Genomic DNA, 54,946 nt, shown 5'->3' with positions numbered 1-54,946 from the left:
TATTATGGTTACATAGAGGAGATATGGGAACTTGACTATGGACGTGATTTGAAGGTCCCTTTGTTTCCGTGCAAATGGGTCAATATGACAGGATATGGGGTAACGGAAGGCCCGCAGTATGGAATGACAACAGTGGATCTCAACAATCTTGCGTATGCAGACGAACCATTCGTCCTAGCTAATGATGTGGCACAGGTTTTCTATGTGAAGGATATGTCTACCAAGCCGAGAAAAAAGAAAAGATAAGGAAGCGAATGCATCATACGATGAGCCAAAGCGCCACATAGTTCTTTCTGGGAAGAGAAACATCGTGGGAGTGGATGACAAGACAGACATGTCAGAAGATTATGAAAAGTTTGATGAAATTGCTCCATTCACAGTGAATATTGACCCGAGCATCTAGTTAAATGATGAAGATTTTCCATGGCTACGGCGCAAAGGGACATACGCGAAGAAAAAGTTTCACACCCAAAGATCTGGGATGTGATCGGCTTCACTATCATCACTTTCTTCTGTGTTTCACACCCAGGAGGGAATCTCTGTAATAGTTAGGGTAGTTATGTGTTTTGGCATTTGAAACGCGAAGAAATTTTATGTGCAAATAAATTCTTTCATGCATTTACTGATTTTTTTCAGCTAAATGACCCTGAAATTGAAAAGCATTTCAAATGAACTCGGAAAAGGTTGAAAGTTGGCATGGTATCATAATTTCACCCACATAGCATGTGCAAAAAAGTAGAGAGGGTTACCGCAAAAACTGGATGCACTTCGTGTATAAAATGGACAATCTCTTTCGATGTATCAGGGTTTCGGACGAAAACTCATCTGTTACAAAGGGATTTCATTTTTTAAATAACCTAAGCATTACCAAATTGAATATAATGATAAAACACACTAATATTAAACATAAAAAAAGAATCACTGAAAATCTATTTTCAAAGTTAAGTTATTCACAAACTAGTGATTCACACAAATTTCAAATAATTCAAAATGAAAACTATTCAAATTTGTAAACTACCGGCACTAACAGAAAGTTTGTAATTTTTTGTACCTAAAGCAAAAATATTCCCAAAGAAACTCTAAATACAGCAAAAAAAACAACTCAAAAATAAATAAACCAAAAATAAATAAAGCAAAAAAATAAGAAAATAAAAAAGCCCACCTACTGGGCCAGAGCGGCCTACATACGACTAGAAACCCAACCTGTAGTTGGGCCAGGATGCAGGCCCGCAAGCCCAGTAGGCCCACAGGCAGAGTAGGAGAGGTAGGCCCAGAAGGCCTGCTATTGAGAGGAGCTCAATGCAGTGCCCGCGTCGGGGCTTATAAACTGGTCCTAGCGCTCCTCAACTAGCGAGGTGGGACTAAACTTCTGCGCCCCTCGCCTGGCAGCGCACACCCTTTAGTACCGGGTGGTGGCACCAACCGGTACTAAAGGGTGGGCCTTTAGTACCAGTTGGTGCCACCACCCAATACTAAAGGTGGGCGCCTCCCGCCGCTTGGCCTGGCCAAAATCGACCATTAGTACCGGTTGGTGGCTCCAACCGGTACTAAAGGACCATCCTATATAAGAAACACTTACGAAAATTTCGTCAGTTTCCTCCCACTTCTCTCTGCTTCATCGCCGCCGCCCCGTCCCGCGCCGCCGCCGTCGCGCCGTCCCCGTCGACTCCGCCCCGCCCCCATCCTCGTCGCGCCGTCCGCGTCGCCGGCCCGTCCCCATCCCCGCACCGGCCCGCGTCCCCGTCCCTGCACCGGCCCGCGTCGCCGTCGCCGTTGCCTCGACCTCGCCCGCGCTGTGAGCCTCTGTCCCCCCTCTCCTCTTCCTCCAATCGAAGCCGCCGCACGCGCCGCCGGCGCCGTCGCCTGCACACACAACACATACACACACATACACACACACATACACAATTTTTGTTCTGTTTTTAGTTTTTAGTTTTTCTGTTATTAGTTTTTAGTTTTTAGTTTTTTCAGTTTTTTCTGTATTAATGTTATAGAAATGTTAGTTATATATAGAAATGTTAGTTTTTTCTGTATTAATGTTATAGAAATGTTTGTTATATAGAAATGTTAAAGAAAAATTAGTTATACAATTTTAGTTATAGAAATGTTAGTTTTAGATATGGTCGATGTTTTTTTAGTTTATTATATTTTTAGTTATAAAATTTAGAATTTGCATATAAGAAATCACAATCCAATCATTTAAAAAATGTTACTTTACTTTTGCGGCATATAGTATTTGTTGTCGACGATGCCCGGCCCGCATCCTCGCCGTCGACCCGTTCACGATGACGTCCTGCTTCAGAGGACCCATGTCCGGGATTGGGCTCCGCCGGGCTGGCACTGGGAGGTGCTACCTGGAGGGACGCGACGCTTGGTGAGGAACCCGGCCTCGGGTCCCGTCGTCGACCCTGATCTCCTTTGGTGGCGTTCGCATGGGCCACATTCGGTGCAGAGGGAGCCGGCCCCACCGGAGGTGGTGCGTCGTCGTGTCAGGGAGGAGGACGAGCACGGCCATCGCTACATGGCTGCTATGGACGTCAGGTTCTCTAATACCTGGCAGGTTCTTTGGGCAGATGACCGGAGATATGATCCTGTGATGGTTCCTTGTCTTTGGGTGTCCACCGCCCGCGCCCCAGGAACCGCGAGTGGCCTAGATTCTTCTATAGTATTCGATCTTTATTAGCTACCTAGCCAGTGATGTATTCGAGATTATATATTATTTGAGACGATGTATTCGAGATTATATATTATTCGAGATAATGTATTCGAGATTATATATTATTCGAGACGATGTATTCGAGATTATATATTATTCGAGACGATGCATATTATGTACTATATGATTCAGTTTTTCCTTATTGATTGCATCCATGCATTATAATTTGAATACTAAATTGTTTTATATTTCTTCTGTATTAGTTAAATAAAAGCTATGGCGGACAATACCGGCAGAGAGGGAGAAGAGGCCCTGTTCGAGATCATACGCAGCCCTAGCAAGCCAGATGATCTGAATGAAGCAAATGACGGCTCCCAATATCTGAACAATACCGGGGAGGGTGATGATAAGATATTCGATCTCGACGACCGAGCTGATGAAGTCATGAACTATGATTATGATTATGATGACGCAGACAATGATTATGATGACGAATACAATGTTGATCTTGAAATAACAAAGACTACCGGTGAGGTATATTTATATAAGCAAGCATCTAGTGATCATCACATGTTTTTTTATTTGAAGATATATTAACGAATCGATCTTTCTTCTTTCAGCCCTCCGGATCGAGCAAATCTGCTTCTACAGACAGCAGGACAAAGCGCGGCCCGAGCAAAAAGTTGAAGGAGGGTGTAAAGTACAACATCGATTCCGTCAAAGCTAGTGGCGAACCCCTCATGCCTAAGAACATTGCGAGCAAGTTCGTTCGTCAGTGCGGAGTTCTTGTGAAGGACCAACTCCCGATCTCCATTCAAGAATGGAAAGATCCAAAAACTAAACGCCCGGATGTTACTTGGGTCGACGACAGAGCAAAACAAAAGCTTTGGGAATCTCTGATGGAACATTTCACCCTACCAGATTATTTCACTGATGCAGATGTGCAGAAAGTCAAGGACGCTGCTCTTAAGAAGATGGCAATTGCATTCAAAACCCACAAGAAAACTGTATGGGCCAACTACCTCGCTGCAGAAAGGAAGACTCCAGAATTCAAGGGAACACTGGAGAAGCAAAGAGAACACTGGCCCGCTTTCGTGAAATTCAAGGAATCAGAATTATCTAAGGAATGGTCGAGAAAAAACAAGGCCAATGCCGCAAAAAAGACGCAGTTCCATAGGCTGGGTCCAGGTGGCTACGCGGTGGCAATGCCTAAGTGGGATAAGTCTGAGCAAGAGATGGAGGATGCAGGGGTCACTCCGGTTACTAGGAGCTGGCCCCCAGGTGCAGAACTTGGTTCTATGCGCATGGGGGGCGTTGGACCTGAAGACAAGCCTGGTTTCGAAGAAGGCAAGTCTAAACGGAGCAGAACAAAAGTTACTTAACGCAATAGAAGATGCTCGAAAGGGGGTGTTCATGCCCAACAGAGACAACAACGAGCTTACGCGCGCCCTGGGAAATCCTGAACACCCGGGAAGAACACGAGGCAAGGGCGTTATTCCCTGGTATGAGGGCTTTTTGGAATGGAACGACGACTACAGGACCCGTGCAAGAAAGAAGATGGAGGAGGAGAAGAAGAGGAAGCTGGAGGAGGAGCAGAGGAAGCAGGACGCTTCAAGGCCTAGAAGCAAGGCACGCGGACTTGGCACTCAAATTCCAGCAGCAGCAGCAGATCGACTCACTTAGCGAGGAAAGGGGGTCTCAGCAGCGGCAGCAGCAAGCGGATGATCATCCAGCATTGGATAGCACCGTACCAGGCATGCCGAGAAGCAGCGTTGGTTCCGCCCCGGGCGACGCACTGCTGGATACATACCCTGTGGATGACATCATAGAGAACACTAACTGTGAGCTACACTTCAAAATGAAGAACATATCCATGAAGGTGGCGAACGCCGTTGCTTTTACAATTACCCCCGAAGCAACCTTCCATTGCGCCCCGATTCCAGCGGGCTATGCTCGTGTCTTGGTTGATGAGGTGGTGGGCCCATATTCGGGGCTAGAGCTTGACATTCTTGGAGGTGACAACGAGCAAACACTGGGAGAGGCCATACATCGTTTCATCCTATGAAAAAAGGAATGCATCATCTTTCGAAGTCCACCGACACCGCGTCTGCCGACTCCTCGAAGTCCGACACCGTGTCAGCAGACTCCCGCTCCTCCAAGTCCACGAACGCGTGAGCAGACTCCTGCTTCAAGTCTGGGACAGCGTCAGGCCACTCCTCCTGTTTCAAGTCTGGCACCGTGTCAGGCCACACCTCCTGCTTCAAGTCCGGCACAGCGTCAGGCCACACCTCCTGCTTCAAGTCCGACACCGTGTCAGGCCACACCTCCTGCTCCAACTAAGCCACGTCAGCCGTCTCCGCCGCCTAAGCAATCGCAGAAGAGACACGCCGCAGCTATGGTGCGTAGCGGTACGAGTCGAGGTAGTACAGAAAGTACAGGCGGAGACAAGCGATATAAATATGGTCCAAGCAGCCTCGCTCCTCTTCCTCAGAGGCCTTACGACATGACCGAGGAGCAAAACGATGCAATAGTGCGGGCCAAAGTGGACGCTCATTTTCGACCGAAACCGGCAACGCCGCCGAGGGAGAAAGTGCCTGAGGAAAAGATTGACCACTTCATTCGTATGGCTAGACCACCAGCTCCCAAGCCTGTTGACTCAGACTATGAGCGCCAAATCAGGAAGGCACATCGAGCACGATTACAGAAAGAAACGAGCTCGAGCTCGAGCCAACAAGCAGCTGTCAAAAAATGCGGGAAAACCGTTCCCCGGCTGGGAGAACAGGCGGCGCAATCGACCCCCCCCCCCCCCCCGCTTGTTGTGCCAACAACACATGAGAGTACGCGCGCCCAATATTATTGTGGGCAAACCGTTTACGTTCCCGAGCTCGGCGATGTGGTAATAACCGAGGAGCATATAATGCAGGCTGAAATGCTCAAGATCACTGTTGGACAACTCCTCGAGATCGAGCTCATGTCTCCGCTTAGAGAGGAGGAAATAAAACGGAAATATGTCTGGGGCCAACCTTTGGTCGAGCCCGAGGAGGTCAAGAACCTCCCAACGAGAATGTATGAATTGCATGATTGGTACATGAAAATTACCAAGATTTCCAATCGAGAGTCCCTCATGGTGCAGGTCGAGGAAGATCATTACTTCCATAAGAAAGCTCTGGCCGTTGAGTATTCAGAACTATTTCAGTTATTCAATCAAGATGCACTCGACAAATCTATCGTCAGTTGCTATTGTCTATAAGTGATTTCTTTCTGTAATTTAAGTCTCAAGCTAGCTCTAGTGCTCATTGATTGATCATTAATTACCTGTAATTATATATCCTCACTATATATTCTTTTCTGTGGTATTATGCAGAATGAAGATGTATGAAATGAAAAAAGCTGGACGCTATGGCATTGGGTTCATTGACCCAAATACCGTTAATGAATACACATGAAAATTGGAATGGTGTAGACAAGATGTAGAGAAATGCATGCTAGAGTTCTTGAAGCGCCTCAATAGCAATGAAGATATACTACTTCCTTACAACTTCGAGTGAGTCACACTGTCTTTGTACTACAAATTCTGTTTTTGCTTACTAGCTAGATGTTAATAAGTGTATAGGGTTTAGGGTTATAGTTGATTAGTGTTATGCACATGCCCGCTTAATTTATACATGCAAACGTATGCGCATGCAGCTTCCACTGGATCTTGTTAGACATTAAAGTTGACGAAGGAAAAGTTGAAGTACTGGACTCACTACTTACAAAAATAATGACTACAGCATTGTGAAGGGGATAGTCGACAGATTATTTCAATCATTATTAACTATATCTCGGCCTATTTAGTTCGTCATTTCCTGATATGAACTATTTTTAATAACTCCTTCATTAATTTTCTTTGCCGGCGGGTAGGGCTTGGGCAAAGTACATCAAGGTGACTCCAGAAAAATGGCGGCAAAAGCTATGTTGGTATCGACCCAAGGTAAGTAATTAAGTAGTACTAGCTAGCTAGCTACCATCTCTTTAATTCTTGTTTTAATACCATTAATTAATTAACATGCTTGATTAATTATTATCTGATTAAATTCTATTGTCGTAAAGGCCCTGAAGCAGGCGTCGGGGACTGAAGTGTGTGCATACTACGTTTGCGAGAACATTCGCATGATGGCGTCCGAAAGGAGCAGATCTGATAGACAGGACTGGGTACGTTTGCCAGAACACTATTCACAAATCTTACATGATTATCGATATCTAGTCACACAACTAATACACATGCATATTGATCTCCTTCTTAACAGTTCAAAGAGGTGCGGGACAAGCTCCTATCAGAGGAGCGCATACGAGCACTTCAAGAGGAAATAGCGGGATTTTTGCTCGACCAGGTCATAGATCCCAAAGGAGAATACTATTACCCGCTACCTCCCCATGAACCACTTGTCATCGTGCTCCGAAGGCACCAAGGCAACATGTAGGAGAAATTGTATATATATACATGTGTATGTGTGAATAATTAATGGTGGTTGTGAGACATTCGATTATATATATATAATCAGTTCTACGAGAAAATCTATTTATATATATGCATAACGTGTACAATACGTAGTATCGTAAAATACCAGCAAACAAAAAAGAATTAAATAGAAAACACAAAATTAATGGAAAAATAAAAATTAAAACCAAACCCCCCCCCCCCCCCCCAAACATTTAGTACCGGTTGGTGCTACCAACTGGTACTAATGGTGTACCAGCATCCGGGCCTGGCTCGTGCCACGTGGTGGCACTTTAGCGCCGGTTCGTGCTGAACCGGTACTAAAGGGGGTGGGCCTTTAGTCTCCACTCCATAGTGCCGGTTGCAGAACCGGCACTAAAGGCCCTTACGAAACCGGTGATAAAGGCCTGTTCTGCACTAGTAATAAGAGTATTGTGAGAATTATGAACCTGTATGAAAGGACATCATCTTTAGTACTTCAAGTCAATTTTTTTGTGAAGTAGATATAGCACCAGCTATTCTCGCAGCACACTCTCTTGCAGAATAACAATTGTAAATTCAGTGTTAAACAACAATCTCTAGAATCTCAAGGTACGTAAAAATTAGATTCTTTTTCAAGAGGTTTCTTGTTTACATAACAGATTAAAATACTGAAGTATATGTATAACTGCATTTTATTGGTGCATGCACAATGGTCCACATGTTCTTGCCATCTCTAACACTTGATTATCACAACTTCTGACAGCACACATTCCTCTCCTAAAGAAAATTCTCGATGTGTATGCTTCATCATGAATCTATATGTGTTCCATATATCTGCAAAACATCAAGGAATCCGAGGCTTGTGCAGAAATTCTATTCTAATTCCACCTTGAAACCATGGTACAAAAGAACAAAATGTTTGCTTAGATGATCCTTCCATGAAGCACCTTGCAAAAAATTCAGAGTAAACCATGAGAGGATAGCTACTAACGAACAAATTAGAGTAAACCATGAGTGGAAAAGCTCCTCAAACTTAACTGATGCTAGAAGAGAAGTGCACTGAAGATAACCAATCAACGATAAAAAAACTGACATGACCAGTTAAAACACTATAAACACCCAATAATCCAGCAGTAGTTGGTCGTCATAGAATGTAGATTGGCTGGAGGCAACCGGTCATGTGGGTACAACTCAAGTGATGGTGGTCACCCGACAAAAAAGTAAAGGCATTACTTCTTTGTACCCGAGAGAGGCTGAGACTGAGATGCATCGTGCTTGCTGGTAGAAAGCGGCGAGCACTTTGCTTATTGCTTATTGCTGCAGCAGATTCTGAGGACCACCTGTAGATCAGAATTCCAAATTTGTAAGCCTATAATTTTTATAAGTGGAAAAAGAGATGAATGAAGCAAATTAATGGCAGGATGAGATCAATTTAGTATATATAATCGGGGATTAACCTGCTCATGGGCAAGATCAATTCATAGTATATGTAATCGAGGATTAACCTGCTCATGGGCGATGTATTCAGTGCTAGTAGGGGAACTTGTCCTTCACGCAGAGATAGAGTTCTTTACGGTGGAGACATTGGAGATGATGCCAATGACACCCAATGAATCATGAAGATAAATCCAATACCAATAGGAGGAGGAAGAATACAGATAATTGACTGATCCATATGTATTTGATTGATCCATCCAGATCATCTCAATGTCCACACCTTACCTGCCGATGATGATCCATCCTGACAATCTAGCCAGAAAAGAGCAGCCTTAGCAACGGCGATCACCTACTGAAGGTATCAGAGTAACAATTAAAATCGACAGCCTCGACCTTTCAGATAAGTCCCACGTACCCATCCTCCAAACCGATGGTCTTGCAATCCTGCCTTTGCCCCGCCATCGCCGCCGTAGCCGCCAGTTCTCATCCCGATGGTGGGCGCAAACCCTAGAGGAGGCTGGGCTCAGCTGCGTCCATCGCCCCATGGGATTTGTGTCGTTTGGAGAAAAAGAGATGGGGGTGGAAGTCGGGGCGACCAGATCATGAGAAGGGATTCCGTAGCTGACGTTTCGGTGGGAGAAAAGCTTCGCATCCACTTCTGCGGGGGCGTGGGCGAACGGGAGGGGCGACCAGCGAACGGGGGTTGGGGGCAACTCTTCGCAGATCTTGGCCACATCTGGTCAATCAAACGGCCAAAAAAATTAAGATGACGTGGACACACGAGAGGCAGAGAAATCAGATAGTGGGGATCAACTATTTAGGTATTATAGATAACATTCAGTTTATTCCCAGTAATATACATGCAGTAGGAGCCTTTCTTACTGTGACAATAGTAAAAAAACATGGCAGATAGTCCGGATAACGACATTTCTCCCTCATATATACTCTAGATTTGGGAGAGGCCAGACTGTCCAAATGATTGAATTTTGTGGAGCCTACTGGGCGTCCATTTGATGTCCGAACACACCCGAACATATGAGGAAGAAATGATTTTTGACCTTCAAGATGAGCTTAATCATTATTTATTTTATTTATTTATATATACTAGCACAAATGCCCGTGCGTTGTAACGGGAGAAAAAACCTGAAATCTATGAACCTTGGTTTTTTTACAGCAATCTATGAATCATAGTTGGCCGAGTTGAGAAACTGTGACAACGACGATGAGAAAAAAGATGGATGATTTGAGTGTATCACGACTTGAGCTCATGACATGGGGTATGATTCTGAAATTTAGAAGTAGAACATGAAAAAATAGAAATATCAATAAACCTGAAGTAATAGAAGCAGCAAGCAAACCAAGCTAGACTAACAATTGCAGGAGCAGCAAGCAAAACAACCTAAATTGATATTGCATGCAAAAATTCTCAACCAACACGTTGCAGTGGGAGAAAAAATATATCGGACGCACCTAGCTCAATACCCAATTCCCTCTATTTGAACTATCATGCTGAATCTCAATAGGCACTCTTCCTGGAATAGGCAAGGCAAAATGAAAATATGACTCCTGGAGAGAACTTCAATATCCTGTAGTAAACACAAGATACCTACAAAATTAGTTGAGAAATGGCGTTGCTACATGTTGTTATCTGAATCATAGACTGTAGAAGTCACAAAACAGCACTCATGTCTTCCGGTGCCATCTCCTTTAGATGAGTACTGCTCTCGAGTGGAAGGGCTGTGGTTGGATAGGAAAGAGAACACAAAAAAGTTTGATCAAGTGCAACCTCTACAATGCTTCTGTCACAAAATAACACAAACATATGAATTCAGACACATTTTCATTTTAAATCCTGACAAATCTCTACTGCGGCATGTTGGAACGCGTCATTCCTATTATTTATAACAGCCATTAAACATCCATATATTGGAGAAAGAAATGAATACACTCTGAACTGGTGATGTGCTCATTGGTTCAACTATCAATACTTTCTTGTCTTTACACTTACGCAATTAGGAGAAATAATAATGTATATTTTCTTAATCCTACAAGATATGTGGTTATGGTTATGGTTTCTTATTTTTCATCAAAATCTCGAATGGAAGGCGATTATCACCACAACTATCGCAACATCTGCTAAATTACCAACAACCTGCATTACAAATAATTATAAAGCTCTTTTACGGTGATTGGGGAGTTACAATTGTAATTTAGCGTAACTCCTCCACCGATTTTTTTCCACCGTTGATTTTAACCTGTTAATTAAAAATTGTGAGTTTAGTCAATAAGGGTATTATGGTCATGTTTGTTTTTTTAAGTACTCCGCTGGTCAAACCCCCACATCTGCTAACCCAGCTCGCGAGAGGGGGAGCCGGCGCGAGGACTTGGGAGACGGCGGCGCAGGAGTGAGGACCTAGGCCATGACGTCGGCGCGAGGACCTGCAGGCGAAGACGCCGACGCGAGGTCCAGGAGGCGAAGCCCAGGCTGGTCTTGGTCGTAGTGGCCGCTCGACCACGTACGTCCCCGCCGCCGCCGCCGTGAGGTTCTGGAGGGGACGACGCCGGCGCGAGGTCTTGGAGGTCCCGGCTGCGCTTGGTCGTAATGATGGACGAACAGAGGTATATCTTCCCCTGCCCTCATCTCTTCCTCCCGTCCTTCCCTGCTCACACCTTGGTCTGGCGGTGGAGGCGTGGAGCAACTGCACATTGCAGCGCCTTGAACTAAAATTCAGTTAGCAGCTCGGGTTCAGATTGCTAGTGGATATGTCAGCAGTGCGTTCGCTACATTGCGCAACTTCCTCAATCACTAATCGCATGATTAGTGGCTGCCCGCGTCCGGCACTTGAGTTGTCCTCGATGCCTGCAATGACGCTGCTGCTGCTGACTGTAGCACGCTGCTGCTGCTGCTACGTATTTGACATGTAGGCATCATCAACACAAAACTCTCAAGGGAAGAGGGATATGATATGAATTTTTTTTAGCAGAGAACATCATTTGGTTTGTCACACAAACCCACAAGTAGAAATTGCAGCCTTAAAGTTTCCAGAATCAACTGTTAACTGTGTATGCTTATGGTCATACTCCTGTATCATACACATACACAAGTTCAGGCCATATATGTATAAAGTTCTGTTAACTGTCTAGCCTTTATTCAGTAAAGAAATCTTGAATTTTGGATTACTTGTAACAGCATGTTCAAACAACTGAAATCTTGCTGCAGCATACACATACAAGTTCAGGTCATACATGTAAACTATGGCTTGGAACAACTTAACTAGTGCTAATAACAGTTTCATACTTCAGTTGCATGTGTTTGTTTTGAAGTTCAGAACAGACACAGATTCAGAGTTCACAAATGTCTTACAACTTGTAGCATTCCCCAGTGGCAGTTGCTGCTTATAAACTACAGAGAACACTGATAATAAATCCCACTAAGCATATCAAAATTCAGATATATGATAAACTACAGAGATTCTGCAATTTCTGAAGAGTTGTTAAATATTACTTGCTATGATAATGTTCTCAGACTATTCATAATCCTCGATTGTTATTAGAGTTCGTGTATTCCCTACGACAGCAAAAACGGCATCAATTAAGGCAGCCACGATTCGAACAGTGAGCATCAGGTACTCTATCAGCAGTCCATTTTATCAGATGTAGTTTAAACTCGTTGTGTTTAGTCTAGCAGATCCTTTTTCCGTGGAGTCTACCAGATTTAGTATTGACCTTTTGTTCTATCTTTGTATACATGGCAGTAGTCATCAAGGAAATTTTAGACAATTGTACAACCCGACAGAGGAAAGGATTTCATAATACTGATTTTATCATTTCCTTTGCACCCGCTCTTATTCAACCATGCTTTCCTGCACATCACATAAAATTAAGTGTACTTAGGATTGATTTAGTGCAGTTGAAATAGTTCTGCACCTGGTATATCATGCAGTAGCCAGCTCTATTTTTCTTTCTATTCAATGCAATTGATGATTTAGTTTAGTTCGTCATTAGGGCACTATAATCAATGTTCAGTAGCAATAAAATTTAATTGTTGTCCCATGTAAACTTGATTTTGTGGCTGCAGGTTTATTGTCTGTCTTGGGTGGTCATTGTAGCAGTAGTGTTTGTACCGGACAACCTTCAGCCACCGTTGTTTACTTCCAACTCGCCGGCCAGCCACCAAGGTCTACCTCCTGTCTCGTTGGATTGCCGGACAGCCGCTGTCGTCTACCTCGCGCCTCGCCGGACAGCACGGTCATCAACCTCTTTCTCACCGGGCAGCCACCGCCGTCTACGTCTGCCTCATAGTTAATTGTGTGCTAGCAATTCCTCCGGAGAACTTGTTAGGTTATTCTAACTCTACCATGTATCCATGATCTTGTTTTCTGAATATGTAATCTTTTTAGTGATTTTCATTTTCATTTTATTTTTCATGGCGCTTCCATGATTTATTTCATTTTCTGGTATATATTTTTGAAGATTTTTATTTGCTTTTCCCTAATGGCCATGGTGTGAGAGCAGACTACTAGCAGGTTGGGCGTTGCACTGAAGAAGTTTATGCCAAAAAGAACTAAAACTAGACACAAATTAAAATTCAGGAGCATTTTCGGTCAAAAATTGTTAAAAAAATAAGCTCCCATAAAAGTTCTAAAAAATTCACACTACCCTCTATTCAATCTAGGAAAGTTTTTAGAAGTTTTGGCGAATAAAAGTTTTGGCGAATAAAAGTTTTTAGAAACATCTTATAAACAGATGGAGCAGACAGAAATATAAGTTCGAAACATCTTATAAACGGATGGAGCAGACACAAATAAGTTCAAAACATCTGATAAACGGATGGAGCAGACACAAATATAAGTTAGAAACATCTTATAATTGTGAACCGATGGAGCAGAGGGAGTAGCACACAAGACTTGACACGATCTGAAATGAAATAAAGATACATTCAAACAATTAAATCTGAAAATCTCCAGTATGCCCCCTGCAAACCCATGACCTCCATCTTGAGGAGGGGCTGGTGCCATCAACCATACCATTCCAGAAAGTGAAGCTGTGACAACGTGTGGTGCTGTGATCCTCTAGCTAGTTTTACTATAACAGAGTTCTGCTTACTAACTAGATCAGCAATGTACAAACATATGCTAAACTTGCTCATTGACAAAATAGGTTGTGCATGCTTCTTCTGTTCCATACTAAAGGTGATTGCCATATTTGTCAAGGATGATTATGGCTGAGGCATGGTAATGCACTTGTAGCAACGCGTGCAAAGTGGGCAAGAAATTCATATAAAGCAGGCATTGTTCCAAATTGAGCCAATTCTGGTTTTCGAAGATATACTATATATAATTACTGTCCATTTTATACGGTGCCATACACTGCCTAAATAATCAGAACTATGTTTGAGGCGCGGGTCATGTACGTCTTGAACTCCCGATTCACCTTCTCCTCGTCTCACATGAACCCCTGGATGTTCTGCACCCACTTGAAGTAGCTCACCATCACTCCGCCGGAGTGAGGGGTTCTGCACCCACTTGAAGTAGCTCACCATCACTCCGCCGGAGTTGGCTAGGATGTCCGGTAGGATCAGCACGCCCTTCTTTGCCAGAATCTGCAGCGCGAACATGTACACTTCTCTACTGTCAGTCAATGTGTGAAATGTGTCAACAAATGCAGCTTAGTTTTGTGCCAAAATGTTGGTGTTCTTGCCTCTTCGGCCTCGGGGTTTGTTGGGTGGTTAGCAGCCTTGATGATGTACTTTGCCTCGATGATGTACTTTGCTTTGCTGGGACGAGGAAGAAGAAGATTACTTGTTTATGACTCCTACCAGAGCTGCCGGGATGAGCACATCGCACTCTTCCGTGAGCAGCGAGGTCCGGTCGACGGCGTCGCCTTTTGTCGGAGCCCTTGATCTTGCGGTTCTCTGCCGAGTGCTTCATCAGCTTGGCTATGTCAATGCCATTTGGAGTTCTTGACAGCCCCTGTGACATCTCTGATGGAGACCACCTCGCCACCAGCTTCAGTGATCAATTGGGCAGCCCAAGAGCCAACATTGCCAAATACCTGAAAAAGGCAAGAAGACAATAATTGCTCATCTGTGCAAATGTAGGTGAAGAAACATAGTTCTGGCCTTGCTCCACAATGTATGGCGCCATTCTACACAAGGATGATTACTAACATTGTGTAGGCATGCTTGTATATATTTGGCAGAGTATATTACTTGTGGGTGCTCATTGTTTGCTCCTTTCCCCTTTAATTTCAGCGCGTGAGGTGGGAGATTAGAAAGATACTGACAACTTTGGAATTGCCATTGATGGTGTCTCCATTGTAAGCCTAAGCTTTGACAAGATGCTTGTCTCTAAATTATAAATGGGGAACACCTTAGCTTTGTGTGAAAATTAAAGAGATTGGCAAAATTTTCTCTGGCATTTTAAATGCGCAAAAGACCAAAGAAAAAGCAAATAATATTAGTGAGTTCAGATAAACAGAGAATTACCTTAAGAAGTGTTCAATTGCAATATCTTGAGATTACACTAAAATTTAAAGCTGGATGGTCAGTCTAGTCGCAGAACAACAACCATCTTTTGGCAATTCAAACATCTGCTTACAGATTTTAAGTTTTAGGAAGCAGCCATGGATTTCACCTGGAAAAGAACATCAAAGAGAAAAAACAACGTCCTACAACTGCTCCATCGGACACTAATGTGCAGAATAAAGGGATATGTTGTATGTTCTTCCCTCCATCTAAACAATTTCTGAAAACTGTCACTTTCGTAAACCAGAAGGGTTGCAGTAGCAAATTTCTACTTAGTGAGCAAGTGTAGATGATTTTGGTCCTTCTGTCTTGTTTCAATCAGGTGCTTGACAAAAAACAGTGCATAAACTGATATTACACTTGGGATACCAGACTAGTCTTACTTCACTTTCCCCTCAATCAAATCATGATATTTGTGGACATAGCTTACTATTTGTGAAACATAAGAAAACAGGGACATTTAGGAATAAAAAGGTGGTCTTGGCATCAACAAATATAAGTAGCTTTTACTTAACATCGACTCAAAGATCAACTCCAACAGTGAGGTTCAGATCTACTTCAGTACATAAAAAAGTTTTAGATGTAGTTCATTATCTAAAAATATTCATATGTTATTGAACAACAACATTCAGATCAAGATTGATAATGACCAAATCAGAATCTTGCATACCAGGTTGAGGTCGGTTTCATCTTCAAAATCTTCAAGCATGTGAGAGATGTCGTTCACGGCATCCTTAAGTTGCTTCAGCCACAGAAGCATGGACTTATGCTTGATAGACTCCCTCTCTGCGTCGCGGAGCACAGCGTTCACCAACTCCAGCGTCATCTTCATGTTCTCTAGATCGGATCGTTCCTCATATTCCTGTGCAGCTTGATCTCGCCTGAAATGGTAGAATTCAAGTGTCCTATTGCCACCTTGATGACTGCCGAGGCGAGCATGCCCCTGAGTACCTGTTGACATGGCTAGTGCCTGTCGAGTTGGGCTGTGTGCTGGATAGTAGATTCGTCATTGAAGCTCCGGCCCTTATCAAACTAACAAAGCATTGGAAGCAAAAAAATCGAATCAACAACTGCAGAATCAGTCATGACCTGTTTTACATAATACATATATCACAGACTTGCAAAATCTTAGACAAAAGAGAGTTGCCCACCTGCTCCATTAAGCATAACGAAGCAACATTCAGAATTTAGTTACATGGCCACTGTGGAAAGCTCATGTGCTTCGTCAGATACTTTTACAGTTTCCAACTACTAACCAGAACTGAAGAGCAATGGAAGCCGTGAACTTACAAGGAATAAGGTAGAGTAAGACTGTAAGAGATATGGACCTGTGTCCTGTAGACGGTGCTGCGCCGGGCTCTCCACAGATCCGGCCTGGATTACGCCAGCAGCAGCGTGATCCGGCAAGGTCAAATGCCTCTTGGACGCCCATCGGTCCACCATCGCGCGCTGCACGACGAGGCGGCGACCTCCTATCCGTGACGCCACGGCCGAACCGGCGCAGGGTGCTCTTCCTCTTCCTCTGGACGGCTACACCGCCGTGCGCTCGATCTAGATCTTGACGGCGAGGAACCACGGCTACATCAGACGTTGGTCCTCGAGCCCCTGGGACCCCTCCGCCGCCGCCGCCGCCGGGGTCATCGGCTCCGCCTCCTCGCCCCATCGGCCATCATCGCCAACCCCCTCTGCCGCCGCCGCCGCCGGGGTCATCGGCTCCGCCTCCTCGCCCCAGCGGCCATTCTCGCCGCCCCCCTCTGCCGCTGCCACCGCCACCGCCGGGGTCACCGGCGGCTCCGCCCTATCCTACCCTGCTGCTTCGAACATATAGGGCTCGAACAAGTTTTCTACGCGAAGAGTGGAGGAGCGACCCAGATTTTTTTTAGAATCAGGAGCGACCCAGATGTGTCGGGCCACACAGCGAGGGTGCGAACAGGATTTGGCCTTGACTAAAATTAGACGGAACTACCCTTTTAAAAAATGACTAGCCCCACCCTAGTTTTGTAATGGTCCCACCACTATTTGTAATTTTAGTCTTTTACTCCTTGTAACTCTAATTTCTTCACCGTTTGATCGCAGTGGATGGATGGCCCGTAAAATCGCCAATCACTGTAACAGTTGTAATAATTATATAGTACCACCCTAGCAAATCCAGTTATTACTACTTCACAAATCCAATTACCTTTAAATGGGTCTGACATTCTTGCTCGTTATTGGAACCAGTCACTTTGTGTGCACTATCAACTACAGAAGCTCATTCACAGATTTCTCGAGAGAGCAGAACCAATCTATTAGGAGGTAAAAAAAAAACCACACTCGGCAAGGAAAGTATGTCAATTGTTGCACGGAATTTGCTTGGCTTGAGTTTATACAGAGGTAGCCCTTGAGCGGTTAATTCCGGTTCGCAGCCAAGTGTGCAGCTCGTCGATTATGAGGTTGCAGGTTGTTAGATAATAACGAGAAATAAACGAGACACGAGAGACATGGATTTTTACGTGGAAACCCTTGCGGGAGAAAACCACAGACGCACGAAGGCGCAATCACTATAAGGAGGAGTATTACAAGCACGAGACGACAGACCGTCTGAAGTGCGACTACATGGGGTATATAAGAGGGCAATACATGAGAGTCCTTGAAGGACAAGTAAACGAGTTGTACTCGTACGCATCGGTACCAACGTAAAGGCCCACACCGTTTGTACTACGTCTAGTCCAATACGGTATAATTTGGATCACAATTTAACAATCTCCACCTTGATCCAAATTCCCTCCAGTAGTCGAAGAAAATAAATAACTCCATCCAAATCAGCATAAACACCTTGTGCGTCAAAGTCCATAGGACTAGTGAGAAATACCAACTAAGCCTGAGCAAAGCTCAAACTTATTGGTCGGAACTGGCTTTGTCATCATGTCAGCAGGATTATCATGAGTACTTATCTTGCATACCTTCAAATTGCCTTCAGCAACAACATCTCGAATATAATGGAATCTGACATCAATGTGCTTTGTCCTCTCATGATACATTGGATTCTTTGTAAGATATATGGCACTTTGACTGTCAGAAAATATGGTAGGGCAAGATGAATCTCCACAAAGCTCGGTATACAAACCTCTCAACCAGATAGCTTCTTTGCATGCCTCAGAAATAGCCATATACTTGGCATCAGTAGTGGAACAAGCCACAATAGACTGCAAAGTTGCTCTCCAACTCACAGCACAACCACCAATGGTGAAAACATAACCTGTGAGTGATCTTCTCTTATCCAAATCAACAGCAAAATCAGAATCAACAAAACCAACAAGTCCATCTCTAGTTTTCCCAAACTGTAAATAAGCATTAGAAGTACCTCGCAGGTATCTGAAAATCCACTGAACTGCTCTCCAATGCTCTTTTCCAGGATTAGCCATGTATCTACTGACAACACTCAACGCATATGATAAATCCGGACGAGAACAAACCATGGCATACATAAGTGAACCAACTGCACTTGAATAGGGAACTCTAGACATGTACTCAATATCTGCATCTGACTTAGGACATAAAGCTGATGATAACTTAAAGTGTGCAGCTAACGGAGTACTTACTGGCTTGGCATTATGCATATTAAAACGACGAAGAACTTTATCAATATATCCCTTCTGACTAAGATACACTTTTCCAGATGGTCTATCTCTGGATATTTCCATGCCAAGAATTTTCTTTGCTGCACCCAAATCCTTCATCTCAAATTCATTACCCAATTGCTTCTTTAGTTCATTAATCTCTGACATACTCTTTGCAGCAATAAGCATATCATCAACATAAAGGAGCAAATAAATAGTTGAACCTTTGACAGTTTTTAAATAAACACAACTATCATAATTAGACCTTTTGAAACCTTGAGAGAGTATAAAGATGTCAAATCTCTTGTACCACTGTCTAGGGGATTGCTTCAATCCATAAAGAGATTTCTTTAACTTACAGACAAGCTTTTCTTTTCCAGGAATAACAAAACCTTCAGGTTGTTCCATATAAATATCCTCTTCTAATTCTCCATGTAAAAATGCAGTTTTAACATCCAATTGTTCAAGCTCAAAATCATGCATGGCAACAATACTGAGTAAAGTGCGAATAGAGCTATGCTTCACAACAGGAAAAAAGACTTCGTTATAGTCAATACCTGGAATATGACTGTAACCTTTAGCAACTAACCTTGCTTTATATCTTGTCTCATCATTAGTAGAAACACCTTCTTTCCTCTTGAAAACCCACTTGCAACGAATAGGTTTCTTCTCTCTAGGTAATCTTACTAAATCTCAAGTGCCATTCTTTTCAAGTGATTCCATCTCATCATGCATAGCGGTCATCCACTTATTACTATCACCAGAAATAATAGCCTCGGAATATGAAGAAGGCTCAGCATTACCTTCAATTTCTTCCGCAACAGATAAAGCAAAAGAAACAATATTGCACTCTTCAATTAACCTGTCAGGTTTATTAGTACCCCGCCTAACTCTGTCACGTGCAAGATTCCAACTGGGCAGAACAATAGGATGATTTGGAGTGGGAGTGACATTATCATCATTAACGACGGGTTCATCATGTGCATCAACAATTTCATTACCAGATGTATCACCTGAATCAATAACATACTCCACCTGAACAGTAGACTGTTGAATAGTAGGCTGCTGTTCACTCTCAACAGGAACATTAGTAGATGGAACATCATGTAACATAGCAGATTCATTAAAGATAACATTTCTGCTAATAACAACCTTCTGGGTTTCAGGATTCCACAATTTAAAACCTTTAACACCAGACTTATAACCAAGAAAGATGCACTTAACAGCCCTAGGCTCCAACTTTCCATTATCAACATGAGCATAAGCAGTGCAACCAAAAACTCTCAACTGTGAATAATCAGCAGGTGAACCAGACCATACCTCAATTGGAGTTTTCTTATTAAGAGCAATAGATGGTGAACGGTTAATGAGATAACAAGCAGTGGAAGCGGTCTCAGCCCAAAAACGCCTATGCAAACCTGCATTGGACAACATGCAACGGGCTCTGGAAATAATGGTCCTGTTCATACGCTCAGCAACACCGTTTTGTTGAGGAGTATAAGGAACGGTGTAGTGTCTGACAATGCCTTCAGACTTGCAATAATTCTTAAATTGCTTAGAACAGAATTCCATACCATTATCAGTGCGAAGTATCTTTACCTTCTTTTCAGTTTGTCTCTCAATCATAATCTTCCACTCCTTAAAAGCTGAGAATGCTTCATATTTATGCTTCAAGAAATAAGGCCAAACTTTTCTCGAATAATCATCAATTATAGTCAGCATGTAACTAGCACCACCTAGTGACTTTCTGCGAGATGGTCCCCATAAATCAGAATGAACATAATCAAGAATACCTTCAGTTGTATGAGTCGAAGTGTTGAACTTCACCCTCTTGTGTTTGCCGAAGATACAATGCTCACAAAATTTCAATTTTCCAGGTTCATATCCATCAAGAAGACCTCTCTTATTTAACTCTGCCAAACCAAGTTCACTCATATGTCCAAGACGCATATGCCAAAGGTTAGCAGCATCACAATCAGAATTCTTTGAAATAACTGGAGTAGCGTTACCTGAAACGGTAGAACCTCGAAGGTAATAAAGACCATTGGTCGAACTCAAATCACCTTTCATCACAATAAGGGAACCTTTGATGACTTTCAAAACACTATCTCCACCTGAATACTTGTATCCCTTTGCATCAAGGGCACTAACAGAGATAAGATTTCTCTTCATCTTCGGAATATATCGAACATCTGTCAAAGTTTTAATTATGCCATCAAACATCTTGATTCGAATAGAACCTATGCCTTCAATCTTGCATGGTGAATTATCAAAACCCAAAACGGAACCAGCAGCAGAAGTGGAATCAAAAGTATTAAACCAATCTCTATGTGGACACATATGAAAAGTGCATGCGGTGTCAAGTACCCACTCATCATTGGTCTCAGCACATCCAGCAATAACGACAAGAGCATCATCAGAACTATCATCACGAGCAACGTTAGCAGAATTTTCACCTTGTTTGTTACCTTTCCTCTTTTCTTTGTTCTGCAACTTGAAACACTCTGAGATGTCATGCCCGTCTCTCTTGCAATATCTGCAATATTTCTTGTCTCTGGATTGCGACCGACCCCTGTAGCCGTTCTTACTTTTGCCTCTGTTTCCATTATTGGAGTTCTTCTCCTTTGTCCTGCCACGAACAGATAATCCCTCGGCTTGGGATGAACTCGAACCATCATGAGGCACCATTAATTTCATCTTCTCCTTAGAGTTCAAAGCTTCATAAACTTCATTAAGCGTGAGAGTATCACGACTGTATAATATGGTGTCTCTAAAATTGATATAAGAACTTGGCAGTGAACAAAGTAACATTAAAGCAGTATCTTCCTCTTCATACTTAACCTCCATTGCAGCTAGATCAGATATGATCTCTTTAAATTCAGAAATATGATTCAAAACATTACCTCCCTCGGGTAACCTGTGCAGGAATAATTTTTGCTTCAAATGCATCTTGCTGGTGAGATCTTTAGTCATGCAAATCCCTTCCAGCTTTAACCATAGAGCGGCGGCAGTTTTCTCGCTCAAAACTTCTTGCAAAATATTATTATGCAAATGGAGTTGAATCTGTGACAAAGCCTTACAATCAATTCTTTTCTCCTCATCAGTCCAGTCCTGAATTCTGTTCTTCTCAAAACTATCCAGTGCTTCGTCATAGTCGGACTGTGCCAACAACGCCCGCATCTTGACTTGCCATAGGGTAAACCTTGTGTCACGGTCTAGCAGCGGAAGATCATACTTCATGGATGTCATGAGTCGATTAAATCTGTGTACACAAAGTAGTGCAAGTCGAAAGAAATAATCCTTGATAGAATTAATTTGCGGAGCAAACAAAAAGTAGGGTAAATAGCACCTGGATAGACGCTGGGTGTGGACGTAGCAACCGGACAGAGAACAAAAATCTGATAGTAGATGGCTTCACGTGGGACAAGTACTAATTGAAGTAGTACTTAATCAATCAGATCTCCAGAGACGGGCTGCAACCTGCAACTGGTGCTGGTACTAGTAGTACGTCACGCCTAGCAGATCGCCTCTTGAACTCGACGTGTGGAGCAGCAGCAGCTTCGATTGAATCCTTGGGACTTGAAGCCAATACGAGCTGCGTACAGTACGCGAGGGGAGCAGCCAGCGGATCGATCGCCTCCAAACTTCTGTCGGTCTCGATTACTTGCAACGCCGCAGATAAAACACCCGTGTGGCAGTCCTTGTCTCGGACTCGGCGAAACGCGCGATGCGGCGGCAAACGCGAGTGAAACCCTAACTTCTCTCGTCTCAAATCTCGTATCTGTAACCTCAGCTCTGTATACCACTTGTTAGATAATAACGAGAAATAAACAAGACATGAGAGACACGGATTTTTACGTGGAAACTCTTGCGGGAAAAAACCACGGACGCACGAAGGCGCAATCACTATAAGGAGGAGTATTACAAGCACGAGACGACAGGCCGTCTGAAGTGCGACTACATGGGGTATATAAGAGGGCAATACATGAGAGTCCTTGAAGGACAAGTAAACGAGTTGTACTCGTACGCGTCGGTACCAACGCAAAGGCCCACACCGTTTGTACTACGTCTAGTCCAATACGGTATAATTTGGATCACAATTTAACACAGGTTCCGATGCAGTCGCTTGCCATGCCATTGAAAACCCTACTGTTTCTCTCCTTTCAAATCTGCCACCCAATGAGCATGCAAAAGGCCGAGAAATCTTTACGGTAATGCACAGCGATGTTATCAAGAATATGTAGCCCTCACTCTAGCAGGCAATGAGTGCCATAGCTTGGTCGTAGGTAATTGAATTTCATCAGAAAAAATCCCCAAACAGCAGCAGAAAAACAGAAGGTTGCAAACCGTAGACTCAAACCGCATAATCCCGTTTGCTGATGGATTTGCTAATTTTTTGGCGCACAATGGATCAACCACCACTGCTAAATATGCCTCTTCTTGGCCAACATCTCGTTCATCTCGGCCAGCATCAGCCTTCGGCGTGCCATCCCCGACCACCACAACCTCCTCCTCCTCCTTTACCTCATCAACAAGATGCACCTTTTCTAAGGCCTTCTTCATGCTCGCATCACTTCACAAAAATTTCCTAGGTCAGCTAATTTGCATAAAGCATGAAATCTATAGAAAGTCCAATGTGTTATGCTGAAAAAATAACACATCAGAAATCTAGAAAGAATGACAGGTTTGATGTTTTAACTAACCGATTGCATTCAAAAGAAAAATGAATAACATAAAAGACTATTTACCTTCTTCGAGTAGTACAGAAGAACATAATATTCAGTATAGAGAGGGCGACGCATCACTCGCCGCCTTTTTTCCCGAGGACTACAGCGCGCTTACGCCGGCCTGGACCACTTTACAAAGCTCAGAACTATACAAAGGCAAACTATGCGGTGGGATTAATAGAAAAGTAAAGGAAGGGAAAATTACAATCTCACAAATAGTTGATACAACATAGTGCTTCAATCCATAAGAGCCCTTCATTAATTTCATTTGAATACATGTTGGACCAAAATATATAAGATCATCAACAATCTTGCTAGCAGTAATGTGCAATTCCTCATAAACATCCCAGAAGAGCTTGGAGTTCCTTCGCTTCCATATATTCCACATGACCGCAATAAGCACAATAGAGTGAATATTGTTGAAATAATTTCTTCCCAGAGATCTCAGACTGAATCAACATTGAGTGGATGAAAACTTTAAAGTTCAGACTACAACAAGGCTGGGGAGGAGGAGCTGATTAACATATGAGCAATATTCTCTAATTCATCACAGAAAGGACAATTGGCTGATTGGCATATGCGCACTATGCAATCTCACCGTCTATTACCACTTTACCTATCAAATTGAGTAGCAATATTACTATTAGCAGCAATAGGCAGTGTATATCAGGACCAATCAGCAGCATACATGTATCAGTAGCAGGATTATGAAGCAGTCAGCCACACCATGTTCTCATGACAACATGGCCAATAAAAAGAATCTACCCAACACTGAATCAATAATATGACATACAGATTAGAGAAGAGCCAATAATATGGTAGGTGCACTTGATTTATGATTCTTCTACCTATTAGTGCTAAGCAAACAGCGCACTATGAAGGACTGTGGCATAGTGATGGCGACCAAAACGGCATCACGGTGCTAGACGGGAGGCTGTGACATGTGAGGTTCCGGATGTGATGTAGCAGATAGATTTTGAAGAACGACCGCAACTGGATCATGACTTGGGGCGAGGGATCCGTGGTGGTCGTTCTCGTCCACCACGACGGCTCTCCCCATCGCTCGTCCATGGCATCGGCAGCCTCCGAGTGCTTATCTATTTTGTTGGTCGCCTCCACCAACACGGCGTCCCTCCCCGTGCTCCTACCACGCCGCCACACACGTCCAACGCCGAATCTCTATCGCCTCTGTCAATCTCGATCTGGTGGGAAGTAATTGTGAGAGAAAACTGACCTGAGGGAGGGAGTACCGGAGCCGCCGCAGGACCAACAGTAGGTAGTCGCGCAGTCCCTATTTTCCCTTCTCTTCTCTCCATCCCACCTCGTCTACCTCCCTCTTCTCTTCCTCCGAGAAGACTGAGTCACCATGGCCATGGACCGCCACCGCCTCGGGCCTCCACTACACACCGCTGTGCTGGATCGCCTCGCCGATCTCCGCCGCTCCCCACCTCCCGCAGCCCTTCCACCGACGGGAGCGCCGCCGCTCGATCTGAAAAATGTCGAACCTTATTTTTTTTTCCGAATTCATCAAGGATTGCGGGTTGAATAGGCAAAACGGTAGGGTCTTTTATGCGAAAAGTGCACGACGTACGCCCAGAAGCAATCGCTGGTTTATTAGTAGGTAAAGATAAAGATGTATTATAGCCCGTAGCAACGTCCAGATGTTCTCCTATTTTGATTTATGAGCGTTATTTGTAAGGCAACCTTCACCTCTGCTTCAAATTTGAAGCGGCATACCGGTAGGTGAGAGGGTCATCCCCAGCCGTCCATCCGGAGCTGGAGTTTGCATCCCAGCCGTCGATTCGCGATAGAGGCGACGCCGCACCAGCGAGCGCGTCCTCTGGCTGGCTGGCTGGCCACCACGCACCCCACCACCCCCTCCCCCGGGTCTAAAAAAATCCAGAGCCTTCCCCCATCCCACCCACCATCCCACCCACCGTCCCAATCCGACCAAACCCTAGGAAATCTGCCGGCCATGGCGATGTCGGATCTCGCGGCCGCGGTGATCTCCAAGGCCAACGGCGGCGTGGACGGCGAGGAGCCGGTGGAGATCCGGGAGGTGTGGGCGGACAACCTGGAGGCGGAGTTCGCGCTGATCCGCGACGTCGTCGACGAGTTCCCCTTCGTCGCCATGGACACCGAGTTCCCGGGCATCGTCTGCCGCCCCGTCGGCGCCTTCCGCTCCCCGGCCGACTACAACTACGCCACCCTCAAGGCCAACGTCGACATGCTGCACCTCATCCAGCTGGGCCTCACCTTCTCGGGCCCCACGGGCGAGCTCCCTGCCCTCGGCGCCGGACGCCGCCGATGCGTCTGGCAGTTCAACTTCCGGGAGTTCGACGACGAGCGCGACATCTTCGCCACGGACTCCATCGAGCTGCTCCGCCACAGCGGCATCGACTTCCGCCGCAACGCCGAGCGCGGCGTCGACGCCCGCCGATTTGCCGAGCTGCTCATGTCCTCGGGCGTTGTGCTCAACGACGCCGTCTACTGGGTGACCTTCCACGCGGGATACGACTTCGGCTACCTGCTCAAAATCCTCACCTGTAACAGCCTCCCGGACACACAGGCTGGGTTCTTCAAGCTGATGAAGATATATTTCCCCACTGTCTATGACATCAAGCATCTCATGAAGTTCTGCAACAGCCTGCACGGCGGGCTGAACAAGCTCGCCGAGTTGCTCGATGTGGAGCGTGTTGGAGAGTCACATCAGGCCGGGTCCGATAGCCTGGTCACGTCTTGTGCGTTCTGGAAACTCAAGGATTCCTTCTTTGCTGGATCAACCGAGAAATATGCAGGCGTGCTGTATGGGCTCAATGCAGAGAATGGTGTCAGTGCACATTGATGGATGATGCTCCCTTTGAATAGCTCTGTGAATGGGTTGATTTAGGACAGAAAGAGGTGGCGAGTGAGTTAGCAGGCAAAATGATGACCAACTATGTAGGTTGAGCTTGTCTCACTCAATTAGTCAATTCCATTTTGTTGGATGTAATTTGAACGTAGTGTTTTTCAGTTATTCCCATTGAACTAGTGTTTTCTACTTATGCTGTTAGCTTTCTCTTACATATTACATAAATAGAAAAGTATCACCTTTATATCTCCTGTTTGACCAATAACTTCAGTCCAGTTCAATATGGCAAAAAGACTCTTTTGTCATTGATATGTTTAGAACCTATATGTAGGTAATAATACATCTAAGGTTTCAGAAACATACACTTTATAACACTAGAGAAAATGCTACCATCCATGTCCTGATGTTCACATGTATATTCCTCAAGGCTAATATTTTAATTACCCAGTCAATATGCAAGTGGTAACCACTGTCCTTCTGGAGAATGCCACCACATAATTTGCAATGAGAATAAGTGTGAATCTCCATTTAGATCTCAGTAATTATTATGCAAAGTATTTTCTGATGCTGTCAGCAAGATAGCATGACTTTGGTACCCATAATAGCAATTTGTAGATATGTTCACTTGATTGAAAAATGTGTTGTTGATGGAATTTTCTTGGCTAAAGTGTTCTGTTATCTACTCACGAGTTCTCTAATATCTACTTCCTGCCTTGTGCTGGCCGATCAATTTCATGCGTGAGTTCCTGCAATTTTTTTTTACTACGCTGTTATTGCAAAAATATTCCAAATTTGTTCATCCTGTTAATTTTTGTTCACTTGTACCAAGTACAGATTATGCACAGGAGTTAAAGTCCCAGTAATTTAATTTCATCCTGGACATGTTTTTTCATGATGCGATGCTGATCAAAACGAATATCTGTCTTAAGCTATTGCTGCTGATGCTAATTACCTTGTTCTCCTGCGAGACTTGGATTTGATATCTACTCCAAACTATATTCAAGAGATATGCATTAGATTCATTTACTTCGTTTTCCAACAGCCCAATAAGTAGGAGAGTTCTCATCGCAAGTTACACATCCTTTGACACATTCTCCTGCTTTGAAACCTGTACTATTGGACTGTTGATTGCTTTGGTGCTAACACACTCTTCTCCTTACTGAGTTATCTTCGGATGTTTAAGTGTGTCTTTTGGAGGTAAACGGCAGGACTGGTGGCTTTGCATAATTAAGGGGTATAGTTTGCCAGTGTTGCTGTTTGCATCCGGTCAAAGAAAAAATGGAGACAGTATCTACATTTAGCAATTAAATCTCCATTTACCCTTTTTCACCTGATATACTTACATGCTTACTTTTGTAGCTCTTCCTTATTGTTGCAGGTTCTAGCAGATGATCTCCTGGAAACTAGGCTTAGCTCGAATCAGTTGCATCCAAGCTTTATATATTGTGAAGGTTAGAAGATCTATCCTAATTCGCTTAAACTTGTTATATTCATTGTGAGCATACTTGCTTTAATTTTTTCTCCGAAGCATCTTCACTTCATCGGTTCATTAAAAGAGCTAGTCTAACCGAACTCTGTAAGGGACTAAGGGGACCTTGCAAATTACAGACTGCTGAAACTTGACAAGTTTGGTTAGCGAGAAATTTTGCAAAATTAATCTTCCGTGTTCTTCATGATGGTGCCTGTGCACATTGATGATGATGCTCTATTTGAATTATAGCTCTGTGAACGGATTAATTTAGTACAAAAAGAGGTAAATGAGCTAGCGGGCAAAATGATGACCAATTATGTAGGCTAAGCTTGTCTCACTCAATTCCATTTCGTTCGATGTAATTTGAATGTAGTGTTGTTCAGTTATTCCTGTTGAACTAGAGTTTTCTACTTATGGTGTTTAGCTTTCTCTACACATGAATTAAACAGAAAAATATCACCTTCATATCTTAGTCAGGGACTCCTCTGTTTGAATGACAACATCAACACCTTTAGTCCAATTTAATGTGGCAAAAGTTGACGATTTTTTGCTCTTTCGTCATCGATATGTTAAGAACCTATATGTAGGGAAGCTTGCTGTATCAGTAGACTGGGGTGACTGCACATCTGTGCATGGTTTTTGAGTCGCTGATTAGTCGCTGTATAGTCGCCGACTAATCGCCAAGTCGTTTTCTAGAAATCAGGGCGACTCGCGACTATACAGCAACTTATGGCGACTATACAGCGACTTGGGTCGACTAATCGCCGCGCCGCAGGGCTGGCGGCGACTTGACTAGTCGCGACTCAAAAACCATGCATCTGTGTAAGGTTTCAGAAACATACACTTTATAACATTACAAGAGAATTACCCTAAATGTTCTAATTTTGAGGGAATGTTCTGATGTTAACGAGGATATTCCTCACGGCCACTCTTTTAATTACCCAGCCAATATGAAAGTTAATGTAACACTGTCCTGGAGAACGCCACTACATAATTTGGAGTGAGAATGAGTGTATCTTATGATTCCATAATGCCATTTTTAGCTATTTATTATATGGTAATTTCCATTCAGATGTCAGTAATTATTATGCGAAAGGATTTCTAATGCTGTTGAAAAGATGATAGAATTATTTGGTATCTGTAACAACAGTTCATAAATATAACCACTTGATGTAATAATGTATTGTTATGGACTTTTTTTTTGGCTAAACTGTTCTGTTCCTCAGTAGTTCTAACATGTACTACCTCCGTTTCAAAATATATGACGTTTTGGTAGGCTAGCTAGTCTACCAAAACGTCATATATTTTGAAAGGAGGTAGTATTTTCTGCCAGGTGCTGACCGATCAATTTCATGTGGGTGTTTCTGTAAAAAAATCCTGCACTGATTCAAGTTAGAGATAATTCATTTTGATATTGCACACGGTATTTCAAATGCATTCATACTGTTATAGTGTTATATGTTCACATGTATCAAGTACAGATCATGCACAGAACTTGAAGTCCCAGCAATTTAATTTCATCCCGGACAGATTCGGATCAGTATTAGTAGATCTGTCTTCAGTATTAGTAGACATGTTCACACGTCTGCTCTTTCTAGCCCTCTCTTGTCAGTCATGATTGCATCGACCAAATATTGTCCAATTCCCATTCCATCCCAACCTCTGATCCCCATTTCGTCCCTTTGCTGATTCCTCATGATGTTACGAGAGAGCGTGGCCTATGGGTCAGTCGCACCAGACGACGATGACGGTCGGCATAGCTAGTCGACTGGTTGCATGTTGTGATCCTGGTGGTCCATCGGTAGTTCCTGGTGTCTTCTATGCATAAAATTCATATCCCTACTGCGCAGACACAACAAAATAATGCATAAAATGGGATTACTTAATTCCAAGGTAGACAAGTAAAATGAGAAATATGCTACCCATCCTTTGCTTACGCCTTGCTCCTTATAAAGACTTGGGTAGTACCGTAGTAGGCAGTGACATGAAGCCTTGCTCCTTATAAAGACTTGGGTAGTACCGTAGTAGGCAGTGACATGAAGTGTTTCATCACCCGGTAGGTCAATAGATAAGAATCCATCAGTTATGAGCTTGGTCAAATTCAGCAATTCACAGTTGTGGATGACTGGATGGATGGAATGTTCAAGGCCATTTATTATTAGCGGAATTCCAAGCCATTGTGATTATCTCTATCCTAAAAGCCCAGGCTAAAAGCAACAAGTATGTCTCCCTGGTCAGCCTTTGGTCAGGTCAGGTGCATCCTTGGGACCTTGCCTTCCTTGGCATCAGTGATGTGAATCAGTCTTCTCTGATTCACGCGCCATCCCAGCAAGAAAGAAATAGTAATACCCCATGGATGCTTCCTAGATGCCATGAGAGCGTGGCATATGAGACTCTGAGAGCACCCTGCCCAAGAAAGAAAATATTGCATCGATGCTCTGAGAGTATCCCAGCCAAGAAGGAAAAGATCATTGATGCTTTCTAAAGATTGGATGAGTATGAGACTGTCACAGCAGTAGATATTGAGAGAGAGTAGCCAATGTGGTGGAGTAAGAGGGAGAGGCAGGACGGTTAGCTGAACCCGAGAGTGCATGTGGTGGTTCCAGAAATGCATCGATAATTCCTAATGCCTTCCATGCCAATTCCCAATCATATAGCTAGTGTATAGAGACACAAAAGCACCATATAGTCATTAGAAGACTTAGGGATGCCTGGCTACATATTTTGAAGATGGAGAAGTAAAAAGAGATGTAAGCTATTCCTCTTTTGCTTAGGGATGCCCGGCTTCTTATAGAAGACTTGGTGCTAGACAGTGGCATGCAGTCATTACTCCTTTGGTAGGTCAATAGCTAACAATTTCTTGATCATGTGCTTGGTCCTGGGGTAGGCCTTAGGATATGGAACCTTAATCAATTCTTTAACCAAACAATGATTTCTTTTGCTTTTTTATCATTGAAAAGAAAGATTTGTATTGCTCTTTTGACTTAGTAGCAAGATCAAGATGGTCCACCTAATCAATGCATTTTACAGTTACAAAAGTTCATGAAAATAAATAACAATGGTTGACATTCCGTCCCCAAAGAGAAACGAAAAACAAGCTAAGTAGAGCCAACATTCTCTAGTTTCATCGAGTTCCAGAGATATTGAAGATTAATAACTACAGCACCTGGAGACAAGAAGTCTTAAAAGAGAGAAAATATATCTCATACATCACCGACGTTATAAGATCCACCTCATGTGGCTCTTCCAAAAGTATGAAGCCTTGCAGAATTCTCTCATATTCGTCTCTTTACTAGCCACAATGGTGATCTGCCACAATAACATAACCGTCATCTCTCTGTTATGGATTAATCGCTTGTCATAACAAGGGCAAAAATTCACTGTGCTCAAACCCTTTCTGCTAAGCAATGAAGGGCAATGCACTATTATCGGTCTAATTTGCAGTTATATATATATATATATATATATATATATATATATATATATATTTGCCTTATGAGCTGAATTGTTGTTTAATACCAGTTTCAAAGCTCTGAGAAGGACCATTTTGTTTGAAAGCTAACATTAGCACTTAGAGCCCAGTTCAATGTTGTATCGTCACGGCAAACAAGTACTTTTTTTTGCTCTTTTGACATCGAGATGTTTTAGAAGATATATGTGACCGCACCTAAACTCTGAGAATTGTACACTATAACAATAAAAGAGAAAGCACCTTGTTTTAGAAGCTATATGTATTTACTTAGGATGTCAATATAAAGGAAATAATTTCTAATGCTGCCGACAAGATAACATGATCTGGTATCCGTAATAGCAGCCCATACATATCACCACTTGATTGAAAAATGGAATTTTTACGTTTTTTTTTGGCTAAACTGTCCTGTTCCTAATTAGTTCTAATATCTATTTTCTGCCTGGTGCTGGCCGATCAATTTCATGTGGGAGTTTCTGTAATTTTTTTCCTACACTGATTTCAGTTGGAGATAACTCTTTTGATATTGCACACAATATTTCAAATTCATTCATACTTTTTAGAGTGTTATATATGTTCACATGTATCAAGTACAGATCATGCTCAGAACTTCAGTCCCGGCAATTTAATTTCATCCTGGACATGTTTTTCACGATACGGATCAGTATAAGTAGATCTGTCTTCAGCCATTGCTGCTGGTGCTAATTAACTTATTCTCCTGCAACACTTGGATTTGTTATATACTTTTCTAAACTTTATTCAAGAGATATGCATTGGGTTCATTTAATTTCTTGTTAACAAGCAAATAAGCAGGAGTCTTGCAAGTTATATCCTTTGACACATTATTCTGCTTTGAAACCTATAAGACTGTTGTTGATTGCTTTGGTGTTTACAGCCTCTTCTCTGGTTATATTCTGTTGCTTAAATGCGTCTTTTGGAGATAAATGTAGGATTGTTGGCGCTACATAATTAAGGGGTGTAATTTGCCAGGGTTGCTGTTTGCATTCAGTAAAAAAAACATGGAGACAGTATTTTCTGAATTCTACATTTAGCAATTAAATCTCCATTTAAACAGAAGAAAGCTAGGCTTGGCTCGAATCACGTTGCATCCAAGCTTTAAAAATTGTCAAGGGTTAGTCCATCTTTCCTTCGCTTCGGCTTGTTTTATTCATTGTGAGCACAGTTGGTTTAATTTTTTTTCTGGAGGGTCTTTACTTCGTTGGTTGATTAAGAGAGCTAGTCTTAACAGAATTCTGTCAAGTGACTTATCAAGTACTAATAACTAAAGCTTGACAAGTTTGGGTAGCAAGAGATTCACAATATAATCTTCCATGTTTTGCAGGTATGCCCGACACGGTACTTATCTAGCATGTCATTCTTGAAGCAGGTGCATTTCTGACGTTATTTTGCCAATCTGTGCATATTTTTTTACTGAAGGTGGCTACACTGTGTCAGTGGATCAACATGAACCCCTCCATGTCATTGTTATCACCGAGGTGCCAGCAGCAACGATCTCCAACAACTAGGTGATTGGTTTTTCAACTGTGAGCTTGTGAAATAGCAACATGTGTAGTGTGGTTTTCTAAGGACGACTGGAAGACATTTCTATTACTGATCTCTACACAGATATCTCTTATCAGCAAGTGGCACATGTCTGCTTTAACTTTCTAGCCTCTTTCGCCAGTTATGATTGCATCGACCAAATATTGTCCAATTCCCATTCCATCCCAACCTTTGATCCCCTGTTCATCCCTTTGCTGATTCCTCATGATGGCACGAGAGAGCGTGGCCTATGGGTCAGTCGCACCAGATGCTGATGACGGTGCCATAGCTAGTCGACCGGTTGCATCTTGTGATCCCGGTGGTCTATTGGTAGTTCCTGGTGTCTGCTATGCCTATGCCTATGCGTATCAAATTCATATCCCTACTGGGCAGAGACACAACAAATAATGCATAAAATGGAACTGCATAATTCCAAGGTAGACTAGTAAAATGAGAAATATGCTACTCATCCTTTGCCTACTTCTTGCTTCTTATAAAGACTTGGGTAGTAGGCAGTGACATGAAGTCTTTTGTCATCTGGTAGGTCAATATATAAGAATCCATCAGTTATGGGCTTGGTCCTCTGGTAGGTTAGCGGCTACAACAGCTTTATCATTCCCTCGAACAAGATGATTTTGCTCATGTCGTTGTTTGCGTCTAATCAAAGAAAACTGAAGGGGACAACATCTTCTCAATTGTACATTTAGCCCTTTTCACATGACTCGTTTACATGCTCTGGGCTTTTGGCACATTATCTCTCCTGCAAAAGAATTAAGCTTAGCTTAATCTATTTGCTTTCAAGCTTTAGATATCAATTTTAGACCAATTTATTTTTCCTAATATGCTTCAACTTGTTGTATTCATTCTGAGCATAGTTGGTTTATTTTTTTATAGGTTTGTCCTTTGTCAGTTTATAAGCGAGCTAGTCTAATAGAAGGCTGTAAAGAGAGCTTACAAAGTTCATAAGTATATATGTCCTGAGCTATTGCTGCTGATTCTAATAAACTTAATTTGTATCTACTTCTCCAAACTATATTCAAGCCATTGGATTCACTTATTTATTTGCCAATAACTGAATAAGCAGTAGAGTTTTCTAACTGCAATTTACATTCTTTGCTGCAAAATCTAAACAGGTTTAGGGCAATGTTATTGCTTCTGCATTCTACTAGTCATTTTGATTGCAACCTAGAATATTAGACTGTTGATTGCTTTGGTACTTAGTCTCGTATTATGACCGGGTTATGCCCAGTTGCTTGAATGTGTCTTTTGGAGATAAAATGCCAGATCATTCAGCACTGATGGCTTGCATAATTAAGAAGGTTATGGAGCTGTAATTTACCTTGTTGTTTGCATTGATTCAAAGAAAAATTTGAGGCAGTATCTTCTCAATTTAAGCCCCTTCTCACCTGATTCATTTACATGTTCTAGCAGACATGACAATCTCATGCGAGAGAACTAGGCTTAGCTCGGATCAGTTTGCATCCAAGCTTTAGATTATATATATAAAGGTTAGACCATCTTTCGGTTCCATTCAACTTGATATGAGTATAGTTGGTTTAATTTTTGAATCGTCTATCCTTCGTTAGTTTATTAAGAGAGCTAGACTGATAGAAGTATGTAAAGAGTTTACCAAGGTCCAGTGGGCCATTCTCGAAGTGGGTGCAACCAATGGTGCTCTACTCATCCCGCCAAGCTGTGTGCATGATTTCACTTGGTAATGCAGTTTCAATGGATCAATAGGACCATCATTGTACTGACTCTGACCGTGGCAATGCTGATCACCAGCAGTAAGGCCTACTATCTGCAACGACGAGCTAGGTTTTCTCTCGTCTAGTGTGGATGCTAAGGACGACATTTCTGATATTTATGCATGATATCCCAAGCCATTTTGGTAGTGGAATTCCAAGCCATTGTGATCGTCTGTCTTACAAGCCAGGCTAAAAGCAAACAAATACTTGCTGTATGTCTATCTGGTCAGCCTTGGGTCAGGTCAGTTAGGGATGCAGATGATCTCTACTAGATGCATCATTGGCATCATCCTCCGGTTCACGTTCCAGATGGGCAAGAAAGAGCATTCCAGCCAAGAAAGAAAGTGTCAGAGCAGTAAAGATCGAGGGAGAGTACAGAGTAGCTAGATCCAAAACCCCCAGGAACAGTAACGTTCGTGTATGTGCTAACTTAGCACACAGTCAGGCAGCTGGATTGATCCTTGCGCCTCTACACGTGAAGCTATCTTCGCTTGGTCATCATACAGCTACCGTGCCTTGTTGATCGTAGCATGTACGTATACTGCTGGTGTAGATCGATCTACAGGGGCTTGTCGCTCCTGGCTTTTTTGCTTAACTCTAACAGGCACAACGGCTGGCTGAACCCAAGAGTGCACGTTGGGATTCCACAGTTGCACCCATAATTCCTAGTGCCTTCCATGCCCATTCCTAATCATATACCTAGTGTGTAGAAACAAAAGCACCATATAGTCATTAGAGACTTACGGTTGCCCTGCTAGATATTTCGAAGATGGAGAAGTAAACAAATGGGAAATAAGTTATCCCCCTTTTGCTTAGGGGTGGCCGGCTTCTTATAGAAAGACTTGGTGCTAGACAGTGACATGTAGTCATTAGTCCTTCGGTAGGTCCATAGCTAAGAATCCCTTGATCATGTGCTTGGTCCTTGGGTAGGTCAGTGAATATGAAACCTTTATTAATTATGTAACCAAAATACTGAATTATAGTGAATACAGATATTGAAATGAATAACTACAGTACTTGGAGACAAGAAGTCTTATGAGAGAAAATATATCTCATACATCACCGAGGCTATAAGAGCCACCTTATGTTGCTCTTCCAAAAGAATGAAACTTTGCAAAATTCTCATATTCGCCTCTTTACTACAACGGAGATTTGCCACAATAACATAGCCTTAACCTCTATTAAGAATTAACTACTTCTCATAACAAAGGCAGAAATTCACTCTGCTCAGAACTTTGTCCGAAGAGCAACACACTCTTATCAGTCTAATTTATAGTTTTTTTTTTGCCTTCTGAGCTGAATTGTTGTTTAATACCACCTTCAAAGCTTTGACAAGGACCCTTCTGTCTAAATGCTAACATTAGCACTTAGAGCCCAGTTCAATGTTGTATCGTCAGTGCAAAAAGTGTTTTTTTCTCTCTTTTGTCATAGGTATGTTTAGTAGAACCTATATGTGACGTCACCTAAGCACCGAGAATTGCACACTAAGAATGAACCTCATGAACGCTGCTCTTTTACCTAGGTCGTCAATATAAAGGAAATGCCTTAAGTGCATCCTTCTGTAGGATGCATGACACTACATACGTAATTGGGAATGAGAAAAATGTATCATCTTTTCTCTTTGATAATTAGGATTATCTACCCTTTTTAGATCCATATCTTTGGTAATCGGCATTGTGGTTCCAATCTCCGCATCTCAGTAATTATTATGCAAGGTGCTTTCTGATGTTGTTTTTGAGCTAACATGATTTTGGAATCCGTAATATTTGATTGTTGATTCTTTGGTGCTAATGAGCTTTTCTCCTCATTTGGTCACAGTCAATTGTTTAAATGTGTCTCCAGGAGGGAAAATGTAGGACTGATGGCTTTGCATAATCCAGAAGGTTATTGAGGGGTTTAATTTGTCAATGTTGTTGTTTGCATCCAGTCAAAGTAAAACATCGAGACAATATGTTCTTAATTCTACATTTAGTAATTAAATCTCTGGTTATCCCTTTTCACCTCATTCACTTATACGTGTACTTTTGCAGCTGATCCTTATTGGTGCAGGTTTTAGGAGATGGTCTCCTGGACTTATGGAAGAAAACTAGGCTTAGCTCAAATCAGTTTGCATGCAAGCTTTCAATCTTGTGAAGGCTGGACCATCTTTAGTAATTAAGTTCAACTTGTAATATTCATTGTGAGCATAGTTAATTTTCTTTCTGAAGGATCTTTACTTTTTCGGTTGATTAAGAGAGCTAGTCTAACCGAACTAAGTCATGATTTCGCAAAAAGAAAAAGAACTAAGTCATGGGGCCTTACAAAGTACATAACGCTGAAGTTTAAATTTTTTGGTTAGTCCGTATTCTACAAAATAATCTTTCCATGTTTGCAGGTATGCCCGGGACAGTTCTTGTCTAGGCCATTCATGAGGCCGGCGGGTGTATTACTGGCATTCTACTACTAATCTTGAGTTATGCATGTTTTCCCCCACTCAAATAGGACGTATTGTGTCAATGGGTCAACATGACTCATTGCGTAGTCATCTCCATTGCCAAGGTACCAGCAACATTGGTCTGCAGTAACAAGGCCATCACTTTTTCAACTGTGCAATGTTTGTAAAATTGTAAAATGGGGTGGCATTGATATGATGAAATCGCTATGCGGACAAACTGATAAAGAAAGCTGGCAAATCTAGAGGTTCTCCAGCCAACACCATAGACTTCTCTTGTCCTATTTTGACAACCTTCACTACGAATAGCAAATTTGCTACCATCCCAATTCCATCCAAGCCTCTTGACCCCCACGTCACCTGAGCCAAACAAACAAATATCACTATGCTGCATGCTCAAGATGGCACGGTAGCACGGCTAAAGGTCCAGCTGGAACAACATGAGATAGCAGTCAAAACAGTCACCGAGTGCATGTTGTGATTCTAGTGATCAATCAGTAGGTAGCTAGTTCATGGTGCATTCTATGCCTATACCTATCAAATGCATGTACTAGTGTGAAGAGACATCACTAATAATGCATGAAATGTGATTGCATAATTCCAAGAGAAGTAAAATGGGGAATACCCCGTTCATCCTTTGCTGAGGGGAGTCTTGCTTCTTGTAAAGACTTGGGGTATTAGGCACTGACATGAAGTCTTTAGTCCAATGGTAGGTGAGTATTTAGAAATCCCTCGGTAATGACCTTAGTCCTCGAGTTGGATATGAGTTTAGTCCTCGAGTTGGTTAGCAACTATGAGAGCTTTATCAATACTTCAAACAAGATGAATTTGCTCATGTCTTCATATGTGTTTAATCAAAGAAGGTTATACTTTCTCAGTTCTACGATTTAGCCCCTTTTTCCGAATTCATTTACATGTTCTAGCATGTGATATCTTTAGTGAAAGAACTAGTTTTAGCTTGAATCAGTTTGCTTCAAAGCTTTAGAAATCATGGTTACATATAGCTCTTCTTGATATTGCACAAAATATTTCAGGCTCATGTGTACTGTTATGTATGTCTACTAATAGCAAGTTCATATTCTATATCTATATATCTATATCTACTAGCAAGATGCTCGTGCATTGCACGGAACATCAAGATGCATTTTTTTTTACAAAACACTTGTTGTGATTGACCCATGCAGGAGTAATCCCATGTGTAAAAACTAATGATGTCTTGAGAATTTTATCGGAAAAATGGTATCTCGGGAATTTCATCGAAAAAATGAAAGATGGGAGATAAGGTGAGGAGGAGTGGAGCGTGGTGGTGACTGGTGGTCGGACTGGGCGGGGCATGGGGATGGATGGCGCCGGCAGGCGGCAGCGGCCACCATGCTAGATTGTTTCAAAGACTTCCTTTTTTAATTGCTCATCAATGAGGTTGTGGGAGATAAGGATGAACGAGGTAAGGCCTTATCTGTAAATGTGGAGAGATGTGCGGGTATCTTTTGTAAAATTTTCATAGTTTGCTTTCTATCCGTCAGATATATATCGGATGGTCTATATTACAAGATGGCAGGCACACCATCATCATCAACTCGGTTTTTTTTATAAGAGTAGAGATATACCACTATAAAAAGCTGAATTGGTGATGATGGTGTGCCTGCCATCCTTCATTTACAACCGTTCAATTTACATCCAACGCATGTGAGACAAAATATGTCAGTTTTGCAAAAAGAAAACCCGCACTCCACTCCTTGTTTACAGATAACCCCCTGCCTTTCATGTTCATCCATCTCTCCCTCTCACCTCATCTAGCCATCTCAGGAAAAAAATAAGAAGGATCTAGAGAGGTCACTACTCTCGGTGCCCATCTGCCCCCTAAACAAAATCGATACTCAAAAAATAATGTTTAAAGATCATTTTTGCAAAGCACAATAAATGTTATTTCTTCATGAAGTTTTGGATGCAAATTGAACACTTGAACGCTTTTATTTACAAAAGATTTTATGTTTAACTATTTCACCTACATATACTATTCATCTAGATGCTTGTGAGCTCTAGAGAAGAATGAATTTCCGAAGAAACCTATTGGTATTTGTTACACATGAGATGACCCCACACATACTTTGTCAAATAAATAACTCCCGAATCAATGCATTTCGGTGTTTCGTGCAACGCACGGGCATCTTACTAGTCATGCATAGAGTTCAAAGTCCTAGCAGTTTAATTTCATGGTCGACATGTTTTCTCATGATGCAATGCTGATTTGAATATCATTCTTGAGCTATTTTTGTTGATGTTAATTAATTTGATTTCACGTAAGACTTGGATTTGTATCTACTTGTCTAAACTACCCTCTCCATCCCATAATATAAGACTTTTTTAACACTACACTAGTATCAAAAAATATCTTACATTATGGGACGGAGGGAGTACATCAAGAGATTTGCATTGGATCTGCTTATTAGTTGCCAACAAGTCAGTAAGTAGGAAGGTATAGCTACAATTTACATCCTTTGGTGCAAAGCTGAATACTTTTACAGCAATGTTATTGCCTTTTTTTTTACGAAGGGGGCACTCCACCTCTATGTTTCTGTATATACTACTAAAAGCTGCAATCCTTCATTTTACCAATTACAAAGGAATTATAGAAGCATGTAAGCACGTGAGGATAGGTATGACCGCCACATGAGAAATAATACTTGTAACCATTGACGTACTGCATGTTGTGATTCCACAAATGCATCCATAGTTCCTAGTGCCTTCCATGCCCATTCCTAAGCATATACCTAGTGTGTAGACTGTATAGACATAAAAGCACCATATAGTAATTAGAAGGCTTAGGGATGCGAAGTAAAAATGATAAATAGGCTATTCCTCGTTTGCTTAGGGATGCCTGGCTTCTTATAGAAGACTTGGTGCTCGACAGTGACATATAGTCATTAGTCCTTCGGTAGATCAATAGTTTGCTTTTTTTTTCCTCTTGAAAATGAAGATTTGTATTACTCTTTTGACTTTATACCAAGATCAAGATGATCCACCTAGTCTAGCAGCTCACAGTTACAAAATTCCTAAAAATAAATACCAATAGTTGTTATTCTCTAGGTTTATCATACTCCAGAGATATTGAGGATGAATAACTACAACACGTGGTGACAAGAAGTCTTGAAAGAGAGAAAATATATGTCATGCATCAGCAAGGCTACAAGAGCCATATCATCCGGCTCTTCCAAACGTATGAAGCTCTGCGAAATTCTTAGATTCGTCTCTTTACTAGCCAGTGGAGATCTGCAACACTAACATAACTGTCATCCCTATTAAGAATTAATCACCTTTCATAACAAAGGCAGAAATTCACTTTGCTCAAATTTTATCTCCCAAGCAATGCACTATTACTGGTCTAGTTTGCACTATCCATCGGTATTTCCTGGTGTCTTCTATGCCTATATATACATATAAAAAAATATATCATATCCTAGCGTGTAGAGAAAAAAAAATCATGCACAAAGTGGGACGGCATAATTCCAATGACACGAGTAAAATGCAAACTACAAAATCGGCTATTCAACCTTTGCTCAAGGATGTCTTTCTCCTTATAAAGACTTGGGTAGTAGGCAGTGGTCCTCAAGTGACTCAATGTCTAAGAATCCTTCGTTATGAGCTTGGTCCTTGGTAGGTTAGCGACTGGGAGCAATTTATGATTCTTGTAAACAAGATGGATTTGCTCTTATCATTTTCTGCATTCAATCAAACATAAAAGTATTTTTGTCCCTCGAAACTAATCGCAGGTACATTTTCATCCTTCAAAATCAGATAACTTAAACCTTGAGCTATCCAAATAGTACAAGTTTTACCCCTTGACCTGGTTAAAGCAGTTTCCATGCTGACTCAACATGGTTTTGACCAGAGCTGGCTAAATTGACATCCACCTCGTCATCTTCTTCATTTTATCCCCTCTCTCGTTGCAGTGCACATTTTATCGAACACTTCGCGTGCAGGGCCACCGCCGTGTTGAGTGCCATCTCCTCGCAGTGCCATCGCATGTGGCCCCCGAGTTGCTTGTCCTTGTCCCCGCACCACTGCCGCTCCATGATTTCCCTGGCGACGTCGGCGCTGAACTCCCGGCCATGCCAGCTCAGCATCTGGAACGACACGAAGACCCGGCTGCGCGGTGGACGACATGCATGTACTCTGCTTCGTGCATGACGAGAGTCACGACAGCCGACATCATGTCGCCGGAGATGCTTGTAGTCAACACCGGGGCCATGCGCGGTACTGGCCTTCGCTTTAGGTGGACTGGCGTTCGCGTGTACCACAGCCGCCCGTCGCCGTGGCACGTACCCAGCAGCAGCTTGTAGTCGGCACCGGACGAGCAGCACGGATGTCGGGATCTCGCCGACGCACGTGCTGGCGGCTGGGGCAAGAGCGTGGCCGGCGCTCATGGAAACCGACGACGCCACGTTCCGGCGCTTCAGAGCTACTGCGCCTTTGAGGGCCGACTCACGACGCGCCGCGCTCGTGGGGATTCCGGGCTGGCATGGCGGAGCCGAGACAGGCACTAGCAAAGTCGCCCCTGACGACCCGAGCGGCCGACGCGCGGGAGTCCGGCTCAGCCTGGGCCACTCAGGCTCCTGAAGCGGCTGGGCTACGGCGACATCTGCAGCGTGTACCTCGTCGAGCTACGGGGCACCACGCAGGAGTCGGACCTCGCAGAGACGCCGGCCCGTCCGGAATGCATGGTGCTAGTAACCGACTGGACATCAGCGCTCCTCAAGGCCGGCCAGGCGAGGGAGGTGCTCGCCAGTGGCGACGCCAATAGAAAAAACCATCCGAGGTGCTCACCAGTGACATCTAGTACTTCAAAATTTCAAACTATATTCAAGTTCAAGAGATGTGCATTGGATTCGGTTTTTTTTCTTGTCAACAACTGAATAGGCAGGAGAGTTTGCATGCTACTTTCTTGTACGCATTCTTCTGCTTTGGATATATATATATATATATATATATATTTTGCAAATTTTCTGCTTTGAAACCTACAATAATATATACCACCTCTATCAGGATTTAATTGACGCCATTCGTATACAGTGATTCTAGTTTCTTGTACCTGTCCCTGCGGCTGTTGCTGTGGCAACTGTGACTGCTGGTGCATCTGTGTAGCAAAAAGGAGGCCGTTATATGGGCAGGCGGAAGCTTTCGAGGCAACTTGCCATTTTTATTGGAGGTCTTTTTGATGGTAAGCGAGCTTGTGATTTTTAATTTGAACTTTGAACTCGAAGCGCAATGGATAAGTAAAGTCGAGAACACAGCAGTTCCGAAGCAAGCTGGTCTATTCTACCCAAGTCGTGTCCATCTTTATTAGAATGGTGATGATTTAACAGAATGAATACAAGTATTAAACCGCGTGCTGAGTACTCCAGCTACATGATAAGATTAAAGAAAAACCAGTACAGAACAACATCATAACGAAAAGTTTTGAATAACTCTAGTGAAACAACTAAACAAACAAACAAACAAACTCAAGCACACGATCCTGCGGCAGGTAGCTAGGCAGGGTCTTCATCACTCATATCTCACTTTCACTCTCGACAGATTGGAACCATTGCGCTCACGCCTGACATTCTCTTCCTCTAGCTCCTTCAATGTATCCACCATTGTTTGGTTGTCTTTCTTACCGGTGAGCTGCACCTCTTTAAGGTTGGTCAAGTGCTCGATTCCGACGGTTCTCTGCTTGTAGCAACCGAAAGAAAGAAAAATGGTCTCGAGATTTTCCATGGATCCTTTCTCAAATTCGTAAACTTCAGGAACACTACGAACACCGTCCATTCTCAGTTCCGTAAGCGCCGGAAATTTATGGCTAGTGCGTGCAACTATCTTCTTTTCGGAATAGAAGCTTATCTCGAGTGTCAGGGTCTTCAGGTTGGGCAGCTTAGACAGGACGTCGAATAGGGTGTCACCACGAAGATGTGCCCAAGCTATGGCAAACTCAACAAGATTAGTCAGTTTACTAACCCAGTTAGTCAACGTAGGTACACCAAGGACACCTGTATTTCCTTGGAGGGTACCACACAACCTAACGTATCTCAGGAGCCGTGGTGGCGTTGACTTGAGGTTCTGCAGAAAGTTCTTCTTCCACTCTGTATTAGTAACAATTTGAAGGTTAAGGCATCGGAGGGAGTATAACCTACTCAGTGACTCGTCAAGCTTGTCATGATGAGCTTGATCAATCTCTGGTATAACAGAGATATCTAATTCTTCCAATTGTTCTAGCTCGCCGATCTCCTCAATAACATCAATGTTGGATCTGACGGTCAAATTATTCACCTTCCGTAGAGCCTTCATTTTTCTTAGGCCCTTTGGCGCTTCCCAATGGAAATCCCAGTATCTCTCCTTGTTGGAGTACAGCAGGCTCTCAAGTTTCTCCAGATTTGTCACAGTTTTTGGTAGATCTTCAAGGCGTGTGGCACGTACATCAAGTGTCTGCAAATGCTCTAGCTGATCAATTTTGGAAGGAATCACACTGACATCTGTTCCTTTCAAATTCAAGAACCTTAGAAGGTACATTCTGCAGATATAATCCATTTGACTTTTTCCTAGGCCCCTGCAGTTTTCCAGATCAAGTACCCTCAGCAAGGTGAACTCATCTAGCTGATTAAGCAAATTGTGCCCATCAAGTGCAAACATACTAAGTGATCGGACATGTTTTACATTCATCCCCTTGATTTCATTTTTCCTGCCATGCTCCTCTGCCATTTTGCTGGATGTCTCTACTCCACCATGGATGGAGAGGCGGCGAACCCTATCATATGACATCCCTTCGTACGCCTCACCTAACAGGCTTACAAAGTTAGCCTCAAGGGATTTGGACACCATGACCTCAAGCATCATGTCGTGCACACGACACATCTGCTCCCTCCCATCAGTATCGGTCACTCTATCTGCAGCCCGATCAATCATGCTTCTACTCACCAACTCATTGAAGTAGCCTTCTGCAATCTCCATTAGGGTCAACCCCCGCTTCTCAGCAACCAATCCTTCGGAAATCCATCTCCTCAGTAACCTATCCTTGGCAATCAAAAAGTCCTCCGGGAATATGCTGAGATACATCATGCAATTCTTGAGGTGATGAGGTAGGTGGTCGTAGCTAAGTGTGATTATCCGTCTCATCCCCTCAAGGGTAGGGTGGTTATCTATCTGTGAACCAAGTGATTTCAGAACTGTTTCCCACATATATTTGCTTTCAGGAGATCTGTAGCCTGCCAAAAGGCTGCCAATGCTTACAATGGCCAATGGCAGTCCACCACATCTTTTTAGAACTTTTTCCATAGAATCTTTCAGATCCTCGGGGCAAGAGGCATTTATGGAGCCAAAAGTACTTCTGAGGAATAACTTCTTGGAGTTATCTTCATTGAGGGGCGCGATAGGATGGATGTAATCATCATGAGCATAGCTACATGCTTTGGCCACAGTTTCTATCCGAGTGGTCACAATGATTCTACTGTCGAGGTCGTTATCTGGTAACATGGATCGGATTGAATTCCATGCTACTTCGGTCCAAACATCGTCGATCACAATAAGGTACCTAGATTTATCACAGATATATATATATATGTTAAAGCTATAAACATGAAGAACGATGATTTCTCTAGACATGTAATATATTTGCAGGATGTTTACTCAAACTTATTTTTGAACTTGGCACCAATAAGTTAGGAGATTATTAAATCGCTGATTTGAAAATAGCAACTAAGAATGCCATTAAAAATAACATAATTTTTACATGTTTTTTTAATCTAATTTTTGTACACTATATAGAATACATCACGATTGACTTATTGCGAAACAAATACACAAACAGCCCGAAGAACTTTTAATCGCCCCTTTAGATAGACCTTTTAGTAACTCCTAGCCTACTATAGTAAAAAAACATGCAAATCCGTAATACAACAGTGCCAAACCTGTTCTCTCACCAACTAAACATGGTTAACTAGCGGATGCTACCCCGACTAACCATGAATCTAAATTTCTTAATAGATAACCATATGATTAGATTAATACTACACCTCCCAAGGAGTAGTATGATGTATTAAAGATGTTTTTAGAGAAAATAACACTCGACATATAGCAACTCGTGTGTAAGAAAAACGGTGCCATGTGTAAAAAGCACCGCAATTTGGACCAGTTTTGCACGCGCTTTACAAGTTTGACCGGTTCGTGTTAATTTTGAAGATGTTGTAACAGTTTGGACCCACCTCCTCAAACCTCAGTTGTTGTATGAGTAGTAGTATTAACCTATTTTTAATGTGAAAACTTTGATACATATGTTTATCAATCTTGTATAATCAGACTAGGTGGGACCTATTGTAAACCATTCAAGGGGCAAGGTCCATTGCAACCCTCCCAATTTATGGTGAGAATTATAGGAAATTTATAAATCTACCTATCTATTTAATTTCTATTGGTTTAGTAATTATGAACTTTCTATAAGCTTTCATGTGACTCCACACAATTATGATTATGCCGTTAAGCAAGGAACATAGGGTTTTCATCCACAGGCAATACAGCCCCGGGATTTTAATAAAGGCAGACCAAGAAGGGGTGTTTCTCAAGGGCAGACTAGCTTGGGCTGTTTATAGATGCAGTACGAAAAATACTGACGTATTTTTTAAGGGAAAAATGCTGATGTCTTGGGGTATAGATATAAATACATCATGAGTGTGTGTAGAAGAAAGGATACCGATACATCAATTAGTTACTTCAAATCTGCAATAAATTGACAACATAGTCAAATTCAGATTACCAAGTTTTTTACTTCCGAAAAGTGGATTACCCTGGCATCTGCCTCGAAGATATGCACACGGCTAGGTTTAGACTACCCACAGTAGGGGTATCATAGGTAGTATCATGTATTTCATGCATGCAAAAAATTGACGTTGGCAATGTAATTAATGATGAGAGTGGAGGTAGTGGTATCATAGGTAGGTACCATAGTAGTGATAGCATAGGTAGATACCGTAACATAATGTATTCCAATACAAAATGTGTCTATAATAAACCTAATAAATGCAATATGCATGATAATACACATATGTTACTACCCATTGTGAAGTCAGTAATATAGACTAGTATCATGTGCATGATACTACTATGCGTTACTTCCCACTGTGAGCAGTCTTATTCATACGGCCGGATTAACATGTACTCCCGCTGTTGGGGTGTACAAGGCCAAATGGCTGAATTTTTAGACCAAGGAGGTTGATTTGTACGGAAAAGGAGAAAAGAGGTTATACATTTGGAGAGAGTGATAAAAGAAAGAACCCACATTTATTATTTACAGGGACTACTGGCAATTAAGGAGAGACCTCAAGATTGCCGAACTATTTCAAAACAGGGAGGGGGGGGGGGGGGGTAGGAATCCCGGACAAAAATTAGAAGTTGGCAGTAAACTGATGGCACACACACCGTGTTACGAAAACCTGCCGTAGTAGCTGGTGAGGTAGCCTTTTATGTTCTAGTAATAGTTTGTATCGAACATTATGGCTTCTGATAATGGAAATCGAAGAGAGCGCTCTCTTTTTCGAAGAAAAAAAAAACTCATGTCACGTAAACATCCTGCTAAAGATTCGAAATAGCTTATAGAATGCAATTAGTTCAGTGAGAAGTATTGATTTGGAATTAACATCAATCAATAGTTATCAGAAATGAGATGAAATCGGCCATGTCTTAATTTGAAATAAAAATGTTGACGAAGTGTGAAAGTAAATACTGGAAAGTATCAAGAAGATAGATGGCCAGTAACGTTAACGTACATACGTGCAGTAATAAGGAGAGTGGGTGAGAGCTTGTTTGTTGGGAGGAGTACCTCTTCTTGGTAAGAATCGAGTGGATATTTTTGCGGAGCTGTTCAATGTTCATGCTGTCGATGCCAGCAAGGGGCTGGTTGACAGTTTCTGCACGATCTGCAGCTTTCAGCTTGACGATCTGATGCAGCACGTCCCTGAGGAGTACCTTGAGGTCGAGCACCTGGGACACGGACACTTGTGCTTGGCGCTCGAAGTCGGCTTCCAGCTGCCGGCACACCTCCATGACCAGCGTGGTCTTTCCGAGCCCACCGAACCCCACAATGGAGAATACCTTGACATCAGTGGTGTCGCTCGCCGCCTTCACCTTATCCTCCAGGCCACTGGCCTGTTCCTTGATGCCGACGAACCTGTGAGGGTCGTCGGCATGGTGGAGGTGGAACACATGCGCCGACGCCCGGACCGTTGGCATATTGGAAGGAGGACGGCGCAGTGACTCGAGGCTGACGCCATAACGAGCATGTTGCTCGTTGATGGCGGCAGCATGGGCGCGGAGGGCCCTGATATCAGCGGCGAGGTAATGGCGACACCAAAGCGTCTTAATCCGTCGCTTGCACCCGACGATGAGGCGGTCGCCGGACCTGGTCCTCGCGCGGAACAAATAGAGATCGACGCAGTCCTGGGCGTCGTAGCCCACCTCCCGGAGCTGCTTCAGCCACTCCCGGACAAAGTGGTCCACCGTATCCTCCTCGGTTTCAGCCTGCATGCGGAGGAGGGCGTTCATGGTGGCAAGCTCGTCCCTCAGCCGAGCCACCTCGCCGCCCACGCCGCGGAGCTGCTGAAACTCCTCCCCCACCAGCTGCCCAATATTGCTCACAATGGCATGCGCCGCGCCCTCCATTACTTCTCTACCACCTCTCTTGCTCCTCGGATTCGGATGGATGGATTTTTCTCTAGCTAGGAGGAAGCGTAAATGGCAGCTACTACTACATATTGGTAACATCTTAATTATATAGTCCGTCTAGTCTTGTTGAGGGGCATCTTCTGCCAAGGGTAAAATAAGTTATATAGACAATCCTAAATAACAAAAGTAACGCCACAGGGCGTCGCGGTCTTCAAAGTCTCTGACAAACTATGATACCCTCTCCCGTTTCAAATGCACGCTCACTGTCGCATAGAAGATGGCACCAAGTAAAACAAGCTACTCCCTCCATTTACTTATACTAGTGGGGAGTAATTTATACTAGTGTCATGCATAAGACACTAGTCCAAGATACTATCTTCATAGTGCAAAATAATATAGTAATAGTGTCATAGAGAACCTCATTTATTAGCTTGTAGACTCATTTAGTCTTGGAAAGCGCTATGTTACAGTAACATATTATGTTACCACTTTTCATTAATTACACGCCACATAAGCAATTTTTTTTTGAAGTGCGCTATGTTACTAGTTAAGTTACTCCCACTATGACTAGTCTAAGGCCACCAACAGTAATCAAGGACAGAATTAATGATAATTTTTCGTACTAGCAACCAGTTTAATACTTGCATGCATACCGTCATAATAACAGTAGCTACTTCTTTCACTCGGTTTCCTTGCATGCATGTTGCGTATTAGTGATCCCAGTAAACGAAAAGAAAAGCTAGCTTGTAAAGTATGCATTAAATTTTACCTTGGTATTTGTAATTTGATTTTGTGGCCTTGTATATAAAAATGGAGGGAGTAATTAGCCTCAAGCTTTGCATCACCCGCAAAGTTTACTTCTTGAAGGCATCGCTTTTGGAGGATTGGGATTTCGGGTGTTGTCTAGGTGGCTTGCGGCATCTACATTTTTTCTTGTGAAATGGCCAACAAATTTATTAATAATCATCAAAATCAGTACATATATCTAAAGACAGTAGAAATTACAAATAGTTCACTGCACCACCTAGCCATGATTGCAAACATTCAACAAACTGAAGGCACAACACCGTCCTCATCCTCGTCCCTCCCTCGTCGGATCCGGACAAACTTTGTCGTAGTAGAGCTTGTTGTAGTAAACTTACGGGAAGTCGCCACGCTAAGGGCCAAAATTTAGATCAGGGCAGCTGTTGGAGCCATGTTTTTGCCTTCAGCTAATTCCTTACGTATTGGAGACAAGTACATTAGGGTGACCTAGATAGGATACAAGAGACGCAACATCAGATTTTTCGCTTAGCTGAAGGAGAGGGGAGATGAGAGCGAAGAGAAATGGGCCGTAGTCTTATAGCCAGCTCTACGACGAGCTACAACACACTTTGTGAGAGAATTATAAGGTGAGGCACAAGTTAATGAAATAGCCAACACCTTATTCTATAGCATGAGCTACAACACACTATGACTAGAAGCTAAATACCAATGCGAGTCCTTGATATTTAAGGTAAAGACAATGAGTTACTTGTGGGCATGTAAAATTGAGAATTAAAAATATACATAATTCAAATGTAGTTTCATAATATACCGATTTCATATCATCTATGTTGCTACTATTTTTTGTATAGTTGGTTGATTTTTTTACCTAGTACTGTATTGAACACATCTAATTGCCTCTCTTATCTGCCAGCATACCATCTAATTGACAGTCGATGCCCCCTTCATTTCTGTATACAAGGCCATTTCATATTTTTATGTCTAACTTTGACCATTAATTTTACCAACAAAAAGTGAGTTATGTGCCACAAAAAGTACTGTCATTGGATGCACATTTCAAAGAACTTTCCGATGATATATTTTTTGTGACATATAACCCATATTTTGTTGACCAAAATTATAAGTCAAAGTTTGACACAAAAAACGAAGTGGCCTTGTATACAGAAATGGAGGGAGTAACTTATTCTCCTACAACACTTGGATTTGGTATTTACATATCCAAACTATTATTCAAGAGATATGCATTGGGTTCATTACTTTATTTACTTTTTTGTCAACAACTGAATAAGCAGGAGTTCTCATCACAAGCTGCATCCTTTGACACATTTTTCTGCTTTGAAACCTATATGACTGTTGCTGATTGCTTTGGTGCTAACAACATCTTCTCATTTGGTTATAGTCCATTGCTTAAATGTGTCTTTTGGAGATAAAAATGGTAGGATTGATGAAATTTGCCAGTGTTGTTGTTTGCATCCGGTAAAAGAAATGGAGATAGTTTCTTCTCTATTCTACATTTAGCAATTAAATCTCCATTTAAATGGAAGAAAGCTAGGTTTGGCTCGAATCATTTTGCATCCATGCTTTAAATATCGTGAAGGGTTAGACCCTCTTTCCTAATTCGCTTCAACTTGTTATATTCATTGTGAGCATAGTTGGTTTATTTTCTTTTCTGGAAGGGTCTTTACTTCGTCAGTTGATTAAGAGAGCTAGTTTAACAGAATTCTGTAAAGTGACCTTATCAGGTACAAATCACTAAAGCCTGATAAGTTTGGGTAGCAAGAGATTCACGATATAATCTTCCATGTTTTGCAGGTATGCCCGACACGTACCTGTCTAGCATGTCATTCTTGAAGCGGGTGCAGTTCTGGCGTTCTACTTATTTTGCCAATCTGTGCATATTTTTTACTGAAGGAGGCTACATTGTGTTAGTGTATCAACATGAACCCCTCCATGTCATCGTTATCGCCAAGGTGCCAGCAGCAACCATCTCCAACAACGAGGTGCTGCTTTTTCAACTGTGTAATGCTTGTGAAGTAGCAATGTAGCGTGGTTTTCTAAGGATGACTGGAAGACATTTCTATTACTGATCTCTACATAGATATCTCTATCCAGCAAGCGGAAACATGTCTGGTTTAACTTTCTAGCCGTCTTTTGCCAGTCATGATTGCATCGACAAAATATTGTCCAATTCCCATTCCATCCAACCTCCGATTCTCATTTGGTCTGTTTTGCTGATTCCTCATGATGGTACGAGAGAGCGTGACCTATGGGTCAGTCGCACCAGATGATGATGACGGTCGTCGTAGCTAGTCCACCTGTGGCAGGTTGTGATCCTGGTGGTCCATCGGTAGTTCCTGGTGTCTTCTATGCCTATGCCTATTAAATTCGTATCCCTACTGTGCAGAGACACAACAAATAATTCATAAAATGGAACTGAATAATTCCAAGTCTCCAAGGTAGATAAGTAAAATGAGAAATATACTATTACTACTCATCCTTTCCTTGCGTCTTGCTCCTTATAAAGGCTTGGGTAGTAGGCAGTGACATGAAGTCTTTCATCATCCGGTAGGTCAATAGATAAGAATCCATTGGTTATGAGCTTGGTCCTCTGGTAGGTTAGGGCTACAACAATTTTATCATTCCCTCGAACAAGATGAATTTGCTCATGTAGTTGTTTGCGTTTAATCAAACAAAATTGAAGGGGATCTTCTCAATTGTACATTTAGCCCTTTTCACATGACTCATTTACATGCTCTGGGCTTTTGGCACATGATCTATCACGCGAAAGAATTAAGCTTAGCTTAATCAGTTTGCTTTCAAGCTTTAGATATCAATAAAGGACAGACCCAGTGCATAGAAGCTCCCACACAAGGTGGGGGTCTAGGGAGGGATTAAGCTTTAGATATAAATATTAGACAATTTTTCTAATAAACTTCCACTCGTTGTATTAATTGTGAGCATAGTTGGTTTAATTTTTTAATACGTTTGTCCTTTGTCGGTTTATAAACGAGCTAGTATAATAGAAGTCCGTAAAGAGAGCTTACAAAGTTCATAAGTATATATGTCCTGAGCTATTGCTGCTGATGCTAATAAACTTAATAACTCAATAAGTAGGAGAGTTTTCTCACTGCAATTTACATCCTTTGCTGCAAAATCTAAACAGGTTCAGGGCAATGTTATTGCTTCTGCATCATACTAGTCATTTTGATTTGCAACCTAGTAGAATATAGACGGTTGATTGCACTTACAGGCTCTTATTATGGCCGGCTTATGGCCAGTTGCTTTAATGTATCTTTTGGAGATAATTAAAATGACAGATCATTCAAGTACTGATGGCTTTGCATAATTAAAGGTAATGGAGGGCTATAATTTGCCTGCGTTTTGTGTTCATCATTCAAAGAAAAATTCGAGGCAGTATATTCTCAATTCTTCATTAAGCCCCTTCCCTTGTTCATTTACATGTTCTAGGAGACATGACAATCTCATGCGGGAGAACTAGGCTTAGCTCACATCAGTTTGCATCCAAACTTTAGATATATCAAGGTTAGACCATCTTTCTGTTCCATTAAACTTGATATGAGCATAGTTGGTTTAATTGTTGAATCTTATGTCCTTTGTTATTTGTTTATTAAGAGAGCTAGACTGATAGAAGTATGTAAAGAGAGTTTAGAAAGAACAGATCCATGTTTATGCAGTGTACTTGTCAAGCGGGTCATTCTCAAAGTGGGTGCAACCTTGGTGCTCTACTCATCTTGCCAAGTTGTGTGCATGATTTCACTTACAATGCTACCATCATTGCATTACTCTGACCGTGGCAATGCTCATCGCCAGCAGTAAGGCCTACCATCTGTAGCGACAGCTAGGTTTTCAACTTGTGTAACAGTTGTGCAGTTGTAAGATGTGTAGTGTGGATGCGAAGGATGACATTTCTGTGACTGATATTTATGTAAGATGTGCGGAATTTCTAATCCTTACATAGTCTTTTATCAGAAATTATGATTTGGCAAAGTTTAGCTATCCACAGTTGCTAGCACCATCTTCTGTTGATTGTGGGTCTAAGGACCGTTCAAAGCATTTTGAGTGGAATTCCAAGCCATTGTGATGATCAGCCTTTGGTCAGGTCAGATGCCTCCTTGTGACCTTGTCGTGCTCGACATCAGTGATGTGAATCTGTCTCCTCTGATTCACGTTCCGTACTAGGAATAAAGAAATGGTAATACCTGATGGATGCTTCCAACATGGCATGAGAGCATGGCATATGATATTGTGAGAGCCCTGTAGCCAAGAAAGCAAATACCACATCTATGCTATGAGAGCATCCCGGCCAAGAAAGAAAACCCCGCCTTGATGCTTTCTAAAGATGGCATAAGAGCGCCGCATATGAGACTACCATAGTAGTAGAGATTGAGGAAGAGTAGCTAATGTGGTGGAGTAAGAATGAGAGACACGGCGCCTAGCTGAGTAGGAGCGTGCATGTTGTGATTCCACAAATGCATAGATAATTCCTAGTGCCTTCCATGCCCATTCCTAATCGTATACCTAGTGTGTAGAGACTCAAAATAACCATATGGTCATTATAATACTTAAGGATGCGAAGTAAAATGAGAAATAGACTACTCTTTTTCTTAGAGATGCCCGGCTTCTTATAGAAGACTTGGTGCTAGACAGTGAAATGTAGTCATTACTCCTCCGGTAGGTCAATAGCTAATAATTCCTTGATTATGTTCTTGCTCCTTGGGTAGGTCAGCGGATATGAAACATTTATCAATTCTTTAACCTAACAATGAATTCTTTTTGAAAAATTTTACTTGAAAAGGAAGGTTTGTATTGCTCTTTTTACCCTTTAGCAAGATCAAAACGATCCACCTAGTCAACACAGTTCACTGTTACAAAGCATTTCGTCCCCAAAGAGAAAAGAAAATGTCCTAATAAGTTGAGCCAACATTCTCTTGTTTCATCGTATTCCAAAGAAATTGAAGATGAATAACTACAACAGCTGGAGACAAGAAGACAAGAAGTCTTAAAAGACAGAAAATATATCTCATACATCACCGAGGCTATAAGAGCCACGCCACCTCATCCAACTCTTCCAAAAGTATGAAGACCTCCGAAATTCTTAGACTCGTATCTTTACTATCCACAGTGGAGATGTGCCACAATAACATAGCCATAATTTTTGTTAAGAATTAACTACTACTCATAACAAAGGCAGCCATTCATTGTGCTCAAAATCTTATCTAAAGAGCAATGCACTATTATCAGTCTAATTTTGCAGTTCTATTTTTGTCTTTACATTGTGAGCTGAATTGTTGCTTAATATCACCTTCAAAGCTTTGTCAAGGACCCTTCTATTTGAATGCTAACATTAGCACTAGTTTAATGTTGTATTATTAGGGCAATTTTTTTTTGTTCTTTTGTCATCGGTATGCTTAGATTCTATATGTGATTTTCCCCCATACAATCGAAAGACAGGGTTCCACTATCATAGAGATAACGGGACAACAAACAAAAAAAGCGTCCAAAGCGCAACAAAAGAAAAACGAGGAACATAACCTATATGTGATGGCACCTAAGCATTGAGAATTGAACACTGTAACAATAAAAGAGAATGAACCTCCTAAAAGCTGCTCTTTTTTACTTAGGTTGTCAATAAAAGAGTAGCTGATGCGGTAGAGTAGGAGGGAGAGGCATGCTGACTAGCTGTAGAAAAGGTTGAGGGATAGTGGCTCATGTGGTGGAGTGGGAGGAAGAGGCACGATGGCTAGCTGACCCCGAGAGTGCATATTGTGATTCCACGGATTCATCCATAATTCTTAGTGCCTTCCATGCTGATTCCTAGCCATATACCTAGTGTGTAGAGGCACAAAAGCACCGTATAGTCGTTAGAAGACTTAGGGATGCCCTTCTAGATATTTCAAAGATGGAGAAGTAAAATGAGAAGTAAGCTATTCCTTATTTGCTTAGGGACGTCCTTAGACTTTGGTGCTATACAGTGATTGTAGTCCTTAGTCCTTCGGTAGGTCAATAGCTAATAATTTCTTGATCATGTGCTTGGTCCTTGGGAAGGTTAGTGGAAATGAAATCTTTATCAATTCTTTTACGAAACAATGAATTTTGTTTGCTTTTTTCCTTGAAAATTGTATTGCTCTTTTGACTTTGTAGCAAGATCAAGACATCCACGTAGTTCACTATTACAAAGTTCATGAAAATAAACACCAATGGATGCCATTCCATCCCCAAAGAGAAGAAAAATGAGCTAAGTAGAGCCAACATTCTCTAGTTTCATCAAACACTAGAGATATTGAAGGTCAATAACTATAGTACCAGGAGACAAATCTTAAAAGAGAGAAAATATCTAATACATTACCGATGCATAAGAGCCACCTAATTCAGCTCTTCCAAAAGTATGAAGCCTACAAAATTCTCATATATGTCTCTTTTACTAGCCACCATGGAGATCTGCTACAATAACATAGCCATCACCTGTTAAGACATAATCATTTCGTAACCAAGGTAGAAATTCACTTTGCCCAAAACCGTAACTGTTAAGCAATGAACTCCTATTGGCATAATTTA

General features: G+C 42.3%; 2 protein-coding genes and 3 long non-coding RNA genes across 6 annotated transcripts; 3 read left to right on the top strand and 2 right to left on the bottom strand.

Annotated features, from left to right (window-relative positions):
- Positions 1-7,738: 7,738 nt before the first annotated feature.
- On the bottom strand, positions 7,739-9,210 carry LOC120965952 (uncharacterized). The gene is made up of 3 exons (XR_005758915.1): positions 8,971-9,210; positions 8,624-8,867; positions 7,739-8,458 (listed from the first exon to the last, which is right to left on the bottom strand). It is a non-coding gene; the product is annotated as an uncharacterized lncRNA (long non-coding RNA).
- Positions 9,211-10,897: 1,687 nt separating this feature from the next.
- LOC120966634 (uncharacterized) lies at positions 10,898-13,050 on the top strand. Of its 2 annotated transcripts, XR_005760799.3 has the most exons (3): positions 10,898-11,174; positions 12,110-12,181; positions 12,634-13,050. It is a non-coding gene; the product is annotated as an uncharacterized lncRNA (long non-coding RNA). The 2 variants fall into 2 exon arrangements; XR_012188195.1 differs by having other exon boundaries at positions 12,110-13,050.
- Positions 13,051-25,254: 12,204 nt separating this feature from the next.
- LOC109769059 (probable CCR4-associated factor 1 homolog 7) lies at positions 25,255-26,502 on the top strand. The gene has a single exon (XM_020327797.4). It carries the CDS (start codon positions 25,383-25,385, stop codon positions 26,250-26,252), a length of 870 nt encoding a protein of 289 aa, XP_020183386.1. The 5' UTR covers positions 25,255-25,382; the 3' UTR covers positions 26,253-26,502.
- Positions 26,503-31,245: 4,743 nt separating this feature from the next.
- On the top strand, positions 31,246-36,690 carry LOC120966633 (uncharacterized). Its single transcript, XR_006665674.2, has 2 exons — positions 31,246-32,585; positions 32,654-36,690. It is a non-coding gene; the product is annotated as an uncharacterized lncRNA (long non-coding RNA).
- Positions 36,691-39,756: 3,066 nt separating this feature from the next.
- Positions 39,757-47,602, bottom strand: LOC109769060 (disease resistance protein Pik-2-like). Its single transcript, XM_073500710.1, has 4 exons — positions 46,764-47,602; positions 42,479-44,483; positions 42,009-42,053; positions 39,757-41,433 (listed from the first exon to the last, which is right to left on the bottom strand). The coding sequence occupies exons 1-4, from the start codon at positions 47,600-47,602 to the stop codon at positions 40,849-40,851; spliced, it is 3,474 nt and encodes a 1,157-aa protein (XP_073356811.1). The 3' UTR covers positions 39,757-40,848.
- Positions 47,603-54,946: the final 7,344 nt, after the last annotated feature.

The sequence above is a fragment of the Aegilops tauschii genome, chromosome 6, assembly GCF_002575655.3.
Source record: "Aegilops tauschii subsp. strangulata cultivar AL8/78 chromosome 6, Aet v6.0, whole genome shotgun sequence".
NCBI classification, from domain to species: domain Eukaryota; kingdom Viridiplantae; phylum Streptophyta; class Magnoliopsida; order Poales; family Poaceae; genus Aegilops; species Aegilops tauschii.
The sequence above is the reverse complement of the archived record's forward strand: the minus strand, read 5'-3'. Positions and strand labels throughout refer to the sequence as shown.

What these genes read in the sequence shown, in the direction of transcription:
- LOC109769059 (XM_020327797.4), top strand. Translation starts at nt 25,383, where the DNA reads ATGGCGATGTCGGATCTCGCGGCCGCGGTGATCTCCAAGGCCAACGGC.
- LOC109769060 (XM_073500710.1), bottom strand. Translation starts at nt 47,602, where the DNA reads ATGGAGGGCGCGGCGCATGCCATTGTGAGCAATATTGGGCAGCTGGTG. An exon ending in CCAATCTGTCGAGAGTGAAA is followed by an intron (nt 42,054 to 42,478) that starts GTGAGATATGAG and finishes TTTGCTACACAG; the next exon opens with ATGCACCAGCAGTCACAGTT. An exon ending in AGCAACAGCCGCAGGGACAG is followed by an intron (nt 41,434 to 42,008) that starts GTACAAGAAACT and finishes CCGCCATGCCAG; the next exon opens with CCCGGAATCCCCACGAGCGC.